General features: G+C 38.7%; 2 protein-coding genes and 1 long non-coding RNA gene across 4 annotated transcripts; 1 reads left to right on the top strand and 2 right to left on the bottom strand.

Annotated features, from left to right (window-relative positions):
* Window positions 1-16,634: 16,634 nt before the first annotated feature.
* Window positions 16,635-21,741, bottom strand: LOC122019900 (hsp70-Hsp90 organizing protein-like). Its single transcript, XM_042577511.1, has 7 exons — window positions 20,783-21,741; window positions 18,832-19,120; window positions 18,271-18,356; window positions 17,230-17,453; window positions 17,093-17,159; window positions 16,960-17,019; window positions 16,635-16,870 (listed from the first exon to the last, which is right to left on the bottom strand). Exons 1-7 carry the CDS (start codon window positions 21,674-21,676, stop codon window positions 16,757-16,759), a joined length of 1,734 nt encoding a protein of 577 aa, XP_042433445.1. The 5' UTR covers window positions 21,677-21,741; the 3' UTR covers window positions 16,635-16,756.
* A 34,259-nt stretch (window positions 21,742-56,000) lies between these two features.
* On the bottom strand, window positions 56,001-57,256 carry LOC122020520. Of its 2 annotated transcripts, none has more exons than XR_006122242.1 (4): window positions 56,884-57,256; window positions 56,519-56,788; window positions 56,362-56,439; window positions 56,001-56,056 (listed from the first exon to the last, which is right to left on the bottom strand). It is a non-coding gene; the product is annotated as an uncharacterized LOC122020520 (long non-coding RNA). The 2 variants fall into 2 exon arrangements; XR_006122243.1 differs by having other exon boundaries at window positions 56,003-56,056; window positions 56,524-56,788.
* A 7,795-nt stretch (window positions 57,257-65,051) lies between these two features.
* Window positions 65,052-69,311, top strand: LOC122020509. Its single transcript, XM_042578464.1, has 3 exons — window positions 65,052-65,645; window positions 66,802-66,932; window positions 68,251-69,311. Exons 1-3 carry the CDS (start codon window positions 65,424-65,426, stop codon window positions 68,990-68,992), a joined length of 1,095 nt encoding a protein of 364 aa, XP_042434398.1. The 5' UTR covers window positions 65,052-65,423; the 3' UTR covers window positions 68,993-69,311.
* Window positions 69,312-72,089: the final 2,778 nt, after the last annotated feature.

Genomic DNA, 72,089 nt, shown 5'->3' with positions numbered 1-72,089 from the left:
ATATATCTCCTCGCAAGGAGCGGTGAATCCTCTATGGGTTATCCAAACACCTTCAAGTATTTTTACTTATACCCAATCATCGCAGATCCACATATCCAAGGAGATGTTTGCTTAAGATGTCAAAGTATAATCCTCCATAACCAAGGTGACTTGAATATCTCAACTCGAAGAAAACTTGCACTCGAACTGCAGTAAGAGTTTCATTGGCATATTCATATATATATAGAGAACCATATGAAGTCTTACAGCAAGTAATTCCAATGAACTAGTTACCATAACTAGCATCCATGTTTAACTCTCGACATCCCAATGTCTCCAGCTAATGAGAAATAACTACTTAATTAGACCAAGGACTATAACCCGTGCTAGTCTATCAGAATGGATGATGTCCGAACTCATCAATTCATCGACTAAAGAATATTCTAATACATCATAATTGCACATGTAGAGATACTAAAAAATACACCCTAAGAAATGTGGTAATCGCGTACCTTTTATTTTTTTTATTGGTGTTCTCACGTCTTTTTACTCTCTCACTCGATGATCTCATGTTTTTCTCCTCTCTCATCAATGATACTCTCAAAGAATGACATTTTCCTTCCTCACTAATGATCTATTTTCCATGTTCTATCTTCCTCTTTCACTAATGATTTACTTTCCGCGTTCTTTCTTCCTCTTTCAAATAAGAACATAAAGGAACAAGAACGTAAAGCAAAAGTTTTTATGCATTCGATTTGATGCAAAACAATATATTAGTCTTTTAAATATTAAATTAATTTCGAATATTAAAAATACATTATTCAGTAAAAAAAATAAAGTGAACTATATAAATTTGTTATTAATATTAAAAATAACAAGAATCAATTGAAAATTTAAATGGAAAATCATTTAAATATTCCTTAGAAGATAATACTTTAGAAAAAATTAAAATAATAAATTCAAATTAAAATCAATACTTTAGATATTAAAAAATATTTTTCAATGCAAGAATAACTTATAAAATACTACTAATAAATATAATGTCAGGACAAAATTTTAAAATTAAAATCAATAAATTTTATTTATGTTCAATAATATCTCATTAAACTTGAATAATTTAACAATTTTATCCATTGAAAAAATTATTATCAAGCTTAAAATATAAAATTTTAATTAAATTTTTTCATTAAAAAAATAAATTTTCTATAAAATAAATTAATAATATTTTAAAAAAAAATATTAAAAATTTGTCTAGGTCTAGGAACTGAGATAGCTCTGGTGGCAAATGCCCAAAATCATGCACAAAGGGATGTGCAAGTTGCGCCCTCCGTATAAAGAAAAAATTTCTACAAATACATTATAATTAAGATTCAAATACCTTAATGACAATTTAAATATCTTACCACGACATCATAATTCCGAAAACAACATATCACCCCTATATATGAACTATGATATGATGCACACCCGTTTGTGCCATGGCAGGTGCCAATCAACTTTTTTGTTATTTTTTTTTGTTGCTTTTATTTTCCTCTTGTGACATTTTCTCTCTCGTGCTTCTCTAAAATTAGGTTTTTCCTCGCCGAGAATACATTCCTCGATGTGAGACGTCCTTCGCAGGGAGTCGTCGTCTCTCTCCGTGAGACGTCGTTCGATGTGAGACGTCCTTCGCAGGGAGTCGTCGTCTCTCTCCATGAGACGTCGTTCCTCGACTTTTTCCCTCTCATGCTTCTTCGAAATTAGGTTTTCCTCGCTGAGACAATGTTCCTAATTGCGAGATGTCATCTTTCATAGAGAGTCGTCGTCCCTCGCCACGAAATGTCATTCCTCATTGCTGGCCTGTGGGCAAAGCCGCTAACCTTTGCCCCTCACTGCCAGGCACTGCCACCAGATGTCGTTCCCACCTCTACTCCATCCTTTGCCAGGAGCCGCTGCAAGAGAAAAAGTAAAGCAACGAACATATAAGAGAAAAAATAACAAAAAAGCTGACTGATACTTGCCACGGCGACATTTGCCCACAATCACACACAAAGGAGTATGTAGTGTATATATATATATATATATATACATCCATGCGCGACACGCATGGGTGCCTCTATGCATGGAAGGCCTCCCATGGAGAGAGGCATCCACGTGTGTTGCACATGGATGTCGTCCAAGATATATTAAAATTTATTATTTTTAATTGTCTATATTATTATTATTATTATTATTATTATTATTATTATTATTATTAAGACATGAATAAAAAAAATATTTATTATAATTTTATCAAGTGGACACCTTCTCCTTAGTGGATAATGGACTTGAGAATATTAGTTATTAGGATGAATCTTATTTATACTTTTTTGATTGACGGATAGAAAATAAGAGGATATCTGGTTCAAAATTACTTAATTGTTTTTTTTATCAAGAGGGCTTTTTTTTTTTACAAACTTAAAACATATTGTCATTTATTTTTCGTTTTGAAAATACTTAGATTACGTTTGGTAGGATTAATCTGTCTTGTAATGTAATCAAGATTACATTACAAGGCTGATTATTTTGTTTGGTTTAACTTTAAACTTGTAATGTAATGTAATCTCGATTACAAAAGGTAGTGAAGTTTTGTAATTTAGATTACAAAGTAAATACTATGTAATCCGATTACATTAGGAGGTCACTGCTTAACTAAAATTTGAATGCCGAATATACCCTTAGTCAGTCGCCGCCCCCTGCCACTGCTTGTCGCCCGCCGTTGGCCGCCCGTCACTCGCAGCCGGCCGCCCATCGTCGACCGCCACCCGCCCACCGCCCACTGCTCATCGCTCGCCGTCGCCCGCCCGCCACCCTTTCCGGCAGCCGCCGGCAGCGACTAGTGGTGACGCCCACTAGTTGCCGCAAGTTTCGACAGAGGTGCGGCGGCTCGTCAGTAAAAGTCGCAAGATATTTTTGTCATTTTATAATAATATGAATTACATTCTTTATAAAAAATAATGAACACCAAACAAAAGAATGTAATCATCCTTATAATCAAAGATTACATATATTATATTACCAAACATAGTAATATAATCTTGATTACATTACATTATAAATTTGATTATATTACAAGCTCCATTACATTACACTCAATTAAACATAGTCTTATTTTAATATTGTTATAGCTACGAGCTAGCTATTGTAGTTTGTTAAAAGTAATCTTTATAAACTTATTAAAATCACTTAAATTTATCACAATTATTTCCACTCGATTAAAATTATTTTAAAACTATTGTGACAGATATGGCATAATTATTGTAATAATTTGGTCATAACTGCTATAATGACTTTAATAAGGTTGAAATGATTTTAATAAATTTAATTAATTTTGATCAAATTATTAATAAGTATTTTAATAAATCAATGTTCTATATACAATAATTTTATTCAAAGTTAAATAATTTGTTTATATTATAGTAATTACCGTTATGATCGTACAACAATTTTAAATAAGAATATTTTTTAAATAAAAAATACTTTAAAATATTATTTTAACTTGAAAAAACGAGAACCCATCTCCCCACTCCCAACTCCTGTCGCTCTTGACTCTCGACTCGAAGCTCCTGTTACTGGCAGTCTTTGCTAACGCAGTCTGCAACCTCTCTTTGAGTCCCCTCGTCTTCAGGTCGCGAGCGACTAGTGCGGCAACACTACCGGTGCTCTCAGTCCTCTCCTCTCTCGTTCTCCGTGCAAGTGTGCAACCCTCGAACCTCGTCACTCAACCCCCATCTTCGACTCTCGCCATCACCCTGTGTCTCGTTAGCCTATCGCTAACACGAGCACTCATCCCCATCTTAGACTCTCGCCGTCGCCCCTTCGGCCCTTGACTCACGAGCCTGCTTGCCTCAGAAGTTCCCTGCTCTACTCTAGATCTCCTATATCTCTCGTAGCACCGGCACATTCTCCCTTCTTGGCCTCGCCACCGACAACAAAAGGGTAGGGTTTTAGGATTTAAATTATGAATGAATGTTCAATATTTGGGTTTATTGGTATTAATCATGATTCATGAATATTTAATCCAGTTTTATGTATATATTTTGATGAAAATTATGTTTATACATATAGATCATCTATGGTAGATGTCAATGCAAGGGGATTCATCAAATATGGAGGTTGATAATAGATGTTCAACACCACATCCACAATCTGATCCTTCGGTGGGAACAAAAATAGTTGTAGATTCTAAAGGAAAGGTAACCAAGCGAAAATCAAGAAGTGAGGTATGGGATCATTTCACAAAGTTTACTAATGATGATAAGGATCTTAAAGCCAAATGCAAATATTGTGATAAAGAATTTTTCTGTGATCCATACAAGAATGAAGCAACAGGCTTGAGATCTCATATGATTTCATGTAAAAAACACTCTCATGTTGTTAAAACAACTCAAGCACAGCTAAGTTTAAGAGAGAGTGGGGTGTGTCTAACTTCTTGAAAATTTGATCAAGATGAATTTAGAAAAGCATTGGCTAGAATGATCATAATGGATGAACTCCCATCTAAATTTGTAGAAAGAGAAGGATTTAGAACATTTATGGCCATGGTATGTCCAAAGTTTCAAATTCCTTCAAGATTGACAATTGCACATGATTGTGTTGAATTATATAGAGTTGAAAAGGAAAAATTGAAAACTTTGTTGCATGATTCAACACAAAGAGTTTCTTTGACCATTGATACATGGACATCAATTCAAAAGGTCAATTATATGTGTCTAATAGCTCATTTTATTGATAAAAATTAGAATTTACAGAAAAAAATTCTCAATTTTTGTCCAATTACAAGTCATAAAGGCGAGGCAATTAGTTTAGTCATTGAAAATTGCTTGAGGGGTTGGGGAATTAATGGAATTTTCACTATTACAATTGATAATGCAAGTTCAAATGATGTTGTCATCAATAGTTTCAGAAAAAAGATGACTAATTGGGATTCCACTATTTTGAACGGATAATATATTCATATGAGATGTGTAGCTCATATAATCAATTTGATTGTTATTGATGGCTTAAAAGATATAAATCAATTTGTGATAAGAGTCAGGAATGCGATTAAATATGTTAAGGAATCCCCCTCTAGATTATGCAAGTTCAAAGAATGTGTAGAGGTTGAAACAATTGAAAGCAAGAACTCATTGTGTTTAGATGTACCGACCAGATGGAATTCAACTTTCTTGACGTTGAATGTAGCTCAAAAATTTGAAAGAGCTTTTGATAGGTTTGATGAACAAGATCCATGTTTTAAATTAGGTCTTCAATATACAGATTGGTATGTTGTTTTAAATGAAAATGGAGATGTGATGCTTGAATCAGATGGAAAACCTAAAAGAGAATTAAAGACTTTCGATGGGAAGCCAACAAGTGCAGATTGGAATAATGTTAAGACTTTTTGCATCTCTATTACAAGTTTTTTATGAGCTAACATTAAAAGTTTCAAGATCTTTGTACGTAACCTCCCATACTTTTGCACACGAGATTAGTTTTATTCATACCATCTTGAAGGAGTGGCAAGAAAGTGATGATCTTGATGTGTATTCGATGGGAATTAGAATGAAAACTAAATTTGACAAGTATTGGGGAGATCCTTAGAAGATGAATAATTTGCTTTATATTACAATGGTGCTTGATCCAAGGTATAAATTGGATTTTGTAGAATTTATGTTGACTGAATTATATGGAGATGAGAAGGGTGCAAGAGTAAGAAAGATAATAAAAGACACTTTATATACTTTGTACAAGAATTATAAAGAAAAAATGAAGCCTCAAGGTAGTAGCTCAAGAGTTTCATCTATTTCAAAATCAGTTGCTAATGATAATGCCCCAAAAAATATGAGTCAATTGGATTTGAAAAGACAATCAATCATTACGAAGTATAAGAAACAAAAGGAACAAGTTTTTAGTAATGACAATATATCAGAATTGGACAAGTATCTTAATGAAATAGTTGAAGAGTATTGTAATACTTTTTGTTGGTGCGGTTAGCACTAATGATTTAACCTAGGTTTTGATGAATGACAAATCAGGTTAAGTTAGTCTGTTGTTGTCTAACACTCTGATCGAGTGTGCAGGAGAAGTCCAGACAAGTCGACGGGCTGACCGGATGTCTGGCACGAAGCCCAGCTAGGGCGACGGGCTGACCGGATAGCTGGCGAGAAGTCCAAGCGGGTCGATGGGCTGACCAGATGCTTGGCGAGAAGTCCATCTAGGTCGACGAGCTGACCGGATAGCTGGCGAGAAGTCCAGACGGGTCGAAGGACTGACCAGACGTCTGGCAGGTAAGTGAGGTAAGTCACTGGAGGGGAGTGACTGCGAGGACGCGTTCCCGGGAAGGGAACATTAGGCGTCGATCCGGCTTAGATCCATTTTGGATATCTAAGTCGAGATCGTGACTAGATTCCGGTCTCGGAAAGATGAAATCTAAGTCATACTTCTTATACTAAACTCATAAAACTGAACTAACACTTTATTTTGCAGGAATTATTTGTCTCGGACTAACCTTGTTTTGCAGGAAAGCTGTTCGCTGGAAAAAGGTGGTCCGGGCGCCCGGAGGGGATCCGGGCGCCCGGAGGGGATCCGGGCGCCCGGAGGTCCAGGTGCCCGGAAGGGATCCGAGCGCCCTGGAGGCAAAAATTATCCTGATCGCGCGTCGCCACTTGGAGCTCGCTGGTTGGACTTGCCACGTCTCACCAGGGCGCCCGGAAGGCATCCAGGGAGCCCCGAGCATCATATAAAAGAAGGGTCAGAGGGGAGCTTCAGTACAACAACGAAAAAAGAAAAGTCTTCTACTGCTCTGCGCTTCTGCGATGCTAACAAAGCTCCGACACTACGCTCCTTCCTTTTCTTTCTTGTCGGTATTTGTTTTAATTTTCATTAGCATTCATTGTACTGTTTTTGTAATCATTATTTCGAATTGCTAGTGAATTGCCCAACGAAAGTACTCACGGAGTACGGGCCTTCGAGTAGGAGTCGTCACAGGCTCCGAACGAAGTAAAAAATACTGTGTTCAGTTTGTCTCAGTCTTTATTATTCCGCTGCACTTAACTCTTATTAACGCTGGTTTTTCGAATTGATATTCACCCCCCCCCCCTCTATCGACGTTTCACGATCCAACAAGTGGTATCAGAGCAGGTACCGCTCTGATTTGGTGCAACCACCAATCAGACAGGGGGTGAAAATATTTTTTTTTCGATTAATTCTAAATTGATATTACTATTAATTTAGGAATTTTTTCTCTTTCTTCTCGTTGCAATTAAATCTAAATTGGTGCAACACCAAGTTAGATACAGCTATTATTTTTTTTTCTACACTATTAATCCAAGACCAAGTCTTGGAATATTTTTTTCGTTATTTACTTGTGTGCAGCATGTCTCAACTAGAAGGATTTAGCACAGTACGACCTCCCTTATTCAACGGGGATGACTTCTCGTACTGGAAGAAAAGAATGGAGGTGTACCTAAAGACAGACTATGATCAATGGTTCAGCGTTGTAAAGGCCTACCGAACTCCAGTCGACAACTCCGGAAATCCACTAGACCCTGAACAGTGGACTCCGGACATGAGGAAAAAGGCATCAACAGAAAACAAGGTAATCAACACGCTACATTGCGGCCTAACACGAGAAGAGCTAAATCGCGTCGGACCACATCAGAATGCTAAAGAATTGTGGGACAAACTGATTGAGTTGCACGAGGGAACAAGCGACGTGAAGGTAACAAAAAGAGACCTACTTTTAAATAAAATATTTAATATAAAAATGCAGGAAGGGGAAACGGCAAGTCAACTGCATGCAAGAATCAAGGACGTCCTCAACAGACTCCACGCAATAGGCCACCAGATGGAAAACAGAGATTTAATAAGGTACACACTAAATGCTTTTCCTCGTAATAGCTTGTGGGCATCAATCGTAGATGCCTACAAAATTTCGAAAAATTTATCTAAGTTAAAATTAAACAAACTTTTTTGTGAGTTAGAATTACATGAACAAACTAATGCTGGAGCCGAGAAAGGTATTGCCTTATTTGCAGGCTCATCCAAAGAAAAGAAGAACAAGCCTGAATCTGAAAAAGATTCTGATCAAGATACCGAAGACGAAGAACACCTCGTGAACCTAGTAAGAAAAATGTTCACCAGGAGAAAAAGAAGCTTCAGCAAGAAGGACCTTCAAAAGATCAGTTTTCCCTCGGAACAAAAGAACGTGACGTGCTTCGGATGCAACAAAAAGGGGCACTACAAGAACGAATGCCCAAGACTGAAGTTCGACAAATCGAAGCCAACCAAAAAGAAGGCCCTCAAAGCAACGTGGGACGACTCCTCGGACGAATCGGAGGGAGAAGAGCAGAAACACCAGAGCCATCTTGCGCTGATGGCCCGCGAAGCTGAAACGGAAGACGAGTCGGAAGATGAAGACAGGTCTGAACCCGAATCAAGCCACGAGTCCGTACTCGTTTCCGAAGGCCCGGATGAGGTATATTTTAATTTAAACAAAAAATTCTTTAAAATTATTTCTTGCTTAAATAGTAAGTTAATTAAAATAGAAAATGAAAACAAATCACTCCTTGAGGAAAATCAAGACCTCAAGGAACAAATAAAAAATTTTAATCCAACTCAAGATCTGATACTTGAAGAGAACTCATCATTAAAATCAGAAATTAATAACTTAAAAGAAATACTAGAGAAATTCACTACAAGATCAAAAAATCTAGACTTAATCCTGAACAATCAAAAAGCATGTTATAATAAAACCGGACTTGGATACAAGTCGAACTCAAATAAAACCTTTAAGTCATTAATAACCCAATACAAATCAACTAAACAAGCTTGGGTTCCGAAAGCGTGTTTGACTACGCAAGTAGGAATTAATCAATACTACATATCTAAAGAAAAAATATACTATATTAACTCGTATAAACTAAATCAAAAACCAAAACACAATTCAAAGAAATCAAAATTTAAAAATATTAAAACTCAACAAAATATAAATTATTACCAAGTAGATTATAACTATAAAAGGAATCGACACAAACTTAAAACGAAAATTTAAATTGATGGCCAATAATTCAGGGGGAGGCTCCAGAATAGCTGGCACCTCCAAAACTAACTTACCCGACAGGGTAACCTAAACAAACTAACCCGGCAGGGTAATTAGGATTAGTTAAAAAGAGACCAAGTTTAACTTGAATCATGGTACTGGTGAAGTTTTTGGATGATAGTACGTTAGGGAAACTTGGGCATCGCATGTCTAGAAAGATATAGTTTCGATCTGGTGCATTTGGCCAAGTGGAACTGACCGAAGCTACCCTTAAATGAATCCTAACTAGTTAGACCAAGATTTAGTACTAAGCTCCGTGGATAGGACTATTCGGAAAACCTCGAAAGGTTGGTTACTTCTAATGACGTCCATGTGACTCACCAAGCTTAGAAGTTTAACCGAAGAATGCCTGTTTGTAGAGACCAAAGCTAAACCTGAATCTAACACAAGTTAAATCAAACTCCACAATTAAAATCCAACCCATCTCACAAAATTATAAGATTCCCTGATTGAAAACTTAGATCGGGTGAGATGACTAAGGATCAAAATTAAATTCAAATCTAATTAATTAAAATTCAAATTCAAATTAAATTAAACTTCGAATTAAAATTAAATAAATTAATTAAATTTCAAATTAAGTTAATTAAATTAAATTTCAAATTAAATTTTGAATTGAATTAGTTAAGTTAAATTTTGAACTAATCAAATTTCGAATTAAATAACTAAAATGAATTACGATTAATTTACTTTTAATTTTAAAAATCAAATTAACCTCAAAAACTATTTTAAAAATTATTTTAAATCAACTTTAAAAAAAAATTTATGTAAAAAGAAAAAAAAAAAAACACACACACACACACACAAATACAGGGCGGGCACCCCTGGTATACCCTTCCGGGGCGCCCCGGAAGGGATCCGAGCGCCCCGCCCGAAATCAACCCCGGGCGCACGGAGTTCCCTATAAATAGAGGGCAGCAGACCCCCCCAACACTTGCCACAAATCTCTTCACTCTTACCAAGGTTCTATCTGAACCTCAGTGTGAGAGTGTTCTAAAATTAAATTTTCTTGCGGTGAAGACGCTGCCGCGACTCAACCGAGGTCATCAGTTCTATATTTTACGATGACTCCTCGGTAAATCCTTTTTCCTTATCTAAAATTTTTTTATTTTTGTCTTGATATTTTTTTTTGAATATCTCTTTGATATAATAGTAGGAAACGAACAAATACTGGTGCTGGGCCCTCTAATGCTAGTACTGACCCTAGGTTTCCCACAGATGAACTTAGAGTTAGATTTGAGTCAACCATTTATATGGCCATTAGGACTAAATGCATAGATAGATCGCTCTTTTTAGTTTCTTGTGCTCCTGTTATGGAGGTTATAAATCACTATAACCTACGAAACCTTGTTGAATGTACTAGTCCGGTAAACATAAGTCTGTGTGCTGAATTTTGTAACAACCTAGTGAAAGTAGACGACCTTACCTATACTACTAGGGCAGCAGGCACTGATATCACGCTATCACCTACGACGATCCGGGAGTTCTTAGGGTTATGTCCATCCACTTGTTCCTTTTTGTGCTATCCTCCCGGGGATCTACCATTCGGAGATCCCTACTCACATATCACTCTTGATACGATTTATTCGTATTTTTTTGGGGGAGAGCGAGATCCCACTGTGACCCAGTTTAGGTCTGTAGAACTTCGAGTCCAGGACTACGCTCTTTATAGGGTCTTAGTCTTTTGCATCTTACCACTGACTACTCGGGACATCGCTGTGATGCGCCCATTCCACTCATTTTTACTCTATGCCCTGAGTCATAGGTTAGATATTGACATCAGCCTACATATCTTCTCCACCATTATCTACTCTGCTGGGTGGTATGTGACTAATAGTCGAGTCCACATGCCTTTTTGTCACATTCTGACAGCATATATGTCCTCGTTGCACATTGATGTCACTAGAGGAGACATTCGCTGTATGACTGAGTTTGACGTCATAACAGCTAGGAACTTCTCTCTGGCTAGTATCCACATAGATGAGGGCGACGGTACTATGTCTTGGCGGAGGGGGGCACGGCACCAGCACGACCCAGGCGCGCAGGGGGAGGCCGAGCAGGATGAGTTCATGCTTGCACTGTTTCCGGAGGAGGTCGTTCCACCTCCACCACCAGCTTGAGCACCACGTCACGCACCACGCACTCTAGCCGACCGCATGACTGGACTAGAGAGGGCCATGGCGACCCTCCAGCAGGAGAACTCTGACTTTCAGCGTGACATGCGGCGAGAGGTCTCCGAGTTACGAGCTGACGGGCAGACTCGACACACTGAGCTGCTGACACTACTCCGCTCCTTGGGATCTGGACCACCCCCTTCCTCATCTCAGTAGCTCTAGTTGTGATACTTCAGTTATCTACATCACTTGTAGAATACTTATTGATCTATCTAGTGTTCTTTATGATATGGATTGATTATGTTCGAGTCTAATAGACTAGGAGTTTCGAATTTCAAAAATATTTTCAAAAATGGTTATTCTCAAATTATAGGTTAAAACATATTTTGTTTTCAAAACTTTCCTAATTTTAGATTTTTAAAAAAAAATCAGCCTTAGACTAGTTCAAAATCCTTAGAGAACATGTACCCATAGGACTAGTTTTGAGCATCTCACCAAAACCCTAGGCTTACCTTGCTTGTGTTTGACGAACATAGAAAGGGGTGAGATGCATAGGCCACTTGCCTAAGACTTAAGATGCTTATTTCAGTGCATCGACATAAGTCTGGGCGTTAAATACAAAATATATATTAATCAAGCTAAGGTTGACCTTAACTTGACTAACCAAGTGAAAGCTGTTATCTTTTGATAAGTCAGTCAGTAACAAACTGGTTAGACATTTGATTTAATGTCAAGTTCAGGGGGAGAAATAAAACTACTTCAGTTTTTCAAATTAAACTTTAAAATTATTTTTGACTCAACTTAATTAAAAATGTGCAAATTTTTTTCTGAAAAAAAATTTTACAAAACTATTTTGAAAACTCCTTTGTCTACTTTGAATATTTTAAAACTATGTTTGCAAACTAACTCTTATACAATCAAGTTGTTTTGGGTTTCACTTTTTATTGAAAATTGATTTTGAATATTAAGATTAAACTTAGCTTTGAAAATTAAATTCAAAAATCTAGTTCTCAAAATTTGATTTTACTTAATTTTGACAATTTGAAAGTTAGTTTTCAAAATTACTTTGAAAATTGTGGAAATTAAAAAGTTTTTCAAAACCTAAGTTTCTCAAAATCATTTTTTTTATTTTGAACCTTTTACAAACTCAGTGTTGAAAAATAAATTTCTTAGCATTTCAAATTAAGTTTCAAAATTGAGTTTCAAAAACTTATTTGAAAAGCATTTCAAAATTGAAACTAGTTTTGAAAATTTGATCTTGAAATTTAGAACTTATACACTTGTGTTTGAGATTTTGTCTATTTAGACTTAGCTATTTTTCTAAAAAAGCTAATGCTTTAAACAAGTTTTTCAAAAGTTTAAACTCCCCCAGATTATCTTGACATTATTTCTCTTTATCTGCTTATCTTGACATTTCAAAAAATCTATGCTTATTTAATCAATGCTTATTTTTGATAAATGCCAAAGGGGGAGGATTAGGTGGCTAAGTTAGCTAAACCAGAGTTGAAAATACAAACTAACTTAAAAACCCTTTAAATGCTTGTCTTTTCGCGCATATGTTTTCACTAACTTAACCAGGTTGTCATTCCATCAAAAAGGGGGAGATTGTTGGTGCGGTTAGCACTAACGATTTAACCTAGGTTTTGATGAATGACAAATCAGGTTAAGTTAGTCTGTTGTTGTCTAACACTCTGATCGAGTGTGCAGGAGAAGTCCAGACAGGTCGACGGGCTGACCGGATGTCTGGCACGAAGCCCAGCTAGGTCGACGGGCTGACCGGATAGCTGGCGAGAAGTCCAAGCGGGTCGACGGGCTGACCAGACGCTTGGCGAGAAGTCCAGCTAGGTCGACGGGCTGACCGGATAGCTGGCGAGAAGTCCAGATGGGTCGAAGGGCTGACCGGACGTCTGGCAGGTAAGTGAGGTAAGTCACTGGAGGGGAGTGACTGCGAGGACGCGTTCCCGGGAAGGGAACATTAGGCGTCGATCCGGCTTAGATCCATTTCGGATATCTAAGTCGAGATCGTGACTAGATTCCGGTCTCGGAAAGACGGAATCTAAGTCATACTTCTTATACTAAACTCATAAAACTGAACTAACACTTTATTTTGCAGGAATTACTTGTCTCGGACTAACCTTGTTTTGCAGGAAAGATGTTCGCTGGAAAAAGGTGGTCCGGGCGCCCGGAGGGGATCCGGGCGCCCGGAGGTCCAGGCGCCCGGAAGGGATCCGGGCGCCCTGGAGGCAAAAATTATCCTGATCGCGCGTCGCCACTTGGAGCTCGCTAGTTGGACTTGCCACGTCTCACCAGGGCGCCCGGAAGGCATCCAGGGCGCCCCGAGCATTATATAAAAGAAGGGTCAGAGGGGAGCTTCAGTACAACAACGAAAAAAGAAAAGTCTTCTACTGCTCTGCGCTTCTGCGACGCTAACAAAGCTCCGACACTACGCTCCTTCCTTTTCTTTCTTGTCGGTATTTGTTTTAATTTTCATTAACATTCATTGTACTATTTTTGTAATCATTATTTCGAATTGCTAGTGAATTGCCCAACGAAAGTACTCACGGAGTACGGGCCTTCGAGTAGGAGTCGTCACAGACTCCGAACGAAGTAAAAAATACTGTGTTCAGTTTGTCTCAGTCTTTATTATTCCGCTGCACTTAACTCTTATTAACGCTGATTTTTCGAATCGATATTCACCCCCCCCCTCTATCGACGTTTCACGATCCAACACTTTTAACGTTTTAGGATGGTGGAAGCAAAAGTGTCACAGCTTTCCTATACTTGCTCAAATTGGTCGTGATGTATTAGCCATTCCAATATCAACAGTCGCTTCGGAATCTGCTTTCAATACTGGTGGTCAGATACTTGATTATTTTAAGAGTTCATTAACTCCTAAGGTAGTAGAAAGCCTTAGGGGGTGCTTGGTTCATTGAAAGGAATGGGAATAAGAATGAGATTGATAGAAGTAGGGAATGGAAATGGGGGCTTTCCCATTCCCCTCCTTTTACTAGGGAATGGCTCAATCCCATGTTTAGGGTAATGAATCCATGGGACCCACCACTAATCTCCCAAACCAAACATCCACTTTCAATCTCTTTCCCATTCCTTACTTTCATTCCATCCAACCAAGCACCCCCTTATTTGTACTCAAGATTGCCTTAAGTTAAGTTCAAAATTAGTTCAAAATCAATTAACGTTGAAGAAATTTTAGAAGATGTGGAAAAATTTGAAAGCAGTGAGTTTAAGAAAAATATGATTAAATTTTTATTTATAATTATAAACTTATAAAATATTTATTTATTTGACTTATATATTTTTCTATCAGAATTCTCAAAAATTATAATAGGTTCATCTTCTGCCACAACATCAATGTAGGGTTGAATTACATAATAAACAATGGTATATTTTAAATATTTTATTTTATTTAGAAGTGTATTTACTTATTGATTATCTTGTTCAGATGGTAAATGACAAATGTTTACTTCTTGGTTATTAGGGACAAGCAAAACTGCAAGATCTTTATTCTGGAGTTTTGGCAATGTGATTTATGCGGAAGTAGAATTATGTTTATCATCTCTTAATTGACATTTGATAAAACTTGTAATTTTTAATTTTGAACTTGTAGTGTTTGAATTTGTTGAAACTTGAAAAAGTCAGTAGTGGGTGGTTGACTGACTCATGACTAGTTGTGTAACTAATTGATGAACTAAATTTGCTATGTTTTTAATATTGTGAGATGCAATGTATTTATATTCAATTAACAATGAGGCTTAGATAGTTCATGTCGAAATGTAAGAAATGTGATTTAATTTGAGGTAATTAATTTGTTCATTTTGTGATAGGCAAGAATGAAAATACTTTTCAGGTATTTTATTAGTTAATTTTGTAAATGCACACGAAAATTAATTCTATGAATGTAGGTGAGATATTTTGATTTTTTTAAAAAAAAAATAATTTATCGAACCATGCATGCTAAGAATCACCAATCGAACTGCAACTTGCGTTGAAAGTACCATGTTTGTTTAAAACAAACTACCAATCAATTATTAGAATCTAATCAATCTCTCAATTAACTGGTGTCATTCAGTCGAATTAGTCAATCGAATTAGGAGCATTATGTTTCTTCGAAATCATTTACCAATTGATTGCTACATCTCAATAATCGATTGGTGCACTTCAATCTAACTGGCCAGTTTAATTAGAAGTTTTCTATTTGCCCGAAACGATTCTAACAATTAACTGGTGTCATTCAGTTGAACTAGTCAATCGAATTGGGAGCATTATGTTTGTTCGAAATCACTTACCAATTGATTGCTACATCTCAACAATCGATTGGTGCACTTCAATCAAACTGGCCAGTTGAGTTAGAAGTTTTCTATTTATCCGTTGTTGAGATTGGTGCACTTCAATCAAACTGGCCAGTTGAGTTAGAAGTTTTCTATTTATCCGAAACGGTTGATGCCCAGAAATCGATTGTTAGCAGTCAAATTGGCCAATTGAGTTGGAGGAATTCTATTTGCTCGAAATGGCGTATCAATCAATTGGTACTGTGTTTTCGCAAACCCATGATTCAGGATTTAAGCTCAGCATTAGAAAGTTCGAGTATGTCAATTTTCGACCGATTAAATTGATGCTTTATGAGTTCGGTATGTTCTATATTTATTTGAAAGTTCGAGTCCTAGAATTCAAGCATTGCCGGCTAGTTCAGCTATACATTAGCTGGATGACAGATCGTGGCCATGAGAATTTCTTTCCCTCTGTTTTTTCTTTTCCTCCTCAATCCTCCGGAACAACCAGGGCATTTTATCGAATTTTTTCGCTCAAATCCAAACCTTCACCGATAGAAGATTCAGTCGCAATCGGACAATCTAGTAGCTAGCGCATTAAATATTATCATCATGAGATTTGAAGTTCGAATCTCAATAAAACCGAGATAAATATCAAACCTTCACCAATAGAAGATTCAGTCACAATCTCTCAAGACGGTCTAGTGACTAACGTATGAAATATTACCACCATGAGATCTAAAATTTAAATCTTGATAAAATCAAAATAAATACCTTCCTTATATGCTAATTACTATTCCAAAAACTAATAATCAAACTGAAATAAATTCACGTTAAAAATAAATCACCCTTTGCTGATAAGATTATTTTTCCATCAGCATAAATGCTGTACGTGGAGATCAGAATCCCAAGAGATCAGAATCCCAAGTCAATCTTGTTGATTGATTTCTGAATTATGATTTGGCCATCAGATAAACCCACCGAATAAGTGATCATGGTTCCACGAGGTCAAAACAAATCCATTAGGCTAACGCTTTTGCCTTTAAGATTTAACTCAACGAAGGTTTTTCCAACAAATAAAAATAGTTAGGGTTCCAATCATTCAGCCAATTTTAATCATCAAGCGGAAAATAATGATGAAACTGAGTCAACAATTACTAAAACAAAGGCATAACTGAGACAATAACTTGGAGGAGGAATCATAAAGCACTTGTAATATGTTTATGTTCACAGCTGAAAAAGACAAAATGATGACCAACGACTCCCACATACTTCACGTTCTATCTCATTTGAACGACTCCAGCCGCCATAAGCTTTTGTATCTTCTGCATCACTTGGGGGTTCTTGAGATGATCCTGTGCAGCCTTAGGGTTCTCTTGGAGGTCAATCAACACCTTGATAAGAAAGTAGCCCCAGAAAAATGATTAAACGAGGAATTAAATTAAGTACAAAGTGGATGAAGAAGAGAATAACTACACAATACCTGTCGCATGACAGGATCTGTTAGGATATTTTGTATTTCCGGGTCCTGCATGGCCTTTGCCTGCAAAACAAAATCAAGCTCAGTAAACATATCGGAAAAAGTTGACAAAGGAAGCGCGTTACTGCATTAAAACCTGTCTCTCTTGCAATTCTTCCGGGCTTATTTCTCCTCTGTTGGTTTTATTGATTTGTTGGACGCACCTGAAACCAGAGAATAGATATTTGATTCCGTCGAAGACACCAAAGAGCTCGTAGTCAGTAAAAACCGTACCTCCTCACACCGTCCAACAACTCCTGATTGCTTGAGTCATGTTTCAAGCCCTCCTGATATGTCTCTAATGCTTTGTCGTATTCTTTCATGAAGAATTGGATAGCACCTTTCCTTGTGTATCCTTTAGAAAAGGATGGATCCAGCTCAATGCACTTCTCTGCATCTTTTAGACCTTCTGGCAAAGCGCCCAGCTTGGTATAGCATGCAGCCCTATTGCTGTAAACCTGCAGAATCAAACGTCAAGTATATATATATATGAAGAGAATTATGAAATATAATACAAACCTAACATATTTTTAATTAAACATGAATTGCCCTAAATATTTGAAGTGATTTTCTTTGAGGAGATGTCTTGACATCAAAAATTCCACAAGAGTAATAATAATAACATAATACGGAGGCAAAATGCAGTCAACCCCATGGATAGCCTCTCATGCAGTAAGCAGGAGCATCACATTCAATACATATTTCCATATAAAAAGTAATGTCTTTTATACAAATCAAAACGCATGAAATAAAACAATAAATATTAAAACGTAGAATAGATCATACATATAATATGCATATAATTAAATTTTAAAGTGTTTATCACTTGCAAAGCATGTATTTAAGTTAAAACTTAGTTCCAGCTACAAGTAACCAGATAGAATTGCTTAGGGTTTAAAAGCAATTTGGTTTAACCTAGTTTAAATAATTTTTTCTTGACTGCACACATGACACAACAAATATCATATGCAGTCACATGTGGCTGCGACATCTGCTTACACACATCAAATCCAAGCAACGGCTCTCTAAACTCATCATTTTTTTGTGTAGTAAGACAAAATTAAACAATATAATAAGTTATGATGATAATTTTGCAAACAGAAATATAAATTTTATGCTATGAGGTATCTAAAACAGAGATCTAATGACTTGTTGAATTGAAAACCAGATTCTAAATAACCTAGTCCAGTTTACCAGCGAGTGTTCTGACATTTGCACAAGGTTGCATGTCTATATCCACCTTTAATCAAGTAAGCAAGCTGACTGGGAAAGTACCTTTGGATCCTTTGGGTTCCTTTTTATAGCTTCAGTATAATGTTTCACTGCTTCTGGATACTTTTGCTGCTTGAAAAGCTCATTGCCTGGACAGAGTTAAAATCACATCAATGTCACTCTTGGTGAAGAAATGGCCTTCAAGGCAAAATGGTATTGACAATAATAACAGAGAACAGTGAAGACAAGTGGTGATAAACATATGAAAATGATTCTTTTGTAAAATCGTTAACAACCATGACAATCTTCTAAATGTAGCCATATAAAGGGCAGCCCGGTGCACAAAGCTCCCGCCATGCGGGATCCTGGGGAAGGATCACGCAGCCTTACCCTGCTTTTTGCAAGAGGCTGTTTCCAGGATTCGAACCCGTGACTTTTTGATCACATGGCAACAACTTTACCGTTGCGCCAAGGCTCCCCTTCAAATGTAGCCATATGTCAATTCAAATATATATTTAAAGAAAAATTATGGGAAATGGTAGCATCTGAGCATGAAAATATTCAGTAATGAGAGCATCTGTAACAATAGGATATTCCCCCAAAAGAATCAAAACACAATAGTACCTTTTTCGCGCTCCTCATCTGCTAGTTCAGTATTGAAGTATTCTTCTTGCTCCAATTCTTTCTTTGCCCTCTCAGCTTCATTTAGTTTTTTCAAAGTGTCAGGGTTCCTGTGTTCAGTTAGGGCTTTCTGGAAAGTTTCAATAGCAGGCTCATAATCTTTAGAATTTTTGGCAAGTTTTGTAAGAGCAGTCCCTTTCCTAGTCAATGCTCTTGCAATCATTTTGAAGTCAGAATGAAGTTCTCTTCCACGCTCAACAGCTTTGTCACAGTCCTTTATGCATTCTTCAAACTACAAAGCAAAGACAAAAAAAAGTTAGCACATTGAATCCTAAGTCAAAAACTTAATCAAGCAGACAAATGAACCAAATATCCAAGCAGAATTTGCAAAAATTTGATATAGTGTTTTGGTGGCCAGAAACAGGAACAAAACGTTAGTTGTGGACAACCACTAGTCAAGTGTGTTCAAAGATGATTATTTAAGACTACTCACCTGTTGTGACACTCTAGTAGATAAAGGATAAAAATCATGGGTTGTTGAACATTATTGACATCACCTCGTAAGACAATTTCCAAAAGGAGTACATGATTATAGAACCTACTAAGACTTATAGCCTACTTAATAATCCAGAAAAGTAACGTAACAAGAAAGGGAAACAGTATCAATTCTCTGAATCAGAAAAAGTGTCGTAGGACAACTAAATATCATATTTATTTGCAATATTCATCTTGAAATGAAATTTGATAGTTAGTTCAAAGGTCAACAAGACAGACAAATTAACTATAAGAAGCTTTCCACCACCATGTTGACCATAGAGATAATGAGATGTTTTATACCACTACTCTTCTTTGTGTAATTCTATACATAATTGTGAAATTTTAAACCCTTATTAGGGCTGATTTATCAATTAGAAACCACCAATGGATGAAACAATTTTTCAATAATAACTGCCAATATAAGTATTGATATCATTTAAAACAGATCCTCATGCACAACCAATTTAGTGACAAAATTGGTCGAAAGATGGGAAAATTTTCAGTGAAAAGTGAAACCTCAGGGAATATAACACTCCTATGTTCCACTCACAGCCATGTCTAAAAACATTTGGAACACAATTTTTGCTTTGAGGAACTTTTATCTTACAAATTCTTCCATACCTTCACAGCACTTTCTTACTTATAATAGAAAAGCATCTACTAAATATTTCATTTTGAGCCTGAATGTAGATTTTACTTTAAGAAGAACAATTTCTACCATATCATAACTTAGGTATTGTAGAAGCCAGCAGGGAAGCTAAGCTCCCCGCCCATTTTAGAGGAAGCTAGAGCAGGCAAAATGTATTGATTGCTACATCTGATACAGATTTTGGCATCAAGGACGAGTTATCAAATGTTTGCACAAGATAAGTTTCTATCATAAACCCCAACTAAAGAGAATGTTGCTTGCTTAGAACTAGCTACTAACAGGATCATTATCATATAACATAAGAACATTAATAGTAAATTGCCACTGGATCAGTTTTGAAATATGCATCGTGCCATGTGCCTCTTAATGTTTTGGATTCTCCAATTTTTGGAACTTGTTTAGCACAATGTGGAACAACAGGACAAATCATTTTAACTAAATAAGCATACAAGCTTGAAAAAGCTTCTATTTCAGAACATAACCATTTGAAATCTATCAACACAATGCCAAGTGATCTTTTCTCTTTAAACCCATTTTTTCACATACCTTGAGAACTGTCGATTGTGAGAATAAGGATAATTGGGGTCACGGGATCTATATTCTTATGATATAAATTTTATTTGCTATTTAAGAATTATAGTCTAGTGACCATGCAAAGCATGGCAGGAAAGGAGGACTAGGTTGACCTAATTATTTTTGATAAAATGGGATTGTTCATTGTTTTACCAGAACGAATCAAGCAAGCAAATATGATGCTAGAGGTATCACCTTTCCCATCTCCAAGTAGACGGCAGCTCTGTTAGTGAGGTAGGAAATGTCACAGTCGTCAAGCTCCATTGCACGAGTGTAGTGTTGAATTGCCGTCTCAAAGTCCTTTTTCTTGTAAGCAGCATTCCCTGCTTCTTTCGCCTTTTGAGCCTCAGCCTTTATCTGCTTAGTTTCTTTCGCCTCATCTGATACCTCCATGGGCTCCGATTGCTGCTCAGGCTCCGGCTCAGGGACCTTCTTCGCTGGCTCCGGATGTGATTTTACTTGTTCTGGCTCAGAAGTCTCACTCGCCATCCCATCCGTGGACTCCCTCATCTTCACGTTGAGAAGAACCCCGATCACTTGCATCATCCTCGGATCAGAGAGGTGCATGTTGAGGTTGTTAGGATTTCTTTGGATGTCGCGGATCATGTTGAGAAAATCAGGCTGCTGGAGGTAACCCCTGGTGGTCGGATCCGCCGTCAGCTTCGTCCATAGCTCAGGCCCCTGGAAGATCTTGGCGAAGGGGGACGCTCCTTGCGGAGGCGGGCCCCTGGGCTTGGCCAGGGCGGCGCGTGCATCGGCAAGGCCGGATTTAAGGGCCTCACTGGCAGGATCGAGCTCGAGGCCCTTCTCGTACGCGGCGACAGCCTGGTCGACATCACCAAGCCCGAGGTGCGCTGCGCCTAGGCGGCTATAGCCCTTGGCCCAATCAGGCTTGATCTCGACGGTCTTGCGTGCGTCGGCGAGTGCGGCATCGTAGCGCTGCAGGGAGGCGTAGGCAGCCGAGCGGTTGGAGTACAGGATGTGATTGTCGGGAGCGAACTCGATGGCCTTGGAAAAGTGAAGGATGGCGTCGTCGAAGCGGCCGGCGGAGAAGGCCTTGTTTCCCTCGGCTTTGGCGGCGTCAGCCATGGCAAGCGAGAGAGACCAAGGCAGGGAGGCGATTGTGCTTATGAAGCCCTGCAAGGGTTTCTTCCAGGTTCTGGAACCTTCCTAAACATACAGAAAGCAAGGCGAACCGGATACTTCTGGAACTGGCCCACTTAAAAAAACTCAGTTGCGTAAACTCGGTAGGAATTCATATACGGTTAATAAAAAAATAAATAAATATTTTATCCTTTTAACTTCGTGGGGTTGTTTTTGGGGAAAAAAAATCACAAGAGAACTTTTATTTTTCACCTTTTTATTTAACCGCGTAGAAAATTTTTCTAAATATCCAAACGACCTATTCTACTTTCAAATTAACGTACCCAATTCTTATTTTATCCCTTAATATTTATCTAAGTTACGATATTCGATTACTATATTGTATGATTTCTCTAAGTTAAATATGTAATTTTTTTTAAAAAAAAATTATATAATATATATATATGCGGTGATAGGAAGGAGTCTATCTGTCATAAGACAATTGTCACAATATAAGTCAAAGTACAGGTGATCAACGTCAGAGCTTAAGTAAGGTTCGACCGCACTCAAGCGAACCACCCATCCAGCTCGAAGTATGACGTTATAACTCAAGACAAAGATGATAATTAATATCATTAAACAGGGGAAGATGGAAGGTTACTAAAAAAGATATAAAAGAGTATGTCGAGTATAAAGAAAGGCAAGATAAATCTCTGTCCCTAGTACTTTCACTCTCTTCTTCTTTTTGTTTCTAATTTGAGCGTCGGAGGACCAACGTCAGATACTCCTTCCCTGGTTTTGGTTTTGTTTTGCAGAGAGGAGCAAGGTCTTCATCCAGTCGGCGGAACTGCCACCTCCCAGACTTTCCAGCTTTACGCCTTCGGACAGGATCATTTTTGTGTCGTCTATGGGAATGTAGCCTGCATCCGAACGAGAAGATGGAAGATGTTGGATGACTCACAACAGTGACGTTGACGCAAGAGGATCTCAACACACTAATACAGGCTCGAGTGACGAAGATATTGGAGCAACAATAGGCGCTGGCCGATCGGCAAGTGCAAGAGCTCGCAACTTCCACGGCAGGTCGCCAGGCTGAGGGAGGTTACCGAACGAAACAACTTTCCATTCGGGGCCCAAACAAGAGGTCAATCGGCACCTATGGGAAAGCACCTCATGCGTCGGTCCCCTTACACTAAGCATCGTTATAGACTCCAGCAGAAGAGAGGGCCCGAGCGGACAGAGACTGGGAATCTTCCTCGGATGAGGCACCCGCTCGAGATACAAGGAAAAGAAAGACATCCAAAGAGGATAATTCGCCCGAAGGGATAAATCAACAGTTTTCAGAGGGGATTCTAAATGACCCTCTACCGAAACATTACACCCCACTGACGATCAGGAATATAATGAAGCGGTCGACCCCGATGACCACTTGGCCAAGTTTGATAACGCGGTCACACTTCACCAGTACATAGATGGGGTGAAATGTCGAGTCTTCCTCACCATGTTATCTCTATCGGCGCAACGCTAGTTCAAGCGGTTGTCGAGTAACTTGATCCGCAGCTTCAAGGACTTCTGAGTGGCCTTCCTGCACCACTTCACTAGTAGTCGCTGCCACCAGAAGACGAGTGTGAATCTATTCTCGTTGAAGCAGGGGCCTCGAGAGCCATTAAGGGCATATATCCAGCGCTTCAATCAGACAGCGATGGACATCCCAACGGTCTCCTCAGACGTGTTGGTAAACGCCTTCACCCAAGGGCTCACAGAAGGAGAATTCTTCCGTTCGTTCATCTAGAAACCACCGAAGGACTTTAGCCACCTACAAAAAAAGGCCAACGAATGCATCAACATGGAAGAAGCTCAGGCGGCAAGGAAGAAGGAGATGTATGACGAGCCCGCAGGAGTATCTGAACGGCTGCAGCCGAGCAGCCATCAACCTCCCAAGGGGTCTCAATCAGGAGGAGCCCCACCACATGAGCTCAGGACACATGCCGTACAGCATATGGCGGCCGCTTGTCCAAAGGTTGCAAAAGGCAAGGTATGGACGCCGATGTTCTGCTCCTTCCACCAGTCGACAACGCACAACACCCGGGACTGCTATAACCTGGCAGCTAGCAAGCCAACTCAACAGGGATATCGTCGTCAATCATTGCCACCTGATCGGTGACAAAGGCGCCGATCAACCGTCCGAAGGGAGAGAGAAAGGACAACGCCCGAATTACACCACCATCAACCTCAGTGTGGGAATAATCCAAGTCCCGCTCGAGGCTTCGCCGAGCAGAACGAACCATCGGCACGAGAGGAAGAGAACCAGAGTAACGCCGCTCGGGGGGAGATAGGTATGATCGCAGGCGGGCCGACCGACGAAGATTCCAACCGAGCAAGGAAGTCACATGCTAGGCAACTCGAGATCCACACTGTTGGCCGCAGTAAGGAGAAAGCGGAAGGACTCGAAATCAGCTTCGGCTCTAAAGACTTGGAGGGAATAGAGATCCCTCATGATGATGCACTGATCATCCGAGCGGTAATCGTCAATTATACAATTCATCGAACTTTTGTTGATATAGGAGCTCAGTGAACAGCATATACAAACAGGCGTTCAACCAGTTACAAATCGACCGGAGTGAACTGCTACCGATGATGACCACCCCGCTCTACGATTTCACGGACAACGAAGTGTTGCCAATCGGCTAGACCAAGCTAGCCATTTCACTTGGCGAGGAACCCCTGAAGAAGATAAAAACCACAAACTTCATTGTGGTAGATGCACCATCAGCATACAATGTTATATTAGGCCGACCGACCCTCAACGAGTTCCAAGCAGTGGTGTCCACCTACTACCAAAAGATTAAGTCCCTGGTGGATGAAAAGGTGGGAGAAATCAAAGGTGACCAATTGGCTGCTCGACGATGCTACATTGTGATGGTCAGATCAGAAGTAAGGACCGCCCGGAAAACCCCACACCTGGAGGTTAACGCCATCATTGAGAAGCCCCCCGCGATAGTTTATAAAGAAAAGGAAGAAGTCTATATTCACCCGAACCGATTAGATGCGACCACCTTCATTGTTGCCGATCTGGAGAGCGAAAAAAGGTGGAGTTGTCCAAATGCATCAGGCGGAATCATGAAGTGTTCGCCTGGTCGACCCACAAGCTCCCCAGAATCTCTCCGAGCGTCGCCCAACACGAGCTTCATATCCGACCGGATGCCCGGCCTGTAAATTAGAGGAAAAGGGACTTCAGCGCAGAGCAGAACCGGATCATCCGGGTAGAAATAGAGAAATTACTGAAGGTTGGTCATATCCGAGAAGTCCAGTTCCCGAGTTGGCTCGATAATGTCGTGCTAGTCTCCAAACCGGGCAACAAATGGAGGGTCTGCATCGACTTCCGCGACTTGATAAGGCATGCCCAAAGGATTTCTATCTATTGCCCTAGATACACCAGATGGTGGACTCTATAGCGGGTTGCGAGTTGATCTGTATGCTCGACGCATATCAAGGCTACCACCAAGTGTCGCTTGCCCTTGAAGATCAAGAAAATGCCAACTTTATCACGGCTGATGGAACGTTTTGCTACAACATCATGCCGTTCGAATTGAAGAACATCAGTGTCACATACTAGAGGCTCATGAACAAGGTGTTTCGAAAATAGATCGATCGCAACTTGGAGGTATACGTTGACGACATATTAATAAAGTGAGCCTGAACTGCTGATCTGTGTACAGATATCAAAGAAACATGCTGAACCTTGAGGACATACGAGATGAAGCTGAAACCGAGCAAGTGTCTATTCGGCACTAAGAGTGGATGCTTCCTCGGATATATCATCACCGAACGAGATATCGAGGTGAATCCAAGCAAAGTAAAAGCATTGTAAGACATGCCCCTGCCCCGTAGCTTGAAGGAGGCCCAACGACTAGGGTTATAAACAAGCCGAGCCGAGCCGAGCTTTGAGGTGTTCAAGCTTGTTTGATAAGATAACCGAGCCGAGCCGAGCTCAAAATGAACCAAGCTTTTGAAATGAGTGTTCAAGCTTGACTTGGTTTATTTTTTATGAGCTTGAGCTTGTTTAAAGCTTGGCTTGAGCTTGGTTCGTTTAGATGTTATCAAGCTCTCAATTCAAGCTTGGCTTGAGCTTGGTTCGTTTAGATATTATCAAGCTCTCAATTCAAGCTTGGCTTGAGCTTGGTTCGTTTAGATATTATCAAGCTCTCAATTCAAGCTTGGCTTGAGCTTGGTTCGAGCTTGACTTGAGATTGGTTTAAGCTTGATTTGTTTAGATGTTATCAAGCTCTCAATTCAAGTTTATTTGATTGTTTGAAACTTTTAATTGTTTGATTGGTTATTAAGATTGATAATTTAAATTTATTTATTTTATTTTATTGTTTGTTTAGCATATTGAAAAGAGTTTTATTAATAAATATAGTTCATGAACATTGTTCACGAACGTTGTTCACGAATGTTAACGAGTTGAACACATATGTGTTCAAGCTTGTTTATTTAGCTTAACGAGTTGTTCAAGCTTGTTTGTTTAATCAATCTTATGTATATTGAACAAACATAAACAAGTTCTTATCAAGCCGAATACCAAACTTGTTCACGAACTCTTGGTTCATTTACAGCCCTACCAACGGCTGACCAGACAGATCACAGCATTGTCCAGATTCATATCCAGGTCATCCGATCAAAGTCTACTATTCTTCAAGGTGGTGCGTCGAGCGACAAGATTTTAGTGGGACGCGGAGTGCGACCAAGCGTTGGAAGAACTCAAGGAGTATCTTAACTCCTTACCCGTGTTAACTAAGTCGAGTGCCGAGGAGCCACTTTGGATCTATTTATCGTCCACCGACTATGCGGTCGGCTCGGCATTAGTCAAGCAAAATGGCCATGAACAGTAACTCATGTACTTTTTAAGCCATATATTGAAAGACGTTGAATCCTGCTACACTGATCTCCAAAAATTAGCTTACGCTTTGGTGTTTGCCGCTCGGAGACTCCACCCATACTTCCTCCCTCATCCGATCATCGTCATGACCAACAGTACCCTGGAAAGAGTCCTCCTCAATCCAGAGGCGTCTGGGCAACTAATCAAATGGACAATCGAACTAAGCGAGTTTGATATTCAGTATCAACCTCGAACGACGGTCAAAGTTCAGACCTTGGCCGATTTCATCATAGAGGTCCAGAACGTCGAGCCAGCAGCAACTTGGAGAATATATGTTGATGGTTCATCCACTCAACAAAGAAATGGATCGACATTCTGCTCATTTCACCATGGGAAGACCGGATGTAACTTTTCGTTCGGCTGGATTATCGAGCCACCAACAACGAAGTCGAGTATGAAGCCTTGATAGCCGACTTACAAGCAGCGCGGCATGTTAGAGCAACAAAAGTCCTTGTTCACTCAGACTCTCAACTGACCGCCCAATAGCTATCAAGAGCGTTCGAGATTAGCAACTCCTAATTCAAGTTATATGCAAAAGCTTTCGAGAAACTGACGATAAATTTTCAAGAGGTCACTATACAGAAGATCCTCCGATCGGACAATCAAGCAGTGGATGAATTGCTAAGTTAGCTAGTTCATTATCACTAGTTGTGATCAGCCAGCCAATCGAGCAGGTCTCATTAGTGGCACACATCGACCGGATGGAGGGAGTTATCTTTTCGATCGATTGGAGAATATCGCTGATTGAGTTCCTCCGATCGAGTAGCACACCAGCCAACCAGGAGGCAGCGCGACTATTAAGAAAGAGGGTCAGACGGTTCACATTAGTCGGAGATCATCTATATAAAAGAGACTTCTCTAGACCCCAGCTAAAGTGCATTGGATTAGAGGACTCAGAGGACATCCTAAAGGAAGTGCACCAAGGCTCCTGTGGAAACCATTTGAGCGGTTGTTCATTGGCTCGAAAGATTCTCCTAGCCGGATACTTTTGGCCAACTCTCCAAGAGGATGCCGCTCAGACAGTAGCCACTTTACCATCCTGCCAAAGGTATCACAACATCCAGTATCGACCAACCAAGGAGATGAAGACATCCACAGTGTCTTGCCCGTTCGACCAATGGGGTATGGACATCATGGGACCGTTTCCCATGGCGACTGGTCAGCGGAGGTTCCTTCTCGTCGCGGTAGACTACTTCTTAAAGTGGGTGGAGGTCAAGCCGCTAGCAAGGATAAGTGAGCAAATGATTATTAAATTCATCTGGCAAAACATCTTGTATCAGTTCGGCATCTCCTACCGGCTCATTTCGGATAACGGGAGGTAATTCGCGGGTCGGAGGCTCAGGGAGTGGTGCGAAGGCTATGACATCCAGCAAGCCTTCACCTCAGTAGCCTACCCCCAGAGCAACGACCAGGAGAAAGTCACAAACTGGGAGATCCTTAGAGGCTTACGATCTCAACTCGACCACGCAAAAGGTAGCTAGGTCGACGAGCTCTCAAGTGTCTTATGGGCACTTCGCATGACTCCAAAAGAAGTGATTGACGTAACACAATTCTAGCTGGTGTATGGAGGGGAAGCAGTGGTCCTCATGAAGGTTGGACTAGAATCCGACTGGGTGCAACTCTACGATGAGGAAAATATCGAGCGAAGGTTAATGGAGCTCGACTTGGTGGATGAATCGCGGGATAAAACCGTCGTCCGGCTAATGGCATACCGATAGTGAATGAAGCAGAACTACAATCGAAGAGTGATCCCGAGGTCTTTCTAGGTCGGAGATCTGGTGTGGAATAAAATCAAGTCGGTCGAGTTTGCGTGACCCGAGGTCTGGAAGAAAATCAAGTCGGTCAGAGATCTGGTGTGGAAGAAAATCGAAGAGTGATCCCGAGGACTTTCTGATCAGAAGAGCACGAGGCCACACTTTGGGGGATAAGCAACTCAATTTCGATCGAGTTTGCGTGACAACGTGTGAACTAAATGCAAGTCAAAAATCGAAAATGTTGAACGGCGAGAAGGGATATAAGGGTTCGCCGGATGAACAAGCATTCATTGACACTTTAAAAAATTACAGAAGAAAAAACTCGCACGAACAAACTCACTCCAAAAAATCCAAAACATCGTCGGGTAGCGACTCGGTCAGCTTGTCCCGACTGATGATCTTGCTTGTCAGAGCGGAAGGGAGGTAGCCGCCTTCCTTCAGTTGAGCAAGCACCCCATCGATAGCAAGGTCGAACAGATGGAGTACCCGATTGGTGACTTTGTCGTTAAAAGCGTTTGAGCGGATATAGGCCTGCTTCATGAGATTGAACTTGCTCGACTCAGCTCCCTGATAAGTCTCTAAGGCCGCTCGAGAGGCCTTCAGCTCTTCCTTCAACTTGGCCAGCTTTTCATCTTTGTCGTTGAGTTGGGTCTTCGTTGCGGTCTGCTCAGCTGATCGTCCATCCCACTCAGCCTTTAATGTGGCCTCAACCTCCTTTAGGTTTTGGGTCAACACCCGGGACTCATTATTTTTTTTATCTCCAAGTCCTCGATAGCCCGGAGCTTCCTGGTGTTGGCAAATTGATGTTGGACTCGAAGGAGCTGACCTGTTTATTAAGACGAGCCAATTAAACAGCCTGCTCGACGCATTTTCTCTTCTCCGCCTCCAACTGCTCGGAGCTCTTACTCAAATCGGCCCTTAATTGAGCCATCTCAGCACTCATTTGCTCCAGCTGCACCTAAGAAGCCGTTGCCTGGCCACTCGGGGCACATAGTTGTTTGACTTCTTACTCTAAAAAGGTGAGCATTTGACACATAGCCAGGTTTTCTACCCAATACTGCGAGGAAGTAAAAAATATTTAGGCCCGAGCGACGACAAATAGTAACATGTAAAATACTTACCCCAGTGGGCATCTGGGTATGACTATTGGCGAGCACCCCTGGAGGCATGATCATCGCACGGGTCTGGGCGTCGGCCCATATCTGTGTGAGCGACCCCTAGATAATTATTTGGTGCTCTAGGGCTCGGGATTCAGCCTTGTCAAAGTCATGCCACTTGTCCATAAGCAGATGGATGACCGCTGTTATGTGGCACTGGCCACTCGGAGCAAATGGGGTTGAGGTTGCTCTGCCAGTCGATTGAGACGTTGACACAGACCGGATGCGAGACTTCTGAGTATTCAACGGTGGAGGTGGTATGAAAGCCATCGGCTGTGCACAAATGGTTTCTTGTGGTAGTCCGGACAAAGACGACGTTCAATCGGATGAAAGCGAAGTATGTTGGACTGTCGTCGATCGCTCGAGAGTCGGGTAGGTGTGGAGGTTTCACCCCGCTCAGACGAAACACGTGGGTTGGTCCAAGTTGGAGTCTGTGTAGTGGAGGTGGTGGATATCGGGCGGCGATCTCCGCACGACACCTCTTTTAGTTTATCAACGGTTCCCTGGAAGAAGCCGACTCTGAGGCCTCATCGATCGGAATCATCGGAAGCTGTTTAGGCGGAGGATTTATTGAGCCAACCACTTCACCACCAACCGTACGACTGGCTACTTCTTCATTCCCTTGAGCTGAGGCTCCTGTGCTCTCTCTAAGCGGATCCTCATGAGAGCTGACCGGTTGTAAGCCGCGGCTCTCCAACTCGGCCACAACTGCAACATTGTTCTCTACATTTGTGAGTTTGAACTTGCCGGCCAAACGTGTGCGCAACATGACTCGAGTTGCAAATGAAAAATAAAAATCAATTAGATTCAAAAGTTAGACTAAGAAAGAGCATACCTAAGTTGGATGGAAGTCTTGTGTAGATTGAGCTCAGGTCGAACACATAGAGGCCACCCTCTAGTAGTAACTTATGTATATCGTATTTCTGACCAGCCAAGCTGAAAGCTGCATGAAGGTAGTCCGAGCGGCTCTTGTATTTCTTGAGCTCGGGAGGGTTAGACACCTCTAATTGCCACCTGGTCGGGAAGTTTGGCCGATCAAGAAAGCGAACAAAGAAATAGTAGTCCTTCCAATGCTTGTTGAAGGACGACATCTTGTCAAAGAAGACTAGGCCCACTCGGGCTTGGAAGAGAAAAGTCTCCGGCTCGGACAATTTGGGATAATAGAAATAGTGGAAGAGCCGAAAAGTAAGGGGAATGTCTTGCAGGTAGAACAAAACGACGACCTTACATTGCATTCGAAAGGAGTTCAGCACTAGTTGATGGAGAGAAATACGAAAACATTTACAAATGGTAGAGAAGAAAGAGTGGATCGGGAACCGCAGACCGGCAGTAAATTGGTCCCTAAAAAAGCATACAAAACCCGTAGGTAGCTCGTTCGGGCGATCAAAGACTGAAGGAAGACCTATTTGATAATTGGAAGGAATTTCAAAGGCAGCTCTCAAACTCTCAGTATCATCTCCGTCGAACCTGGACTCAATGGGCGTATACCAAGGACAGAGACAGGAAGTTGAGAGGAGCTTGCCATCAAAAATAAATGTCGACAAGAAATAACGAAGTTGCTCGATTAAAGAAAGGATGCTAATAACAATGAACAGATCTGATTGAACGGTACATAAATCTTACTAGAGAGATCGCTACGATTTTTGGAAAGGAAGAAGAACACAGTGTCACTAGAAAGCTCGAAGATGAGGATGTCGAGTGAGGAAGACGACGACGCACGCGAGGTTTATAAACCTCGTGGTCGATCGACCTCAGCTGCCCGATCTAAAGCTACGAAAACCTAGAAGCAAATCCCATCATTGATTTTAAAAAGACGCACACCTTAGCTTGTTGTAAGAGAATATCCTCCTGTCACATCAAGCATGTAGCGGCAGTGAGGGGCACGTGTCTTTTGGTCATCAGATAACATTTAATGAGCTTAATTAAAAAGATATGGTCGCGTGCTCAACCATAACTATCAGGGATTTACATGGTCTTCAAGAAATCTGGATGACGTCAGCCAAGACTGAGCATGACCTTCTATTAAATAAGCTTTTTAATATTAAAATGCAGGAAGGAGAAACGGAGAGTCAACTTCATGCGAGGATCAAAGACATCCTCAACGGACTCCATGCGATAGGACACCAAATGGAGAATCGCGATCTAATCAGGTACGTTTTAAATACTTTTCCACGTAATGCATTGTAGGCATTTATCTTGGATGCTTACAAAATTTCAAAAAATTTATCTAAGTTAAAATTAGATGAACTGTTTTACGAATTAGAATTGCACGAGCAAACTAACGCCGAGATCGAGAAAGGTATTGCCTTGTTTGCAGGTTCCTACTGTTGGATCGTAAAGAATCGATAGAGGGAGGGTGAATATCGATATAAAATTTTCAAACGAAGTAAACGCATCGGAAAAAGAGAAAGGAAAGGAAGAGCAAGTGTAACGCCCGAAAATTCTCAAAATAATTATTAGAAATATCCTAGTATTTTTCTGGAATTTTAGGATATTTTTACAGAATTTTTAGAGTAGCGGAAGTAGCAAAAATAAATAGAAAACGAAAATAGCCTACGCGGGAATTGAACCCGAGGCCTAGCGAACCCTATGACTTATAGATAGCTTTAGTAAACCAAGTGAACCCAGCAGGGCCGTGCTGAAAGAAAAGGGAGGCAATTAAATTTATATTAGAGTTGAGCGGAATTACCCACTTAATATAAATAGGAAATTAAAAGAGGAGTTATTAGATTTTATTCGTGACTTTCCTCCTCCTCACCCTAACCTCACGCTGCCCCCTCCCTCTCCTCCTCCTTCTCTCGGCGCACCAAGCCTAAGGGCTCTAGGAGCACCTTCCGGCGACGACTCCGACACTAGGACGCTTCCCTTCGCGAGAGGAACACGTAGACGCGAGAGAATCGTCGAGAAGATCATCTCCACCGGAAATCTAGCGATTAGATTTGTAAGAAAACCAGCACAGGAGGTAAGAAACCCCTCACCTGCAGTATAAGTAGCTTCCGTATGAATTTTATGCTTCAGTTTAGTAGTATGTAGATTTTTGGCACAAAGGATGCGAATTAGCGCGTACCAAGTGTTCGATTAAATTATTAGCACAGTCAAAATGCAACTTAAGCGTTTTACTAGTTTAGATAAATGTAATAGAAGCATTTTACAGCTTATTAGTCTTGCTACAGCTCTTCTGGGACTAGATGTCCAATGGGTGGGCTCCCACAGTCGCCTCTAGGTTCAGACAACCTAGTTCTAGGTTTAGATAACCTAGTAAAAGCAAGACAAGAAATATTAGCTATGTTCAGTATTTTACTTTTCAATTGCACTGTACAGGATTAGATATCCATTGGGTTGAGCTCCCATAGTCGTCCTTAGGTTCAGCTAACCTAGTAACCCTACTAAATTCGGGACTTGCAAACCCGGGTCTAGTTAGGGATGCGCGCATAGCAAGTACAGTTGCCAGGCCCAAACAACAGCATGATTATGTATTTTCACTTATTATGTATAGTTTTCAAACTCTCACAAGATAGTTATGTGAATTCAGTATAGCCTCAGCATTAGTCTAGCATTAGCTTAGCTCAGCTTTCTGTATTAGTTTAGTTTTCCTATTGATACAATGTGATAGTTATGATTAGCTTTATTGCTATGATTAGTTTGATTTCTATGTGTTGTATGTCATGCCATGCTTAGCATATTCAGTATCCATATATTTCAAATAGCATGTTTTCAAAACATAAATTGCATCGTATGCATGTTTTGTGAGTTAGATGGTTTCTTTCTAAGCGTAAAACTTACAGATACTCTTTCCTTATACTGTAGATAAAGGTAAAGGAAAGATGGACTAGCGGGGGCTGGAGGGCAATGCGATGAAGATGTGTGTGGATGGAACCTGGAATAAAGACCTTGGAAGAACTAGAATGTTTAAGAATTTAGTGCTTCTTATTATGTTACTTTTTGCCTATTTAGTTATCCAAATGCATGAAATTATAAAAAATCTACTTAGCTCGTTAGTGACCATGTTTATAATAGTAGTGGTTTGCCAATAGAATGTTTCCTAGTTATTTTAGAACTTGGGTATGTGAGTTTGGCACGATACAATGCTGAAATCAGAGTTTATTGCGAAATCAGAAACCCCAATCGATCAGTGGATCGATTGGGGGCCCTCAATCAATCGGTGGATCGATTGAGAGTCTGGTCCCGCGAACAGTAAGCTTCTAGATCGATCAGCCGATCGATCCAGTTGCATTATGTCGCGAACAGTAAGCTTCTGGATCGATCAGATCGATCCAGTCGCGTTCTGTCGCGAACAGAGAGTTTGGGGATCGATCGATCGGGAAATCGCTCTCTCGAACAAAAAGTCCTGGGATCGATCACTGGATCGATTGACCAGTCTGGATCGATCAGTCGATCGATCCAGAATATTGCCCGAGCACAGTAGCGTGCTGGATCGATCACTGGATCGATCCAACCTAAGTTCCGCATACAGTAGCATGCTGGGTCGATCACTGGATCGATTAGATCATTTCAATCGATCCATGGATCGATTGGGAGGCCTGACAACAGCCGGAAGACCCTTAGTTCAGTTCCTTGACCATGGGGGATGTAAAATATGTCATGAATAGTTTAGATTACACCCCTTAGCACATATAGAATAAAGAAATGATAAGAGCTTAGCAAAGTTTTAATTAGTACAGCTTCCGCATCTAGATTTAGTGATGGTCATGGATGTAGTTTAGCACAAGAAAATGTGACGGTCCGGCATTACAGCTTAGTTAGTAGAAGGCGGGTCGTTACAGAGTGGTATCAGAGCAGTTTCCATACTTCCTACACACACATCAGCATTGAACCTGCAGCTTCCAAGTAAGAATACCTCTCACTTTGTATGTTTATTGCTTTCATGTTTGTAGATAACTAAAGTATGCTAATCTGTGACAGTACCTAACATGATAGTGATAGTAGTTATATAAACATGATTGCCTCAGTTATGTATGTCCTCTATGTCTCTAGAAATGGCACGAGGACGTCCAGCTAGAAGGGCACCAGCTACTGAGCCCCAGCAAGAGGCAGGCAGTTCAGTGCCTCCCCCAGACCTTACAGCATTAGTGGCTCAGTTACAGCAGCAGCTAGTTGAACAGCAACAGGAGATAGCCATCTTAAAAGCTAATCAGCAGAATACTCCCACCGTCACCCTGGAACCAAACTTAGCAACGCCAGTAGTCTTAGAGGTTCCACCAGTCCCGCCTACAGCACCAGTAGCCCCAGCAACAGAGGCAAGAAGTCAAGCCAGAGAATTTCTCAGGCACTAGTGAACCATGGGATGCACAGGCCTGGTTCAAAACACTGGAGAGCACGATGGAGCTTCTGGACTGGCCAGAACATGAGAAGGTGAAGTGCGCCTCCTTCTGTCTGACAGGAGATGCACGTATGTGGTGGGAGAGAATTAGAGCGAAGCGCCCAGTAAACCAGATGACATGGGCTGACTTCGAGAAAGAATTCTTTGAGGAGTTCTTTCACATGCAGGTCACGAACCGTCACTACGACGAGTTCACTGAATTTCGCCAGGGCAACCTTTCAGTGGAGGAAGCCGTGAAGAAGTTCAACAGATTGGCTCGCCTATGCCCTGAACTAGTCAGCACAGAAAAAGAACGAGTTCGGTTGATGCTCAAGATGCTGAGGCCGGAAATAGCGATGAACGTAGCTGGCGACATTCATAGGCCGCAAACCACCGAAGAACTAATTAGCAGTGCTCTGACCACCGAGCACTACCAGAATAATATTAAACAGCAAAAGCAAGTCCTCCAGAGTCCAAAGGACAAGGAGGCTCAGGTACTCAGAAACAACAGGGCCACAGCTCTAACTGGAAAGGAAACTCCAGCAGCAAGCGCAAACCAGTGAGTTACCCAAAAGGAGGACCAGCTAGTAAGCAGCCTAGTTATCCCAAATGTGCTACTTGTGGGAAATTCCACCCTGGAGTTTGTCGTAAGGGCACACGAGGATGCTTTGAGTGTGGACAGGAAGGGCATATGGCTAAGCAGTGCCCAAACAAGATAAGTCTTCCTCAACCATAACCGATACAGTATGGAGGCCAGCCAGCACAGCTACATCAGATGCAGGTCGCTTTAGATGGTCCACACATCAGCTAGGGCAGACTAGAAACCCCTCCAGCTACGACCAATGCGAGGATCTATTCACTCACCAGAGAGGACGTAGCAAATGTCTCGACAGTTATTTCAGGTCAGATTAGTATATTACAACAAAGTACAACTGTCTTATTCGATACTGGGGCAACCCATTCTTACATATCCAGGGCATTTACCGAGAAGTTAGCAATACCTCCAGAGGTATTCAGTAGTCAGTTTCTGACAATGTTACCTTCAGGAGAAATTATGGCATCCACGCACTGGCTCAGAGCAGTGCCAGTCATTATAGCAGACAGAAAACTCTTTTGTGATCTGATAGTGCTAGATATGACTGATTATGAGGTCATCTTTAGAATGGACTTCCTGATCAGATACGGTGCCTCTATAGAGTGCCGTAAACAGAAAGTCGTATTCCAACCTGAAGCAGAAGCACGGTTCGAGTTCATCGGAGAACCCAAGAGAAAGGCCAAGAAATTTCTCTCAGCTATGAAGGTACAGAGATTAATGGATTCGGGATGTACGGGATTTTTAGCACATATAGTCAGTACCAGTCAGGACAAGGACCAACGGTTAGCAGAGGTCCGAGTAGTATGTGACTACCCAGCAGTCCTCCCTGAAGAGTTACCAGGCTTAGCACCAGACAGGGAGATTGAATTCGAGATAGAGCTCATTCCCGGTACCAATCCTATTTCCAAAGCGCTCTACCGCATGGCTCCAGCAGAACTGAAGGAACTTCATGAGCAACTACAGGAGCTGCTTGACAAGGGCTTCATACGCCCTAGTCACTCACCATGGGGAGCGCCTGTATTGTTCGTGAAGAAGAAAGACGGGAGCATGCGCCTGTGTATAGATTACCGAGCGTTGAACCAAGTCACAATCAAGAACAGGTATCCTCTTCCTAGAATTGATGACCTGTTCGACCAGCTAAAGGGAGCAGCAGTGCTCTCTAAAATAGATCTCAGATCAAGTTATCATCAGGTGAAAGTTAAAGAAGGGGATATACCCAAGACAGCATTCAGAACCAGATACGGACATTACGAGTTCGTAGTCATGCCCTTTGGCGTGACAAATGCTCCAGCTACTTTCATGGACCTTATGAACAGAGTATTCAGAGAATACTTAGATAAGTTCGTTATCGTATTTATCGATGACATCCTTATCTATTCAGGAACTCAGGAAGAACACGCAGAGCACCTGCGAATAGTACTGCAGACCCTTCAGCAGAACCAGTTGTACGCCAAGTTCACGAAATGTGAATTTTGGTTAGATCAAGTGTCCTTCCTGGGTCACATCATCTCAAAGGATGGTATTATGGTAGACCCCAGTAAGATAGAAACTGTGAGTAACTGGAAAAGACCCAAGAATGCTAGTGAGATCAGACTAGCAGGTTATTACAGGAAGTTTGTAGAGGATTTCTCCAAGATAGCCTCCCCACTGACAGCTCTCACCAGGAAGAACAGAAAATTTCAGTGGACAGAGGACTGCGAGAACAGCTTTAGCGAGCTAAAGAGGAGATTGACCAGTGCACCTATTCTGGCTCTACCTGAAAACATAGACAGCTTTGATATTTATAGTGACGCCTCTAAATTGGGATTAGGAGCAGTGCTGATGCAAGATGGTAAGGTGATCGCCTATGCCTCCAGACAACTCAAGGAATATGAGAAGAATTACCCTACTCATGACCTTGAGCTTACAGCAGTAGTGTTCGCTTTCAAAATTTGGAGACATTACTTGTATGGAGCTCAGTGTAGAGTGTATACAGATCATCAGAGTCTGAAATACTTCTTCACTCAGAAGGATCTGAATATGCGACAGCGCAGATGGCTAGAGCTGGTCAAAGACTACGATATAGACATCCTCTACCACCCAGGGAAAGTCAATAAGGTAGCAGACGCACTTAGCAGGAAGTCCAGTGCTACTTTATTATCTCTAACAGCCATGTCACCACCCCTACAGAAGGAGATCACAGATTTCGGTCTCGAACTCATAGTTGGGCAGCTCTCTACTATGACATTAGAGTCTACCTTACTTGGTGACATCCAGAAAGCTCAGGGACAGGACCCTGAAATTTAGAAAATCAAGCAAGGGATAGCAGAATCAGAAAGTAGAGAATTCAGAGTGTCCGATAGTGGGGTATTATACTTCGGTGACAGACTCTGTGTTCCAGATCAGGAGGAACTAAAGAGGAAGATTTTAGATGAGGCTCACAAGACTCCCTATGCGATGCATCCTGGCTCCACTAAGATGTACCAGGACTTGAAGAAATATTTTTGGTGGCCTGGGATGAAAAGAGATATCGCTCGATATGTCAGCACCTGCCTAACCTGCCAGAGGGTTAAGGCAGAACATCAGAGACCCGGAGGAGTTTTGCAGCCTATTCAGATCCCAGAATGGAAGTGGGAAGACATTTCTATGGATTTCATAGTGGGATTACCCAGAACCACGAATGGTTTTGATACCATCTGGGTAATAGTCGACAGATTGACCAAATCAGCCCACGTTTTAGCTATCAAGATATCCTACTCCATGGAACAGCTAGCTCAGTTGTATCTCAAGGAGATCGTCAGACTGCATGGAGTCCCACGAACCATCATTTCAGACAGAGACAGTAGGTTCACATCACACTTCTAGGAGTGTGTACAGTCAGCATTGGGCACTAAGTTAAAGTTTAGCACAGCCTTCCATCCTCAGACAGATGGTCAAACAGAGCGAGTAAATCAGGTACTCGAAGATATGCTCCGAGCATGTGCCCTAGATTTCAAAGGAAGTTGGTGCAAATATATGAGCTTAGTAGAATTTGCATACAACAACAGCTATCAGGCCACCATCGTCATGGCACCTTACGAGGCTCTCTATGGGCGAAGGTGTAGATCTCCAATCTGCTGGTATGAGAGTGGTGAACAGAAGGAACTAGAACTTCAGATAGATCTAGTAGCAGACACCACAGCAGCTATACAGCAGATCCGCCAGAGGATAGAGACAGCTCAAAGCCGCCAGAAAAGCTATGCTGATACACGGCGCAGACCCTTAGAGTTTTCAGTTGGGGATTCAGTATTCCTCAGAGTAGCTCCCATGAAGGGAGTAATGCGTTTTGGGAAGAAGGGCAAATTGAGTCCCAAGTATGTGGGACCATACCTTATCAATAGAAGAGTTGGCAAGGTAGCATATGAGCTAGAGCTACCCCAGGAAATGTCAGTTGTTCATAATGTATTTCATGTCTCTATGCTGAAGAAGCATATCCCAGATGCCACCCAGTTGATTGAGCCCCAGCAGGTACAAGTCCGCGAAGACCTCAGCTATGATAGTCGGCCTACTCAGATAGTAGATCGAGCAGTTAAGAAATTACGGAACAAGGAGGTACCATTAGTAAAAGTCATTTGGCAAAATCACACAGCAGAAGAGGCAACATGGGAGACAGAAGCCAACATGAGACAGAAGTACCCAGAATTATTCTAAGTTCGAGGATGAACTTTTTATAAGGTATGGGGAGTGTAATGCCCGAAAATTCTCAAAATAATTATTAGAAATATCCTAGTATTTTTCTGGAATTTTAGGATATTTTTACATAATTTTTAGAGTAGCGGAAGTAGCAAAAATAAATAGAAAACGAAAATAGCCTACGCGGGAATTGAACCCGAGACCTAGCGAACCCTATGACTTATAGATAGCTTTAGTAAACCAAGTGAACCCAGCAGGGCCGTGCTGAAAGAAAAGGGAGGCAATTAAATTTATATTAGAGTTGAGCGGAATTACCCACTTAATATAAATAGGAAATTAAAAGAGGAGTTATTAGATTTTATTCGTGACTTTCCTCCTCCTCACCCTAACCTCACGCTGCCCCCTCCCTCTCCTCCTCCTTCTCTCGACGCACCAAGCCTAAGGGCTCTAGGAGCACCTTCCGGCGACGACTTCGACACGAGGACGCTTCCCTTCGCGAGAGGAACACGTAGACGCGAGAGAATCGTCGAGAAGATCATCTCCACCGGAAATCTAGCGATTAGATTTGTAAGAAAACCAGCACAGGAGGTAAGAAACCCCTCACCTGCAGTATAAGTAGCTTCCGTATGAATTTTATGCTTCAGTTTAGTAGTATGTAGATTTTTGGCACAAAGGATGCGAATTAGCGCGTACCAAGTGTTCGATTAAATTATTAGCACAGTTAAAATGCAACTTAAGCGTTTTACTAGTTTAGATAAATGTAATAGAAGCATTTTACAGCTTATTAGTCTTGCTACAGCTCTTCTGGGACTAGATGTCCAATGGGTGGGCTCCCACAGTCGCCTCTAGGTTCATACAACCTAGTTCTAGGTTTAGATAACCTAATAAAAGCAATACAAGAAATATTAGCTATGTTCAGTATTTTACTTTTCAGTGGCACTGTATATGATTAGATATCCATTGGGTTGAGCTCTCATAGTCGTCCCTAGGTTCAGCTAACCTAGTAACTCTACTAAATTCGGGACTTGCAAGCCCGGGTCTAGTTAGGGATGCACGCATAGAAAGTACAGTTGTCGGGCCCAAACATCAGCATAATTATGTATTTTCACTTATTATGTATAGTTTTCAAACTCTCACAAGATAGTTATGTGAATTCAGTATAGCCTCAGCATTAGTCTAACATTAGCTTAGCTCAGCTTTCTGTATCAGTTTAGTTTCCCTATTGATATAATGTGATAGTTATGATTAGCTTTATTGCCATGATTAGTTTGATTTCTATGTGTTGTATGCCATGTCATGCTTAGCATATTCAGTATCCATATATTTCAAATAGCATGTTTTCAAAACATAAATTGCATCGTATGCATGTTTTGTGAGTTAGATGGTTTCTTACTAAGCGTAAAGCTTACAGATACTCTTTCCTTATACTGCAGATAAAGGTAAAGGAAAGATAGACTAGCGGGGGCTGGAGGGCAATGCGATGAAGATGTGTGTGGATGGAACCTGGAATAAAGACCTTGGAAGAACTAGAATGTTTAAGAATTTAGTGCTTCTTATTATGTTACTTTTTGCCTATTTAGTTATCCAAATGCATGAAATTATAGAAAATCTACTTAGCTCGTTAGTGACCATGTTTATAATAGTAGTGGTTTGCCAATAGAATGTTTCCTAGTTATTTTAGAACTTGGGTATGTGAGTTTGGCACGATACAATGCTGAAATCAGAGTTTATTAGGGAACCCCAATCGATCGGTGGATCGATTGGGGCCCTCAATCAATCGGTGGATCGATTGAGATGCGTCCCACTTTAAGACGGATCGATCGATCGATCGATCGCGATCTAGTGGAGACGTCATCGAGGTAGCTAGCTATCGCGAACAGAGAGTTTGAGGATCGATCGTTCGATCGATCGGAAAATCGCTCCTGAGAACAGAGAGCTCTAGGATCACAGATTGGCGATCTGGATCGATCAGCCGATCGATCCAGAATATTGCCCGAGCACAGTAGCGTGCTGGATCGATCACTAGATCGATCCAACCTAAGTTCCGCATACAGTAGCATGCTGGGTCGATCACTGGATCGATTAGACCATTTCAATCGATCCATGGATCGATTGGGAGGCCTGACAACAGCCGGAAGACCCTTAGATCAGTTCCTTGACCATGGGGGATGTAAAATATGTCATGAATAGTTTAGATTACACCCCTTAGCACATATAGAATAAAGAAATGATAAGAGCTTAGCAAAGTTTTAATTAGTACAGCTTCCGCATCTAGATTTAGTGATGGTCATGGATGTAGTTTAGCACAGCAAAATGTGATGGTCCGGCCTTACAGCTTAGTTAGTAGAAGGCGGGTCGTTACAGCAAGGCTAACATAAGTTCTTTTACTTGGTTCGGAGCCTGTGTCGACTCCTACTCCAAGGCCCGCACACAAGGGTGCTTTCGGTGAGCAATTACTAATAATTCAAAATCAGAGTTACAATGAAATTACAAGAATTATTAGAAAATACTGACAATTATAAAAACTAAGACAAGAAGAAATAAAACTTGTCGGTGAGCTTTTGGCAGCGTTACAGGAGCACTGAAGATCTGATCGTGAGTTGTGTTTTGAGCTCCGCCTTTGACCCTCCTTTTATAGGATGCTCGGGGTGCCTGGATCCCTTCCGGGCGCCCTGGTGTGACGTAGCAGTCCCAACCAGCGAGCTCCACGTGTCGATGCCGCGTCTTAGATAAAACTTGCCTCCGGGCGCCCGAACCCCCTTTCTCGAGAAGCTCCTTTTCCTGCAAGACAAGGTTAGTCCGAGGAAATGTATATCCTGCAAAACAAAGTGTTAGCGCAGTTTATAATTTGACATAAAAAGTATGACTTAGATTCCGTCTTTCCGAGACCGGAATCTAGTTACGATCTCGACTTAGAGTTCCGAAATAGTTCTAAGTCGGATCGGCGCCTAAGTTCCCTTCCCGGGAATGTGTCCTCACGGTCACTTCCTTCTAGTGACTTACCTTTACTCACCTGCCAGACGTCCGGTCAGCCCTTCAACCCGTTTGGACTTCTCGCCGGCTATTCAGTCAGCCCATCGACCTAGCTGGACTTCGTGCCAAGCGTCTGGTTAGCCCGTCGACCCGCTTGGACTTCGTGCCAACTATCCGGCCAGCCCTTTGACCTAGCTGGGCTTCGTGCCAGACATCCGGTCAACCCGTCGACCTGTCTGGACTTCACCTGCACACTCAATCAGAGTGTTAGACAACGACAAACCTAACTTAACCTAATTTATCATTCATCAAAACCTGAGTCAGACCGTTAGTGCTAACCGCACCAACAATCTCCCCCTTTTTGATGGAATGACAACCTGGTTAAGTTGGTAAAAAAACATGCAAGTAAGAAACCGCACGATTATTCAGGTTTTAAGTTAGTTTTTAAATTTGACATTTTGTTTGCTCTAACTTAACCACCTATCCCTCCACTTTGGCATTCATCAAATAAGGACATAAGTCAGGTAATTAATATAGAATTCAGACAAAGTAAAAATTGTAATAAAGGATGTCAAGTTAACTTGGGGGAGTTTGAATGACTAAAGGTTTTTGTTTTAAGAAAAACTTTTCAAAATAGCTAAGTTATGGAAGAAGTAGCTAATTTTGTAAAATAGCCTTTTATAAACATAATTTTATAAACATAAGATTTTTGAAACCAAGTTGATAGTAATTTGCAACAATCCAGATTTTTTAAACTAAGTAGAGTTAAGTCAACTTTTAGGCTGAATCCAATTTTCAACATTTTCAAGATTTGAAAACTCATTTTGCAAAATTCATATTTTCAAAACTAAGTAAAGTCTAATTTATAATGTCACAAGTGAAGTCAACTTGTAAGTTAGATTCAATTCTCAAAATTAAGGAAAACGATTTTGAAAAACTTAGATTGTAAATCTAAACTTAAGTTTTGAAAGATCTAATTTTCAATAACAAAGCAATTTTTTTTGTAAAATTTAACATTCAACTCAAATTAAGTAAAATCAAATTTTCAGAACTAGATTTTCAAGTTTCATTTCAAAACTAAGTTTCTATTTGCTTAACTTAATTTTCAAACACAAATTTTAAAATATTTTTAATAAAGGGAAAATAAATATTTAACTAATTCCTCCCCCTGATCCTGATATTATTTTAAAGTAAAGCTTTTGAAACTAAGTGCCAAGTAAAAAGAATGATTTAATCCTCCCCTAAACTTGACATTCAAAATAGTTGTCTAACCAATTAGGTACTTACTAACTATCAAAAGATAGCAACTTTCACTTGGTTAGTCAAGTTAAGGGCATTAGTAATCAGTTAGTGTTTGACTAAACTAACTAACTTAACTTGATCAATATATGTTTGGTATTTAACGCCTAGACTTATATCGATGCACTGACATAAGCATCTTAAGTCCAAGCAACTGGCCTATGCATCTCACTCCTTTATATGTTTGTCAATCATAAGCAAGGTAAACCTAGGGTGTTGGTGAGATGCTCAAGTACTAGTCCTAGGAGAACATGATTTTTAAGAAAATTTTTCTAGTCTAAGGCTAAAATTATTTGAAATTCTAAAAGTAGGAAAATTTTGAAAAATAAAACAATTTTAACTTAGAATTTAAAACACTCATTTTGAAAGCAGTTTTGAATTTTAATGATCCTAGTCTATTAAGCACATTCCTAGTTTTCTACGTAGATTGCTAAATTCACTTTCAGGGAGTGGTTTTGTGAATATGTCAGCTAAATTAAACTTGGACTCAATGTATTTGAGTTCAATGTCACCTTTAGTAACATGATCTCTGATAAAGTAATGTCTAATTTCAATATGTTTAGTTCTGGAATGATGCACTGGATTTTTTGTTAGGTTAATTGAGCTAATATTATCAATTAAAACTTTTACATTTGTAAGGTTTAAGTTAAAATCTTTTAGGGTGTGCATCATCCATAATAATTGTGCAACGCACTCTCCTATAGCTATATATTCTGACTCAGTTGTGGATAGAGCAACACAGTGTTGCTTTCTACTAAACCAGCTGACAAGTGATGGACCCAGTAGTTGACACCCATCACTTATGCTTTTGCGGTCTAATTTACACCCGGCATAATCAGAGTCATAATACCCTATCAACTCAAAGTTATTGGTTCTGGGATACCAAATTCCTACATCTGTTGTTCCTTTAAGGTATCTAAAGATTCTTTTGACTTGAGTCAAATGAGATTCTTTAGCGCAGGTTTGGTATCTAGCACACATACTAATTGCAAATAAAATATCTGGTCGACTTGCAGTTAAGTATAGTAGGCTACCTATGGCACTCCTATAGTGTTTTAAATCAACTGATTTTTCATTGGGGTCATCATCTAGGATTGTGTTTACTGCCATGGGTGTTTTTATCTCTTTCGTATTTTCCATTCCAAATCTCTTAAGTAATTCCTTAGTATATTTTTGTTGATAAATGTAATTTCCTTCATTTGTTTGTTTGATTTGTAGTCCTAAAAAATAGGTTAATTTACCTACTAGACTCATTTCAAACTCGTGTTCCATTAGGATTGTAAATTCATCTAAAAATTTTGAATTTGTTGAACCAAAGATTATATCATCTACGTAGATTTGAGTTATAAAAATATATTCTTTTATTAACTTAACAAATAAGGTTGGGTCAATTTGACTTTGGTTGAACCCTTTAGAGATTAGGTAAGAAGTTAGTCTTTCATACCATGCCCTAGGTGCTTGCTTAAGTCCATATAAAGCTTTTTTCAATTTGTAGACATAATCAGGGTGTTCTAGACTTTTAAACTCAGGTGGTTGTCCTACGTAGACTTTTTCTTTTATTAGTCCATTTAGAAACGCAGATTTAACATCCATCTGATATAATCTGAATCCTTTATGGGTTGCATAGCTAAGTAGCATTCTAATGGACTCTAATCTGGCTACCGGGGCATAAGTCTCATCATAGTCAAGTCCTTTAACTAATCCATTTAGTCTACTTATGTTTCTGAAATTCGTGTGTGACATTCTTCTATGCCATAATCAGGTTTCTTCTTTTTGTGTTAAGTAACACGTAATTGAAGAAGTGGTTAGGTTGATTGCATAGATGTTGTCTTTTCTAAATCCTTTTAGGCTTATGTTAGGGTTGTCTAGGTGTTTGATTAGGCATTCTGTAGGTAAAAAACCTAACCTTATATCCAGTATCACACAATTGACTAATGCTTAGGAGATTATACTTGAAATTTTCAACAAGTAAAATATTTGTGATAATAAAGTCAATTTTTAATTCGATATTACCTATACCAATTACCTTGAGTTTGCCGTTGTTTCCAAAGGCAACTGTTCCTAGACTTTTGTAAGTAAGTTGAGTGAATTTGGTGTGATATCCAGTCATATGTTTGGAGCAACCATTGTCCAAAATCCACTTAGTTTCCTACAATAGGTAGGAATTGGGGTTAGTCTAAAATTTGTAAATTGAATAGAGTAAATTTTAATTTTAATTTTAATTTTAATTAATTTAATTTAATTAATTTAATTTAATTTTAATTTGATTTAATTAATTTAATTTAATTTTAATTTTAATTAATTTAATTTAATTTTAATTTAATTAATTTAATTTTAATTTAATTAATTTTATTTTATTTTATTTTATTTTATTAATTTAATTTTAATTTGATTTAATTAATTTAATTTTAATTTGATTTAATTAATTTAATTAATTTAATTTAATTTTATTTAATTAATTTAATTTTAATTTTAATTAATTTTAATTTAATTAATTTAATTTATTTTAATTTTAATTACTTTAATTTAATCTTAATTAATTTAATTTAATCTTAATTAATTTTAAATTAATTCCATTTTAGGTTCTTAGTCATCTCACCCGATCTATGTTTTCAATCAAGAAATCCTATAATTTTGTGAGATGAATTAGGTTCAATTTTAGAGTTTGTTTTTAACTTGTGTTAGATTCAGGTTTAACTTTGGGTTCAACAAATAGGCGTTCTTTGGATAAACTTCTGGGCTATGGTGAGTCACTCGAACATCATTAAAGTAACTATGCCTTCGAGGTTTTCCAAATAGTCCTATCCACTGGACTTAGTACAAAACCTTGGTCTAACTGGTTAGGATCCATAAAGGGTAGCTTCGGTCAGTTCCACATAGCCAAATGCACCAGGTCGAAGATATATCTTCCTAGGCATACATAGACTAAGCTTCCCTAACTTACTATCATCCAAAACTTCACTAGTCCATTTTTCAAGTTAAATTTGAACCCTTTTTAACTAGTCCTAGTTACCCTGTCGGGTAGGTTAGTTAGGGTTACCCTGTCGGGTAGGTTAGTTTTGGAGGTGCCAGCTATTCTGGAGCCTCCCCCTGAATTATTTGCCGTTAATTTAATTTTTAGTTCTAGGTTTATGTCTATTTCTTTTATAGTTATAATTTACTTGGTGATAGTCTAAGTTTTGGTGAGTTTTAAAATATTTAGATTTTGAATTTTTTTGTTTAGGTTTGTAGTTTGGTTTTTGATTTGGTTTATTCGAATTTATATAATATATTTTTTCTTTAGGTATGTAGTATTGGTTGAGTCCTACTTGCGTGGTCAAATATGCTTTTGGAATCCAGGCTTTACTCGTTGGTTTGTGTTGGGTTATTAACGATTTAAAAGTTTTATTTGAGTTCGACTTATATCTGAGTCTGGTTTTATTATAACATGCTTTTTGATTATTTAAAATTAGATCTAAGTTTTTAGATCTTGTTGTAAATTTTTCTAGTATTTCTTTTAAATTATTAATTTATGTTTTTAGTGATAGATTTTCCTTCTCAAGTGTTAGATCTTGAGTTGGATTATTACTTACAATTTGTTCCTTAAGGTTTTGATTCTCCTCAAGGAGTACTTTGTTTTCATTTTCTAATTTAATTAATTTACTATTTAAGCAAGAAATAATTTTAAAAAATTTCCGATTTAAGGTTAGGTATACCTCTTCGGAACCTTCGGAAATGAGTACGGACTCGTGGCTCGATTCGGGTTTGGACCCGTTTTCCGACTCGTCTTCCGACTCTGCTTCGTGGGCCATCAGCGCGAGGTGGCTCTGGTGTTTATGATCTTCGGCCTCTGATTCGTCCGAGGAGGAGTCATCCCACGTCACTTTGAGGGCCTTCTTTTGGGTCGGCTTCGTTTTGTCGATCTTCAGTCTTGGACACTCGTTCTTGTGGTGCCCCTTTTTGTTGCATCCGAAGCATGTTACGTTCCTCGAATCGGCTGGAGAACTGATCTTTTGTAGATCCTTCTTGCTGAAGCTTTTCTTCCTCCTGGTGAACATCTTCCTTACCAGGTTCACCAGGTGCTCTTCATCTTCAGAGCTCTGGTCAGAGTCTTTTTCGGGTTCAGGCTTTTTCTTCTTAGAGGAACCTGCATATAAAGCAACACCTTTCTCGGCTCCGACGTTAGTCTGCTCATGTAACTCCAATTCACAAAACAACTCATCCAATTTAAGTTTAGTTAAATTCTTAGAAATTTTGTAGGCATCCACGATGGATGCCCACAGACTATTGTGTGGAAACACGTTTAATGCATACCTGATTAGGTCTCTGTTGTCCATCTGGTGGCCTATCGCGTGGAGCCTGTTGAGGATATCCTTGATCCTCGCGTGCAGCTGACTTGCTGTTTCTCCTTCCTGTATTTTTATATTAAATATTTTATTTAATAATAAATCCCTTTTTGTTACCTTAGCGTCGCTAGTTCCTTCGTGCAGCTCGATCAACTTATCCCGTAGCTCTTTCGCGTTCTGATGCGGTCCGACCCGGTTCAGCTCTTCCCTTGTCAATCTGCATTGCAACGTGTTGATCGCCTTGTTTTCCGTCGACGCTTTCTTCTTTATGTCTGTCGTCCATTGTTCTGGATCAAGCAGATTTCCGGAGTTATCAACTGGCGGTTTGTAAGCTTTTGTGACGCTAAGCCACTAGTCGAAATCCGTCTTGAGATATACCTCCATCCGCTTCTTCCAATACGGGAAATCATCCCCGTTGAATAGGGGAGGACGCACCGTACTAAAACCTTCGATCTGAGACATCCTGCACAGAAGCAAATAACTAGACAAATATCCCAAGACTTGGTCTTGGATTAGTAGTGCGGGAAGAATTGAGAAAAAAGAACTAAATTGGTGTTGCACCAATTTAGATTTAATTGCAACGAAGAAAATTTCTAAAAAGGTAATAATACTAGTTTGGAATTATACGCAAAACTGAAAACCAAAATAAAACGAAAGGGAAAAAAATGTCACCCCCTTGTCTGACTAGTGGTTGCACCAAATCAAAGCGGTACCTGCTCTAATACCACTTGTTGGATCGTAAAGAATCGATAGAGGGGGGGAGGGGGGGGTGAATATCGATATAAAATTTTCGAACGAAGTAAACGCAGCGAAAAAAGAGTAAGGAAAGGAAGAGCAAGGCTAACACAAGTTCTTTTACTTGGTTCGGAGCCTGTGTCAACTCCTACTTCAAGGCCCGCACACAAGGGTGCTTTCGGTGGGCAATTACTAATAATTCAAAATCAAAGTTACAATGAAATTACAGGAATTATTAGAAAATACTGACAATTATGAAAACTAAGACAGGAAGAAATAAAACTTGTTGGTGAGTTTTTGGCAGCGTCGCAGGAGCACTGAAGATCTAATCGTGAGTTGTGTTTTGAGCTCCGCCTTTGACCCTCCTTTTATAGGATGCTCGGGGCGTCTGGATCCCTTCCGGGCACGCTAGTGTGACGTAGCAGTCCCAACCAGCGAGCTCCACGTGTCGACGCCGCGTCTTGGATAAAACTTGCCTCCGGGCGCCCGGACCCCCTTTCTCGAGAAGCTCCTTTTCCTGCATGACAAGATTAGTCTGAGATAATGTATATCCTGCAAAACAAAGTGTTAGCGCAGTTTATAATTTGACATAAAAAGTATGACTTAGATTTCGTCTTTCCGAGACCGGAATCTAGTCATGATCTCGACTTAAAGTTCTGAAATGGTTCTAAGTCAGATCGGCGCCTAAGTTCCCTTCCCGGAAATGCGTCCTCACAGTCACTCCCTTCTAGTGACTTACCTTTACTCACCTGCCAGACGTCCGGTCAGCCCTTCGACCCATCTGGACTTCTCGCCAGCTATCCGGTCAGCCCGTCGACCTAGCTAGACTTCGTGCCAAGCGTCTAGTCAGCCCGTCGACCCGCTTGGATTTCGTGCCAACTATCCGGTCGGCCCGTTGACCTAGCTGGGCTTCATGCCAGACATCCGATCAGCCCGTCGACCTGTCTGGACTTCGCCTGCACACTCGATCAGAGTGTTAGACAACGACAAACCTAACTTAACCTAATTTGTCATTCATCAAAACTTGAGTTAGACCGTTAGTGCTAACCGCACCAACACCTACAAGGAAAGAACAAAGACCAAGCCTGAACATGAAGATGAGTCTAACCAGGATTCAGAAGACGAAGAATACCTGGTGAATCTGGTAAGGAAGATGTTCACCAGGAGGAAGAAAAGTTTCAGCAAGAAGGACTTGCAGAAGATCAACTCCCCAATCAAACCAAGGAACGTGACCTGCTTCGGGTGCAACAAGAAGGGTCACTACAAGAACGAGTGTCCGAGATTGAAGAGCGACAAGACGAAGACAACCAAGGAAAAGGTTCTCAAAGCAACGTGGGACGACTCGTCTTCAGAAGAATCAGAGGCCAAAGATCAGAAGTACCAGAGTCACCTCGCGTTTATGGCTCGCAAAGTAAAATCGGAGGACGAATCGGAAGACGGGTCCGAACTCAAATCGAGCCACGAGTCCGTACTCATTTCCGAAGGTCCCGAAGAGGTATACTCTAATTTGAATAAGAAATTTTTTAAAATAATTTCTTGCTTGGATAAGAAATTAACTACATTAGAAAAAGAAAATAAATTGCTCCTTAAGAAAAATCAAAACCTCAAGAAACAAATCATAAATTCTAATCCAACTCAAGACTTAACACTTAGGAGGAAAATTCAACATTAAAAATAGAGATTAATAAACTAAAAGATCTTCTAGAAAAATTTACAACAAGATCTAAAAATTTAGATCTTATTTTAAATAATCAAAAAGTAACTTACAACAAAACTGAACTTGGCTACAAGTCAAGTTCAAATAAAACATTTAAATAACTAATAACTCAACATAAACAACAAAATAAAGCGTGAGTTCCGAAAGCGTGCTTAACCACGCAAGTAGGAATTACATACCCAAAGATAAATTTATTATGTAAAATCACATAAATCAAATCAAAAACCAAATTATAGATCTAGAACAACAAATTCAAAATCAAAATATCTTAGAACTCATAAAAAATCAGAATATCATCAAGTTAAATATAGTTATAAAAGTAACAGACACAAACTTAGAATTAAAACCTAAAAATAATAGACTAATAATTCAGGGGAGGCTCTAGAATAGCTGGCACCTCCAAAAATTAACCTACCCGACAGGGTAACTAAAACCAATCTGCCCGACAGGGTAATTAGGACTAGTTCAAAGGGAAAATAGTTTAACTTGACCAACGGTACTGGTGAAGTTTTGGATGATAGTACGTTAGGGAAACTATGTCTATGCATGTCTAGGAAGATATGGCTTTGACTTGGTGCATTTGGCTTACTGGAACTAACCGAAGCTACCATTTACGGATCATAACCAGTTAGACCAAGGTTTTGTATTAAGTTCAGTGGATAGGACTATTTGGAAAACCTCGAAGGCATGGTTACTCTAATGATGTCCAAGTGACTCACCATAGCCCAGAAGTTTATCCAAAGAATGTCTATTTGTTGAGCCCAAAACTAAACCTGAATCTAACACAAAGTTAAACCAAACCCTATAACTGAACCTAATTCATCTCACAAAATTATAGGATTCTCTCATTGAAAATATAGAACGGGTGAGATGACTAAGAACATCAAATCTAATAGAACCAAATCGAGTCGAATCGAACCGAACAAAATTAAATTAAATCTAACCAAAAACGAATTAGATCTAATTAAAATTAAACTAAACCAACTCAAATTAAATTGAAAATTCAATTTCAAATTATTTTATCTTAAAAAAATATTTTTTAAAAATCATTTAAAAATTCTTTTTAAAGAAAACTTTAAAAATTATTTTAATAACTTTAAAAATTATTTTAAAAAACTTTAAAAATTATTTTAAAAACTTTAAAAACTACTTTAAAAATTCTTTTAAAAATTATTTTAAAAACTTTAAAAATTCTTTTAAAAAATCTTTAAAAATTATTTTAAAAATTCTTTTAAAAACTTTAAAAATTATTTTTAAAACTTTAAAAATTATTTTAAAAATTCTTTGAAAAACTTTAAAAATTCTTTTAAAAATTATTTTTAAAAAAACTTTAAAAATTCTTTTAAAAATTATTTTAAAAACTTTAAAAGTTCTTTTAAAAATTATTAAAATTATTTTAAAAATTAAAAATTATTATAAAAACTTTAAAAATTATTTTAAAAAACTCTTTAAAAAATTCAGTTTATAAAAAAAAATCAACTTAAAATATTGTTGACTTAAAATTTATATTAATTTAAAATTTTATCTAAACAACTCAAGAATTATTTTTAAGTAAAGATTAAATTTAGACTAACCCTAATTTCTACTTATTATAGAAAATCAAGTGGATCTTGGACAATGATTGCTCCAAACATATGACTGGAGATCACACCAAATTCACCCTACTTATTTACAAAAGCTTAGGAACAGTTACCTTTGGAAACAATGGCAAACTCAAGGTAATCGATATAGGTAACATTGAGTTTAAAATTGACTTCATTATTACAAATATTTTACTCGTTGAAAATTTCAAGCATAATCTCCTTAGTATAAGTCAATTGTGTGACATTAGATATAAGGTGAAGTTTTTGTCTTCGGAATGCTTAATCAAGCACCTAGATAACCCTTCGATAAGTCTAAAAGGGTTTAGAAAAGATAACATCTATACAATTAACTTAACCACTTCTTTAATTAAGTGTTATTTAACACAAAAAGAATAAACTTGGTTATGTCATAGAAGAATGTCACACACAAATTTAAGAAATATAAGCAAACTAAATGGATTAGTTAGAGAATTATCAAAATTACCTAACTTAGACTTAATAATATGTAATGCTTGTCAACAAGATAAGCAAACAAAATCTACTCACAAACTAACCAATCAATCTCAAACCAACTCAATACTAGAATTTCTACATTTAGACTTATTTGACTCCCATGGGGTCAAATCAATAAATGGAAGTTTATACTGTCTAGTAATAATAGACGACTATTTTAGGTTCACTTGGGTAAAATTTTTAAAAAATAAGGATGAAACGTTTGAAATCTTTACAAACTTCTGCAAACAAGTTGAAAATGAAAAAGACCTTAAAATTAAAAGAATTAGAAGTGACAATGGAAGAGAATTTAAAACTCATAACTTTAATAAATTTTATCTTGAAAATGGATACCATCACGAATTTTCGTGTCCTAAAACTCTCCAACAAAATGGAATAGTAGAAAGAAAAAATAGAACTTTACTTGAAGCCTCTAGAACTATGCTGAATGAATACAATTTACCTAAGTACTTCTGGGCAGAAGCTATTAGTACAGTCTGCTATGTGCAAAATAGAACAACACTAAATAAAACCCATAACAAAACCTTTTTTGAAAGTTATTACAATAAATAATCCAATATAAAATACTTTAAAGTATTCGGGTGCCCAGCCTTCATCCTAAACACAAGAGAACACTTAGGAAAATTCACTTCTAAAATAGAAAATGAAATTTTTGTAGGATATTCACTGAACAGTAAGGGTTATAGAATACACAATAAAGTTACATTAAGAATTGAAGAAATCACAAATGTAAAATTTGAGGAATCTAAATAAAACCTAGAATAAACCCAACTTCAGCCAATTGAGTTTATTCAAGGCAACAGTAATCTGGAAGGAACCAATCAAGATTTAAATCATGAAGAAGAACAAGAAATTCAAGAAACTCAACCATCTAGAACCATAAGAGTCAGCCCAAATCATCCTATTGACGAAATAATTGGTGATCCAGATCTAAGGGTTCAAACTAGGTCGTCCTTTAGAAACCTAAGTCAAATCTCTTTGATTTCAAAAATTGAACCCAAAACCATAGCTGAATCTTTACTTGACTCAGACTGGGTCATAGCTATGCAAGAGGAATTAGCTCAATTTGAGCGAAATAAGTATGAGATTTAGTACCACCACCCAAAAATAAGAAAATAATAAAAATAAAATGGGTGTTTAGAAATAAATTAAGCAAAACCGGGGAAATTACTAGAAACAAAGCTAGGCTAGTTGCTAAGGGGTTTAGTCAAGTAGAGGGACTTGACTATGATAAAACTTATGCCTCAGTAGTTAGATTAGAATCTATTAGAATGTTACTTAGTTATGCAACCCACAAAGAGTTCAGACTGTATCAAATGGATGTTAAATCTGCATTTCTAAATGTACTAATAAAAGAAGAAGTCTATATAGGACAACCACCCGGGTTTGAAAGTCTACAACACCCTGACTATGTCTTTAAACTAAAGAAAGTCTTATACGGACTTAAGTAAGCACCTAGGGCGTGGTATGAAAGGTTAACTTCTTACCTAATATCCAAAGGGTTCAACCAAGGTAAAATTGACCCAACCCTATTCGTTAAATTAATAAAAGAGGATATCTTCATAACCTAAATCTATGTAGACGATATAATTTTTGGCTTAACTAACTCAAAGTTCTTAGAGAAATTTACTAATCTAATGGAACAGGAGTTTGAAATGAGTCTAGTTGGAAAATTAACCTACTTTCTAGGTTTACAAATCAAACAAACAAATGAGAGAAATTATATTTACCAACAAAAATACACTAAAGAATTACTTAAAAAATTTAGGATGGAAAACACTAAAGAAATAAAAACACCTATGGTAGTTAACACAATTCTAGATGACGATCCAAATGGAAAACTAGTTGACCTAAAATACTATAGGAGTGTCATAGGTAGCCTACTATACTTAACTGCAAGTCGACCCGATATTTTATTTGCAATTAATATGTGTGATAGATATCAAACTTGTTCTAAAAAATCTCACTTGACTCAAGTCAAAAGAATCTTTAGATACCTTAAAGGAACATCAAATGTAGGAATTTAGTATCCTAGAACTAATAATTTTGAATTAATAGACTATTCTGACTCAGATTACACTGGGTATAAATTAGATCGTAAAAGCATAAGTGGGGGATGCCAACTACTAGGTCCATCACTTGTCAGCTGGTTTAGTAGAAAGCAACACTGTGTTGCTTTATACAACTGAGTCAGAATACATAGCTATAGGTGAATGTGTCGCACAACTATTATGAATGATGCACACCTTAAAAGATTTTAATTTAAACCTAACAAATGTAAAAGTATTAATTGTGTCACGCCCCAGGTAGTCTCTGTCCGAAGAAATTTCGACAGCATCTCCCCTGTACGGGTGACAATATGAATCTCAGTATACATATATCTATACCTCGGCCACACTCGGCCGGAACAATACACACAAATAGTAAACAATCCATGCAGTTATATTCAGAAAAGATGATATAGAAATCAACGAAGATATACGTACACATCCTACTCCACTACAACGAAGAAACGAAATCCACGAAGTAATGAAATATTCGCAGGAAACAGTAAACCCGAATACTTAAGCCTGAATATACAACATCACAAGTATACGTATAAAAGCGAATACAGAAAACGATATCTAGAAATCCTCGCGGCAAAGGGGCTAGCGACTGGAATCTCCCCGACGGCCTCAACCTGAAATGGTAATAAAAACGGGGTGTGTTCAATGAACTCAGCAGGTAATCCAATAGACATGTACAGCAATATATAACTACCAAGAATATCCTAATATACGATCACTAACGATCTGACCACTGTACAGTCTCCTAACAGTATCACAGATATGCATAGGTGAAATAAACTGTAATAACCAGGATAGGCATAAAGTACAGTCTATAGCAAGAATAATAAGAAAATGCATAAGCGAAATAAATGTACTCACTGCGAGGCTTGTATGGCGTCTGAGATAAAAATAGTCGAGCAGCGTATAACTTTGTATCGTATCATCACCAAATGCATCATCATAATTAATGCATCATGCGTATCTGCAAATGACATGGTCACCCCTTGTAGCTCTCACACACAATGGTGAGACCGCGTGGGTAGGGCTGTGCACTCTGCAGTCACTACCCGAAGAGTGAAGTGGACGGGATGCCCGGAGTACACCTATCCTCCAACCTCACTATAGGAGGGAGCGTCTCTCGGTACACAATGATGGGGAGGGACCCGGTGTGCTACCACGCCTATCACACTACCCATGAGTGGAGCCTCCGGTGAACACCACCGAGCAACCTCGCACCACGTGTCTGCACTACCCGTACGATGGTCGCGTGGTGTCGGTCGATGTGGCCGGTGACGAGCTCATGATAATGGAGTCGTCGATCGCCCAGCTATCATGCGATATGGTGCATGCGGCTACAGTATGTCATACCTGAACATATCCTCCTCCATATGCGTAGGTGCCAAAAAAAAGTAAACGCATATATAACAGAGATATAAGCAACATAAATCCAACAACATATAACAAGTACCTACAGCAACTAGTACAGTGGAAAGTAACACTAAATGTACCTATCCATCTCCATGAACATATATGCACATAGCAAAAGATAAAAGCATCCAGTTCTAAGGTAAAGCAACTAACAGAAGAAGCATGTGATAGGTATCAACTAAGCTAAGATCAGGTAAGAGATAAATCTACCATCTACCACTAGTAATTATATATAAACTACACATATCATAAGACACTATCAAGAGATAAGTCAAAGGGTACCCGCCTCAAATAGAAGGTGCAATCCAGTCCTAATCCAATATCGAGATGCTCGTCTCGAATCAAAGTCCTGTGTCAAACAACATATATATTTTATTTAGCTAAATTCAAATGAAATAGCTAAATAAAATCCCTAAAACTAAATTAGGGCAAAACCCTAATCACCATTTAGATTAAAAATCTAAACTTAGATTAAATCCAATAGTTGACTAGGGTTAATTGCCTTAACCCTAATCATTCCATTAGTTTAATCTAAGCAACCAAATCTAATCACAATCAACCACTACTTATAACCTCTAGTAATCATGTAATCCAAATGATACCTAAATCTACACATCATCCACAACTAAATAGTTCACAGAGAGAAGAACTCACCTCACTAATCGAAAGCCACAGGTGATGCTGCTGGAAATCACCTTACGATCACAGTTCCAGCATCACAGCATACAACACCTACTAGAATCAATCGGATCTCACCAACAAGAATTAACTAATCTGATCAAGATTGGAATCCAACACCAATTCTACTCACCTTACCTTGATTCTCAACTGTTGGAAGGAGATCCTGCCGAAACAAGAATACACCACTGAACATACCAAACTACTATTGATGCTGGAACCAATCAATCCACAGAACATCACCTTGCTGGAATTCAGTCGGATCACAACAGGAGGTCAAGCAAGAAGAGGACTGATCCAACAACAATCCTGCTAGCCTCTGCCCGACAACGCAAGAACACCTCACTGATCTCAACCTCTTCAACTGAATTCCCCAATCATCCGCAAGAAGAGAAAACCCAATCTGATCAGGAGAAAAAAAATCCAGCACAAGAAGAGTAAGAAGAACCCTAATCTAGCTAAAATCCTTGAATCAACATAGATCTAACGAAGCCTTACCTCTCTAGATCACCTCCCGATGGCATCACTGTCCGATCCGGCTAGAGAAGACGTGGATCGCTCCGTAAATAACTAGAGGAAGATGAACGAGGGAGTCGGTAGGTTGGGAGATGACATGGACCTTGTTCCTCACCGCGCCCTAGCCACCAAGGGGTTGTCGTTCGGCCGCAAGCACCACCGGAGCAGAGACCCCTCGGCCGAAGAAGATCTAGGCTCCGCCGTGCTCCAGCAAGCTCCGACGAACGAGGATGATCGCCAAAGGAGAAGCTCCGCTCCCGTCGCCTCCGATTCGTCCGCGAGAGAGAGGCAGCGTGAGCAGAGGGGATCGGGGCAGAGAGGGGAGAAGGCTCGGGTTCGGGGAAATGCTCAAACGCCGTTTGGGGAAAGAAAATAAAAGGGAAAAGGTTTTATAAATAAAACATTTCCTTAATTAAACGAGTATCCCAAACAGGCTTAATCCGAACCTGAAATTGATCCCCTCAAAACTCGTCTTACGAGCTCCGAAAAATTTCCAAAAAAATTCTAAAAATTTCGGAAAAATTCTATAAGGCTATTTCTCAAATAACCCTATTAATTAAATTTTCCGAGATCTCACAAATTGATAACATCAGCTCAATTAATTTAACAAAAAATCTCGTGCATCATTCAGGAACTAAACACATTGAAATCAGACATCATTTTATTATGGATCATGTCACTAAATGAGATATTGAACTCTAATACATTGAGTCCAAGTCTAACTTAGCTGACATATCTACCAAACGCCTCCCTGAAAGTGAGTTTAGCAATCTACGTCGAAAGTTTGAAATGTGTTTAATAGACTACAACTCTTAAATTACAAAAACTGTTTTAAAAAATAATGCTTTTAAATTCTAGGTTAAATCTTTCAAAATTCTCCATTTTTAGAATTTCAAAAATAATTTTAGCCTTAAACTAGGTCAATCCCTTAGAAAGCATGTTCCTATAGGACTAGAATTTGAGCATCTCACCAACACACTAGGACTACCTTTTTTGTGATTGTCGAACATAGAAAGGGGTGAGATGCATAGGCAGATTGCCTGGACTTAAGATACTTATTTCAGTACATCGATATAAGTTTGGGCGTTAAATACAAAACAAACATCAATCAGGTTAAGTCATTCAGCTTAGTCAAACACTAACTGATTATAATTGACTTAACTTGACTAACCAAGTGAAAGCTATTGTTCTCTGACAATTAGTAAGTAACTAATTGGTTAGACAATTTTTGTGATGTCAGGTTCAGGGGGAGGATTAATTATTTTTCATACTTATTTTTCATTATTTTTGAAATTAGCCTTTGAAAAATATTTTCTTAATTTGATTTTAAACTAACTTTTTATGGATCCATTTTTTTAAAAAAAATTGGTTTTGAAAACATATGTTTGAAAATTGATTTTACAAACTTGGTTTTGAAAATAAATTTTACTTAGTTTTAGAATTTGTTTTCAAAGTTGGATTTTCCAAACATAGTTTTGAAATTGATTTAAAAAGTTAGATTTTACAAACTCAGTCTTGAAAATTTTACTTAGTTTGATTTGAAAATTAGACTTCACCTTAATAATCTCCCTTTTGTAAAAATGCTATATTTGAAAAATATGTTTTAAATTTGCAAAGCTTATTTCGAAAATTAGGTTTAAAATTTTTACAAAGTTATCTTTCTAAAGTTTTAAAACTTAGTTAGTTTTTTTTGAGAAAGCTAAAGACTAAAGTTTTAAGTAAAATATTCTATGTTTTCTACTTTAGACTCCCCCAAGTCAATCTGACTTTAATTCTTTGATTTTATTTTACTTCCCTGAATCACCTATTTTTCTGTGTTATTTTTTTTATGAATGTCAAAGGGGGAGGGTTAGGTGACTTAAGTTAGTTAAAAATAAATCAACAAAATACCAAATAAGACTAACTTAAAAACCTTATCATTGCTTGTTCACTTGCATATTTTTAACTAACTTAACCTGGGTTGTCATTATATTAAAAAGGAGGAGATTATTGGTGTGGTTAGTACTAACGGTCTAACTCAGTTTTGATGAATGACAAAGTAGGTTAAGTTAGTTTCATATTGATCTAACACTTCTATGAAGTGTCCAGGAGAAGCCCAGACGGGTCGACGGGCTGGCCTAACGTCTGACACGAAGTCCAGCTAGGTCGACGGGCCGACCGGATAGCTGGCACGAAGTCTAGACGGATCAACGGGCTGACCAGACGTTTGGCAAGAAGTCTAGCTAGGTCAAAGGGCCGACCGGATAGCTGACACGAAGTCTAGACAGGTCAAAGGGCTGACCAGGCGTCTGGCAGGTAAGTTGAGGTAAGTCACTCGAGGGAGGTGACTGTGAGGACGCGTTCTCGGGAAGGGAACTTAGGCGTCGATCCAACTTAGAAACATTTCAGAACTCTAAGTTGAGATATTGACTAGATTCTGATCTCGGTGAGACATAATATAATTACTATTCTATTTAATTATAAACTGTGCTAACACTCTATTTTGTAAGATATATCATTTACATTTATCTCCGGACTAACATTTTCTTACAGGAAGGAGATTGCTGGAAAACAAGGGTCCGAGCGCCCGGAGGTAAATTTTATCCTCAAACGTACATCAACACTTGGAGCTTCATGGTTGGCTGGGTTACGTCACACTCCAGGCGCCCGAAAGGGATCAGGGCACCCCGAGCCTCCTATATAAGGAGGGTGAGGCCTGGAGCAAAGTACAACGAATAACAAGATCTTCTAACGATTGCTCTGCCGTGCTACGCTCCTGTGATGCTGCGAAGCTCCTCTGACAACCCGCATCTTTCTTTTTTTTATTCCTTATTGTTGTCGGTAATTTTTTTTTTAAGCAATTGTACTTTCATCTATAATATTTTGAATTGCTAGTGGATTGCCCAACGAAATCACTCAACGAGTGCGGGCCTTGGAGTAGGAGTCGACCAAGGCTCCGAACCAAGTAAATTGCTTTTGTGTTAGCGTTGTTATTTTCGTGTTTATTCCGCTGCACACTCTCGCTTAAATTTTTAATCGCTATTCGCACCCCCCCTCTAGCGAATTCACGATCCAACAACTTTTATTCATTTATATGAATTATGCCGCTAACCTTAGTGTTACTATTGCTTTTCCAATTGCTTCTCAAGGTTGAAATAGGCAAATAACTCATTTGCTTTTGTGGGTTGCTTTGGGTTGCTTACTGTTAAAGAACTATTCACTTTCAAACATTTGGAAATGTTTTTTTGTTCTTCATCTTTACTTCCTTTGTACAAGATATATGGTCTTAAGGGAGTCTTGAATTTTTTCTATAAAATGAATATCTATATTTCCCTATTTTTGTTGCCTTTTGGATATGTTTTTGCAGCAATATAATTTTTTTACTTGTTAAATTTAGTAATTGCTAATGAATGGTCTTCATTTTTTTTTTTTTTAAATTTTGGTTAACAGAGAAGAGCACTCTATTAAACCATTTATTTGACACCAACTTCCGAAAGATGGATGCTTTCAGGAGAAGGCAAGTTCTTGAATTCTTGTATATATATATATATATATATATAATCAATTTTAGTGCTACTGATATATGAGTTATTTTAGATCACAAACCACAAAAGGCATTTGGTTAGCAAATTGTGTTGGGATTGAACCATGTACAATTGCTATGGGCTTAGAAAGTACTGATAGACAAGAACGAGGAGAGGTATTATTCTCAACCAAACTATTGAACTCACAATAGGTCTCTTTTGGCATAGGATTAAGCATTTTATCTTGTGAAGTTCTAGATATGACTAAGAGGTGCCCTTATCTTAGAATGATTTTTAGGCATATAGAGTAAAATTCTCATTATTTACAAACTTCTAACATTTAACAAAATTAGTCAATGTCATGAGAAATTCAACTTGTTCAAGACATTCTTTTAGAAAGCTCGCTGTCATGATTGCAACTATTTGATACTTTATGAAGTTGGTTAAGAATCATGTAGTTTTCATTAACAAGTTAATTAAGAAGCTATGTTTGCAATGCTGAGGACTTGAATCGTAGAGCAGTCACCTTGAAAACATCTGAGTATAAGCTTGTTGAATCTAGTTCACAATTGTAGTTGTTTACCTTTTCTCTCCTTTGTTTACCTTAATTGGCTTTTTTACTCCATTTCTCAGTCTGTCGATAACACAACTTTGAGTTGTATTTCTACTTTGTTCAGGATGATACTGCCTTTGAGAAGCAGAGTGCTCTTTTTGTTTTAGCAGTTCTGATATAGTCCTAATAAACATGTAAGTTCATTTTCATTATGCATCAAACGCTACCTTTGTCTAGAACAAGGGCGAGCATTTGCCTCTATGATATAGGTGGTGCCATGATATTGGTCAAAAACAAGTGGCAAACAAGCCTCTTTTAAAGACCATCTTCCAGGTTATCTTTTATTATCTTAATCTTATTCCCATCTTACAACAACTTTTTTACATATACTTAATTTGAGTTTTGCTTAGTTGCTTTCATTTACCTCATGACAGGTGATGCTGAGACTGTTTAGTCCTCGTAAGACCACTCTACTATTTGTTATACGAGATAAAACAAGGGTGAGCATTTTCATATGTGCATTGTTCAGCTTCCGTATTGGAGACTCCTAATCCAATGAAAATGAGTATTCATGTGCATTTTTTATATGTCGAGATCTCTTGGTGTCTTATCAAAGGGATGGAAATATTGGACTTTTTGATGGAGCTGGTGTGGGAAGACTGGATTTATTATGGAATTGATGATCAACAATGTTGGAAAAGGTTGACATGGAAGAATCAACAAGTGAGAAAGAGGAGTCCAATAAAATTCTACAAGTTGAAGATTATGATGGGGCTTGGGTTGACAATTAGGGTTGTAAATGAACCAAGCGTTCGTGAACAAGCTTGGTGTTCGACTTGGTAAGAGCTTGTTTATGTTCATTCAATATACATTAAATTAATTAAACAAACAAGCTTGAATAGCTCGTTAAGCTAAACAAATAAGCTTGAACACATATGTGTTCAGCTCGTTAACGTTCGTGAACAACATTCGTGAACAATGTTCATGAACAACATTTACGAACAATGTTCATGAACCATATTTATTAATAAAACTCTTTTCAATATGCTAAATAAACAATAAAATAAAATAAAATAAATAAATAAATTTAAATTATCAATCTTAATAACCAATCAAACAATTAAAAGTTTTAAACAACCAAACAAGCTTGAATTGAGAGCTTGATAACATCTAAACGAACCAAGCTCAAACCAAGCTCAAGCCAAGCTCGAACCAAACTCAAGTCAAGCTTGAATTGAGAGCTTGATAACATCTAAACGAACCAAGTTCAAACCAAGCTTAAGCCAAGCTTGAATTGAGAGCTTGAAAACATCTAAACGAACCAAGCTAAAGTCAAGCTTCAAACAAGCTCAAGCTCATAAAAAATAAACCAAGCCAAGCTTGAACACTCATTTCAAAAGTTTGGTTCATTTTAAGCTCGGCTTGACTCGGCTCAGCTCGGCTCGATTATCTTATCAAACAAGCTTGAACACCCCAAAGCTCGGCTCGGCTCGGCTTGTTTACAGCCTTATTGACAATAATTACTTGCAATCCTATATGCCATAAACCACCATCACAAGTTTCTAGTCTTTTTACTATTGTTCATTAGTTGTAAATGGAGTTTATTTGTTTATTTGTATTGGGATAAATTTTATTTGAATATTAGACATGTTTATTCTTTTGTGATAGTAATTCTTGTATAAGTAACATTTTGAATGACATTGATGTGAAGAATATTCTTTCTTTTGTGATTATGATTTTTATTATATATTTATATTGAAATATGATATATTGGTATTACAAGATAATAATTTAAAAGATAACGGTTTAAAACTGTTGTTGTTGTCTATCACCCTCAAAGACAACGGTTAAAAACCGTTGTCATAGCCCCAAAAACGGTTGTAACTGACAGTGTTATTAAAAATGCTCTAAACAACAACGGTTTTAAACCGTTGTCTTTTCATTCAAAGATAACGGTTTAAAATCGTTGTAAAACTGTTGTCTTTTTATTCAAAGACAATGGTTTAAAATCGTTGTCGTAACCTCCACTTTTAACAACACTGCCAATTACAACGGTTTTAAAGGGCATATGACGACAGTTTTTAACCATTGTCTTTTAATGTTTTTGTTGTAGTGACGCTCACCTCCAGTGCCACCACCAACTTATCTTAGGGCTAACACGGAGGAGGTAAATCACGGACGGCTACTAGCCTTTGAAATAGTGACTAGCACATAAAGGAAGAAGATGAAGGAATTTTAAACATTAATAAATGTCTGAGCCCGGGTTCGAACTCGAAACCTTTAGTGTGTGAGATGTTACCAACTACACCACCCAGACTTAGCCAATGCAATTAATATCTATATGGATGGTTGCTCTAATAGATCTTTAGTAAATTTTCACCGGATATAAAATATTTCATTAGATGTCTGGCCTCTTCCATACACAGGTGTTGCTGCACTAGGATAAATACCCCCATGATTTATCGAATTTCAAAAAATGTAGAGCCATCTTTAAAAGACCTCTAACATGACGACTTTACTTTCTGCTCCCACAGTTAGATCAGTTTTGCAAAAGGTGAATCCATCACCTTGGCGCCCCCCACAACTGCCCCGCGCCATTAGAAGAGAGTAAATTAGGAAACCAAAGTTAGCCATCATATGGAAGGATAATTTATCTAACTTTACCGAGATTCGACTCTGGTTCAATTTTATAAATCTGTCATATAATAACCAACTCGATTATACCCTAAACCTTCCAATAGTTTGATCGGCCTCTAACTAGGGGTGGTTAATGGGCTCGTAATTTTTGGCGAGCTTGTGGGTATAGGCTACAGCTACATTTATTCAAGTTTAATCTTAGCCATTGAATCATATTAGAGTATCCATTAGGTGATATTTAGAGGGGATATTTCTCCAAATATCTCCCAATCTCAAATATTCATCATTGGAAGGAGATATTGGGGAGAAGATTTGAAATCGTCGATGATAGAATTTGAAATATTTGAAAGTGAGATATTTAATAGGTGAATCTTATAAATATTTAGTTGGTAGGATATTTGATTATAAAATGTAAGATATTTTAAAAATAAGATATTTAATTGAAGGTGTGAATATAGAATCTATAAATATTAATATATATATATATATATTACAGAGGCACTTAAGGATCTAAATCACTCGTCATACGAGTCTAGCCCTATCCCACTCGTAGATTACTGTCCATTATTGCTGGCCGAGCCTATGCGACTTATGGCGCACCAATAAAATGACGTATTAGATCTCACATGTATATCACAAATGCACTTTTGTAGCACATAATTACAGATCTAACCAACTTGGCATAGCCATCTTATTCTACGGAGAATTATTATTTATGCGATTTGATTGATAAAGAAAGAAGCCAACTTAGTCGAAGCTACCTACCAAACCCTTGACGAACTTTCTACTCGTGTTTTTTTTTCTGACATTAACTATTCGCCGATTAATCTTAAAATAACCGATTTAATTTTATAATTTTTTTACTAATTATTAGAGCAAATTAAAAAATATTCATAATAGATGACTATTAATTATATATTTTTAATCAATCATCTATTTAAAAAAATATTAATTAAGTTAAAATTTAATTCTTAAATATCAAAGTGAGAAGATGCCCGAAGCTGTACTATTGCCCTGGGTGACTTTTCTACCTTCCATCATTGATTAGTTAGCCATCCACCAAAAACGCTTAATTTATTTGAAAATGTAAATTCAATGAATAACACAATTAATATTTTTTTTATTCATCAACAATAGGCGAATAAATAATTAAAAACTGGGGTAGAGTTAGGTCGAAATCCTTGACTAAAGCCAAAAATAATTAAAAATAATAATAACTATTATTCCATCGTGTGTATCTCCCTCACTACGTGGCTCCACTTGACTGGCCTAAAAATATGGGGGCATTTATATTTCGTGCACAAAACGAGAGGAGAATGGTTTGGGTGGATGGACGACGCCGCGTCGAACGGGTAAAAAGTTAATTACCCAGCGGAATGAGGACACGTGTCCGCGTGCGAGTCACACCGAGTCAAAACTCGCGGGGTGTCTGCTCCTCGCTCTTTATCAAGTCAAGACGACGACGCCTTCGCGTTCTTGCTGTGGTCTCTCCTCCTCCTCCTCCTCCTCCTCCCCCATTTCCGCTGGTTTTCCGCTTCTTGCCTTCGTTTCGTCCGCTCCGGCTTCATCTCTCGCTGGATTCCTCGCAAAAATTCAGTTCTTCGGCGTCGGATTGACTTGGATTACCGGTTGCTGCTCTTTGTCCGCTGAATTTTGGTCAGCATTTGGTGGAGATTGGCTTGTCGGCGGGAGATCTGGCGGGCAGATCGTAGGGGTCGTTCGTCGTTGATTGGTACGGGGAAAATAGGGCGAAAAGCCTCCCGTTTGGAGCATTAGCAACGTTCTTCCATTGTTCTTGGTCGTCTGAAGCGTCATTGGAGTTGTTGGGGATGGGAGCGAGGGGGATCCGAAGTAGCTCTCGCGTCCTGTCCGATAGTTTCGTCGATGGATCAGATTACGCTTCGTGGGAGAGCAATATGATCCAGACGGGCACCTCGTCCTCTTCTGAGACATCTTTTTCATCGGATTCCCCTCCCAAGGCGAATTACATAGAGCATCGGGTGTCCAAGATGGATACGCTTCCTGGCGTCGCCATAAAGTACGGGGTTGAGGTACTTGATTTCAGTTTGCTTTCTTGCTCATCTTTGCCGCTCTCAGTTTAGTTCTTTGCTCCATGTTTGAGCATAACAAATTAGTTTTGGCTTGAAGTAAAAAACCAACAACAACAATTATTCGGATCAAAGTTCTACTTTCTATTCAATTTGACATCCATTCCATGTGTTTTTGTCTTATTTGTCTATGGTAAATATAAATCCGTAAGTTTTTTTTATCATAGAAGTATGGATTAGAGTAGTTGGATGAAAAAAAAAAAAAATGGAAGGATGGATTGACATGTTTGAATGAATAAATAGGTGAATGAATATTCTTTAATTTATCTCTCGGCCTGATTAGCACGATCAGTTTGCTTGAACTAATTGGACTGTTAAGTCCTCTTGACCCAACTGGCCTATCAAGTTTGCTTGACTGTGTGGTTCCTAATTGACCCATTGGCCCTGCCAAGTTGTTTGGTCCAATTAGCCCTACCTACTAGTTCAATTTGATCACCCATGCTGATTGCCCGATCTTATTCCCCATCAAGCTTTCTCAGTCCAATTGTCTCATCCAACTCACTTGATCCATACAAACTGATCAAGCCAACTAACTAGCTCAGCCTGACCAACTAAGGTCAGTACTTGCAAGTTCATTGTTGGGGCTTGATGATGAGGATTAGTGCTGATAAACATTTTAGGATCGAGTGAGCATTATTTTATAACAAGTCATGAATGGGTATTATTTTGTAAGAAGTTATGAGTGTACATATTTTGGTGTGGTCGAAGAGTTTTTAGTTTTATCTGATTTTGGTGGAACTAAAATGATGAAGGTTTTTCATTGTCTCTATAATCCTCTGTAAGTCATCCTTCCAGTTTTGCATGTGAGTTAAGTATGCCTTAAATATGCTAATTCAATTTGTATCATGAAATAAACATTCAGAAAGTAGGTGTTATTTACTTGCATATTATCAATACACTTTCTTGTCATTTTGGAACTCATTATGTGATTTGTAGAAAGTGAAATAATGTCTGTTTTTCCAACTTAGAAGGATCTACTTACTTACCAGTTATATTTATTGGTTTAACGTGGTTGATTTTTTAATTTCTTTATGTTTTAGTTTATCCTATCCTATATTCCAATTGATGGTTGTAAGAAAATTTTTCTTTGATGTTTTAGGTAGAAGACATCAAACGCTTGAATGGCTTAATGACTGATATTCAAATGTTTGCACATAAAACTTTGTTGATTCCATTGCCAGGAAAGCATCCTCCATCAAATTGTCTGTCTGACAATTCAGTTGCTGATAGGTACTTCCCTTTTTTATTACTAAGTTTTACATGTTATCACCCTCTACGATAGGGTAAAGTTGTTGCAGTTTAAAGTCAACGTTACCATGGCTTAAGTTATGCACTTGTTATGAACTTTTTCCTTTCTCACCTTTCAAAAACTCTTTGAATTGGTGTATTTTCTTCTGCTTCTGCAATATTTTGCATTGTATTTTGGGCATGCTGTAATAGCATCCTGAACTTAATGATTCATTAAAGAACCTTCTGTGGTCCAGTGCCTCTGCTGAATAATATCTAATGACAGAATGCACACCAACATTTAGCAACACAATTTGTATTTTTGAATAACTTATCTTGCACTTTTGTAGCTTGGAAATGAGTCAACATCTCACCTTTTGTTCAATTGTAAACATACAAAGTGAACATACAAACTAAGAAACACAACTCTACTACAAATATTTGAATTACCAAAAACTTGTGAAGATATTCTTCTAAACAATTTAGCTGTCAAATTAATGCGAACACTGGAATGTCCGTGCAGAAGAGCACACCTAACTTGGCTTTGACAAACATAAACAAGTATAATACTGTGTAATCACTCTCAGTTGCCCACTAGAACTCTTCTGTTTATTCATCCAGATTGCTGCAATGTGATATACCTAATACTTAACAAGTTTAACATTATGCTAACAAATATCATGAATCTCTTGTTTTCAACATAACCTTTTACATGTGGAATATCTTGTAAATAATCTTGTAGATTAATGGACTCTGGAGCTTTTGCCATTCCATTTTTCCTAAAAATAATAATAATAATAATAATAAATAAATAACAGAATTGTATCTGGCAATACTGTGAGTTTTAGCCATACTGACTCGTTAAAAAATGGAGATCATTAGTTGCGAAGCTTCTATGTTTTTTTTTTTTAATTTGTTGGTCTAAAATTTTATTTAAAATAACTTGACACACTTTGAAGTGTGAAGGAGTGTGCTGAGTGTCAACATAACACAAAAATTATGATGTTTCAATTAAAGGCCAAATTTTTAGCATGAGGTGTACTTTAAACCTTTGGAGGATTCGTCATTAGCGATAAATGCACTGTCTAATCTGCTAGTAATTAGTATTTACTCTCTAGCTAATTCACTACCATATCTTCTTTTCAATGATTTTCTATATTCTGTTGAGGAGACTCAATGATATTAGGTACTATTGGAATAAGGTATCAGTTTGCTTTCAAATAAAAGTTTCTGAGATTTGTAAACAGTAACGAGCCTTTTTGAACCTTTTTCTACTTGAACATTATTCTTATAAATTTTGTTTGTCATATGACGCCAACAGTCCTTCGAGAGATCATACTCCTCCACCCTGTCGTTTTGGTGCTGATGTGCTGGATTTGTTGGACTCAATGAAGACAAAAACTTACCCAAGACAGATCTCCTCAGCAATGAGCAGCCTGCAATCATATTATGGTTTCACAGAACTCAAAAAGGGCTCAGCTCTTCAAGGTTATGAGATGACTGTGTATCGAACAGGTGGTAGCTGCTCTGATGATGAAATTTGGTCCACGGACCCACCATTTTCTGATTCACACTCGCATCAGGATTGGAAAACTACAAGTTTGATCAATGGTTTCTTAGCACTAAACAGCAAGTCTAAAAAGAACCACACCATTTCAAATAATGCTGAGAGCATCGACATGGAGAATTCTATCAGGAGGCGGCAAAAAGGCGACGCAAATGAGTCTCTGTCCACCCCAGAATTGCAGTTCAAAGAGGAGAATGACAGTGGATTTTCAGGATGGAAAGGAAAAGGCTTGGCAGCAAGACCAAAACTGCCTAGCAAAACTGAAATAGACATGGCCGTATTAGATGTTACCTCAAATGGAGATTCTTTCATATATGCTGGGTCTTCTCCTGTTAGAAAATCATTCAGCACGCCAGCCTTGCAGGAAAACGAAAACAGTTCCTTCATTTGGCCAACAAGTACTTGGACCTTGAAGACCGAAGACCTCGTCAGGCCCTTGCTTGTTGGCTTGCCGATACCAAGAAGCATCTGGAAGAACAAAGCGGCTGTTGATTGATCATTAGCGTTAGAGCCTCTGCCCTATTTCTGGTACAGTGGATGAATCGGGCAGGTCGCAGGCCTTGAATTAAGGCATTGCAGTATTTATTGCCAAAAGACACAGAAGTGGATTATGAAGTAGGGGTAAATGAAGCAAGAGCTGAACTGATTGAGAGTCTTTTTGATTTGCCATCATTTTCTAAATAAGTTCTTTGTTATACCAGTGCGAATACCTTTTTTTTTGTATATACCCATTTGTTCGAGTGGGGGAGAATACAACGGTCATTGAGTTCTTACTATTGCGACCATAAGAAATATATGCTATTTCATTACTTGCCCATATTAATTTGCTCTAGTTTAGTGTTATCAGGTGGTACAGGTGAACAACATTGTTAGTTTTGATCAACAATCATTTCTACATTTCATCATGCATGTTAATTTTTAATTTTCTACAGGTTGGTTTGACTAATGCACTTAATTGGAGCAATGTTTTGGTTATGATTTTTTTATATATATACATAATCTAGATGTTTGGATTTCACCTGACTAACCTTAGAAGTAGGTAGCTTTTATCTCCGGTTCACCTATTAGGTAGATCTGAAGTACAACTTATGAAGTCATCTCATTTGAGATTCAAACTTGATTCTCATATTATTCCTTTAAATACTTTATCATGCATCACACCCGTGGGGGCAAGTATATTAGATTGATTTGTTGATCCAACCACTAAATAAGTGATCCAAAATTTATTTAGTTTGATTACCAACTCCATGTTTAAAAATATGTCTATGTGCTATTCTGACATAGATGAGTGCCAAGATGCCAATTTATAAAACGAAAAGCGTCGAGTATAATTTGACAATACATATATCATACAAACTTATTTCTTCAAAAGATAATAACAAATTAAATTCTGAAAAATATTATACGATTAAGTTTACTCTTCAAATTATTCTCGAGTCTATATTTGATCCATTGTTTCTTGTGGCCTACGTACAAGAAATATATTTTTATCACACCATAAGCAAAATCTTTAAAAAGGAAAAAAAAAAAAAAAAAGGAGATTTTTATCTCTAGCAACGGGCAATATTTGATGGCTTCGGACCATTTCTTTGAAGCAAACCTTTCGAAATCACTCTCTTCTTGTATTCAGCTGGATCCATATCGATATCGATTATTCCCTCTTTATCTTTCGACGATGATATTCTCACTAACCGAAATATGTAACACAAGCAAACTATAGCTGTGCTACGACCTACAAACATCATGACGGCGAAAGTGATTGACATAATCCCGGTGCCAATAGATGGATCCAACTCGCCAATTCGACTTGCAATGTTCCTAGGTTGCTTCGAATCATTTATCTCGGACCGAGCTCGATTAAAGTGATGATTCTGACTACTCTGAGCTTGGTCATTATTTGAGGCGCTCCTCTTATAGGCTAGTTGCTTGTTATCGTGAATGTAGATATCATGGATCATCCGAGATGATAAGTGATGATATATTTATCATATGAGATCGCGGGATCGAATTGCAGGATTATCGGAATATAAATCTTTAGATCCTGTGCAACTCACCCCACCACCACTTGTCCTCTCGGCTACCGTGACTTACCTCCCTCGTGATAGTCTAAAATCAGATGCGATGAGAACACTGAGGACGAACGATTTCACCTTTCGCCACTTGTTATCGCCAATGTCGCTGTCGTTATTGTTCTCATTCTAACCGACACAAACTCGTATGTCAGTTTGTGAGAAAAAAATCTAAGTTAAACACATCTTTTAATAGAGGTCAGATCCTATCCTCTGGTCCAAAATTTTTTGGATTAGAGGAAATCTTGTTTATTCATTGGTTGGGTGAGCTAGACCTCACCTGTTAAATAGGTGGGATCCAACCCATCCAACCGATGAATAGATGGAGAATCAGGATTGGTCTAAGAATTCTGGACCAGAGGATTCTTGTCTCTTTTAACTATTCTCTTTCAAGGAGGCAGGATCTTCTGGACCACTTTTTATGATCCAGAGGATGTGTCACTTGTATTTGCGGTCGGATCGTGGTCATGATCCGGTCGTAAATGGTTGCGATCCCTTCCTGGGTTTACCGCCCCCCATCAGATTATAGTTTTTGTTCGAAGTGGGCGGCCGGAGGTTGCCCGGAGGACACCCTCGCTCGACACCGAGTAACCTGGCCACTTATCCACCATCGGAGGTCTCCGAGCGGCCTCCAGCCGTCCTCTCCGAACAAAAATTATAATCTGGTGGGGATGATGAACCCAGGAAGAGATCGTAACCATTTACGGTCAGATCGTGATCAAGATCTGACTGTAAATACGAGTGACACATCTCCTGGATCATAAAAAAATTGATCCACAAGATCTATGCTCATTTTTAAAGGACGGGACGGATTGATGGAAATATTGGACGAGCCAATGATCGTTTACCATATGTAAAAGAAAATATATAATTAATTCCACGAAAGTTTTCTTCAAGGTTAAGTCCAATAAAAACAAGATTTTTCCGATGGCCCCACGAACAATGAGCGATCAGATTGTAGCAAGGTGAGTATACATGAAAATCTAATCAAATTAAGTGAATCGGATTAAATATTTTAGATTTAAAATTAAAATTTTTAATTAAAATTAAACTAATAAAATATTATTAATGTAGTCAAAAATTAAATTAACTCAAAATTTTTAATTATAATCTAAAAAATTCGATTCAGTTTAATAACAATTTAATTTTGATCGGTCTAAAAATTTGATTTGATAAAAAAAAAAAAAATTATTACGTCTATCTAATTTAAACGAATAATAAATTTTAAAATTAAATTAACTGATATTTTCTAAAAATGAAATTCTTAAAAACAGAGGCTTCTGATGGCAAGCAGGCTTCGGGGTGTAGAAGCGTAGTTTCTGTCTTTGAGCAACATAAGATCTCACGTCTCTTTCGATTCTACTTAAGACATTGTATTCAATCAAGAGAATCAAATCTCTTAATTGACTTTCATGTATTGACTTTTAATGATAAGTGAAGTTAGATTGATTTTTATAAAATTTCATAAAGGTATGAAAAGAATTTCATAAAGTTATATAGATTTTTTTACGAAATTTTTATAGA

The sequence above is a fragment of the Zingiber officinale genome, chromosome 9A (genome assembly GCF_018446385.1).
Source record: "Zingiber officinale cultivar Zhangliang chromosome 9A, Zo_v1.1, whole genome shotgun sequence".
NCBI classification, from domain to species: domain Eukaryota; kingdom Viridiplantae; phylum Streptophyta; class Magnoliopsida; order Zingiberales; family Zingiberaceae; genus Zingiber; species Zingiber officinale.
This window is presented reverse-complemented; position numbering and strand designations above follow the sequence as displayed.

Bases quoted from the DNA above. Each gene is read 5' to 3' on its own strand.
- LOC122019900 (XM_042577511.1), bottom strand. From the start codon at position 21,676: ATGGCTGACGCCGCCAAAGCCGAGGGAAACAAGGCCTTCTCCGCCGGC. The intron at 18,357-18,831 runs GTACTATTGTGT...AACTCTGTCCAG, and splicing joins AGATGAGGAGCGCGAAAAAG to GCAATGAGCTTTTCAAGCAG. The intron at 16,871-16,959 runs GTATTGTGTAGT...TTTCTTATCAAG, and splicing joins CAGATCCTGTCATGCGACAG to GTGTTGATTGACCTCCAAGA.
- LOC122020509 (XM_042578464.1), top strand. From the start codon at position 65,424: ATGGGAGCGAGGGGGATCCGAAGTAGCTCTCGCGTCCTGTCCGATAGT. The intron at 65,646-66,801 runs GTACTTGATTTC...TTGATGTTTTAG, and splicing joins CCATAAAGTACGGGGTTGAG to GTAGAAGACATCAAACGCTT. The intron at 66,933-68,250 runs GTACTTCCCTTT...TGACGCCAACAG, and splicing joins GACAATTCAGTTGCTGATAG to TCCTTCGAGAGATCATACTC.